The sequence below is a fragment of the Kryptolebias marmoratus genome, linkage group LG12, assembly GCF_001649575.2.
Source record: "Kryptolebias marmoratus isolate JLee-2015 linkage group LG12, ASM164957v2, whole genome shotgun sequence".
In the NCBI taxonomy this organism is placed as follows: domain Eukaryota; kingdom Metazoa; phylum Chordata; class Actinopteri; order Cyprinodontiformes; family Rivulidae; genus Kryptolebias; species Kryptolebias marmoratus.
In genome coordinates, this window is record NC_051441.1 from 11812379 (window position 1) to 11880920 (window position 68542).

At 39.8% G+C, this 68542-nt stretch overlaps 1 protein-coding gene across 2 annotated transcripts; it reads left to right on the forward strand.

Annotated features, from left to right (window-relative positions):
- The first annotated feature begins 40457 nt into the window (after nt 1-40457).
- Nucleotides 40458-58220, forward strand: nptx2a (neuronal pentraxin 2a). Of its 2 annotated transcripts, none has more exons than XM_017421751.3 (5): nt 40458-41261; nt 43619-43868; nt 48055-48299; nt 52495-52674; nt 54277-58220. In XM_017421751.3, the coding sequence occupies exons 1-5, from the start codon at nt 40824-40826 to the stop codon at nt 54502-54504; spliced, it is 1341 nt and encodes a 446-aa protein (XP_017277240.1). In that variant the 5' UTR covers nt 40458-40823; the 3' UTR covers nt 54505-58220. The 2 variants fall into 2 exon arrangements, with proteins under 2 accessions (XP_017277240.1, XP_017277241.1); XM_017421752.3 differs by having other exon boundaries at nt 43622-43868.
- The last annotated feature ends 10322 nt before the right edge of the window (nt 58221-68542 follow it).

Consider the following 68542-nt stretch of genomic DNA (forward strand, 5'->3'; position numbering starts at 1 on the left):
CTCACACACACTGCATCGTTACACACACGCACACACACAGATCGAGAGAGTTCTGTAATCTCTTAATCTCTCCAGTGAGAATCAGTTGGATTGTGCAGAAGAGAAAATAGAGCTGTTTGAGCTCAGGTGTGTCTGTGAACTGCTTTGATGAGGCGTGTATGAGTGTGTGTTTGTGTACTGAGCTTCACCAAAAGGCCCTTTGGGGTGAAAAGCCTTTCACACAATGAACTCAACGAAACAAGAAGGAGCCAAAAGCACAATTTGTACAGCGGAGTTGTTTCGGTTTGGAGGGAAAGTGATCGGAAATCATCAGAGGGAAGTTCGATTGTGACATGCGAAGATGGAGAAGCATGAAACTGGAAAGAACGCTGGAATTTTTTTAAATATATACATATAAAACGATCGTATTCAGAATTTAATTTAGTGTTTGCTGCTCTCGCTGCTGCAGTCTGCATGTAGATGCTTCTGGCGAACGTTGGCGCACAAGGACTCCAAGTGATGCGAAAGAAGTCACAAAGGAGCTTGTTTTACATTAATATTGATTCTACACATCCCATATCCCTGTTCTTGGCAGTCCTATAAATAGTGTCAACACAGCAAAGCTATTTCCAAATAAGTGCGGATATTCACTACTACACAACTAGAACTGTATTTGCAGCAGTTCTAGTTGCCAAGAAACAACTGTGCGCGCAGCAAGAAAACGTTTAACGTACAACCGTCTCAGGCAAAGTTTCTGCAGAAGAATCGCTTCAGTTTACTTGAATCTCATTCTTCTGTGATGCAGACCATCTTTATTTGATTGACTGGACATCCATGAGCGTTCACTCTGACGAGAAACGTAAGCACAGGAAAGGAACGGTCTAACTGAAAGCTGTTTGGTACCCATGCAGACCAGTAACGGGGTACAGAAACGATTTGATTTGCAAAAAGCTGGCACTCCTGGAACAGTAAGTAGAGTCATGGTGAACCGTGAGAGACAGAAGATGTCTCGAAGGCGGGTTAGTATTACCAGTATTTGACAATGTTTACTAGGGGTACGGTGGTGGGTTTGCATGAAGCTGGTTGATCTTATCTGGCATGTGTGGAGTACAGATGTCGGAACTAAAACCCCACCAAGGGAGCCAAGCATAACAGAACCCCATGACATTTATACCTGCCCTACAAACACAGATGCTGGGCTCTTTAAAACATCACGCGTTTTCCTGCACCGTGTCTCAGAGGCTCCGGGTTCACCATCCCGTAGGTTGCCGTTAACATCAGAGTACAAATGGCTGCATTAGGAGTGGAACCACGGCCAGGAGTTGTTGGACTGGTGACAAGTGGCATCGTCTCGTGCTGAGGAATGAATCTGAGGACCACTGGGTGTGTAAGACAGTGCAGCGGGGGAGTGGACCAGTCCTGGAAGTGAAGTGGATACACATTCCGGGCGTCATGGTGGGAGGAGCAGAGTTCCAAGCTTTCAAACTTTTTTTGGAATTGAAAAAAGTTCCTCAAAGTGAAAAAAGGGACGTCATCAACTAACAGAAAAGAAGTCTAGCCGTCTTGTTTTTAAACTCTTAGGATTAGCAGCTGAATTCACTTTGTTCCAGCCCCTTGGCGGTGCCACACCCCGCTCACTAAACCAGCAGCGCTCCGGGTGCTTCCTTTGTCTGTCAGTGGCTTTTTATGGTTTGAAACAGATGCAGAGAGACCTCACCCACATCTTAGCTAGAGGTGATGAGGGAGACGCTGCTGTAATAATGACTTATTTGTGCTCGAAATTGCTTCACTAGAAGGAAAATGTATCTGTAACATATGGAACCGTGGGCAGCTGATGAAATGCATTCAGTACTTGGATAACAAGGGGCAATTTTATGGAAATTAAAAAGTAGGATTTTGTCTTTATAGAAAATTGACGGAACATCTCCCAAAGAAAAAGCATGTTCAAAATGAACAACAGCTTCTGTGAAATCCCACTGCTTACATTTCTGACAAATTATCTTCAAGACAGAGATAAATGCATAAATTAGTTTTTTTGTACCTTTGTGTGAGTGTTGATAGATTTGTGGATGATCATTTAAAACTCAATTTGTCACATCTAATCAGCTCTGCAACACCAAGAAAATCTGGTTAAACTTTTTATTTATTTGTTTATTTATTTGTTTTTGCTGAATTCAGATGAGGAAAAACAATGTTGTTGTTTTTTTTTGCCTCTGAGTCAGAAATCAAGTCTAGTGTTTATTGCAAAACAGGAAGGAGATTAAACAGATTTCAAAGGAGAAGGTGGGGGGAGAGGGGAGGACAAAATGATATTTCATGACACGACACTAAAACAAACAGGGAAAAAAAAAAAAAAAGAAATAGAAGCCATGTTTGGATGCTTGCATTTTTCCGCGTGCGCTGAAATCAAAGGGTCTTTGAGGCGGTGGAAATGAATCTGCATCGAGGCCTTCGGTTCTTTAAGCCAGAGAGTGTTGCGTTGCCATGGAAACGCCTGTTGAACCAAGGTTTTATGAATTTTTCAGTACCCCTCCCTCCCCCCTTTCCTTGTTTCTTTTTTCTTTTTTTTTTTCTTTAACCCAACCACTTGGGATCTTTTCATAATACCCCCTCACAACGTACGCAACTTCTCACGGAGAACAGAGGTATCCAGTCTCTCGTAAATTGGCCAAAGTGGCTCTGTGTCTTCATGGCATGCAGAGAGTATCAGGTGGAAGGAATCTGCAGGACCCGAAACGAAAAAAAAAAAAAACCCAGCAAGCAGGAATAAACGCTGAGAGGTCGAGCAAATATCGTGCATGCTAAAAGACATCTGCTCAGCAGCTGGGAGAGACAAACACAGACATCTCCAACAACCGTCTTGGGGTTTTTTGTTGTTGTTTTTTTGCTTTTCCCTCTCAGCTGACCATGACCTCTGGGTTAATTGCAACAAATGTGCTTTCCTTTAAAAATGTCAAAAAGTAGATTCTCTGCTCCGCCTTAAATGGGAGAAATGATCGAATTAAGTCAAAGGAAGAACGAGGGGAACTTTGTATAAATGTTGGGAGAATAAATTCACAGGTTAGTGGGATGATTGTGACAGGAATGCAGACCGCAGAATCAATATTTCAGGTCGGAGGAACAGTGATGGGAGGCACTAGAGGTCCCACTGTTGTCAGGCATGCACAGAAACATGTTGGCAGCGCCGCTTGTTACTTTAGGCTGTTATACCTTATCACACAAAAAGATTCGAGCTGTGTGTCTTTAAGGGAGGACAACGTGTTCAGCCTCATTATGGTGTCATTCCGTGGTTCTCTTTTTCCGGCTAACAGTGAGTTTATTTTAATGCACGAAGCCAAAAAAAAAAAAGTTGGGTTTTGTGGCTCCAGGCGCACATTAGGACAGCAGTGGACTGCTCTGTGCTTTCCTGCAGATGTCTGCCATACGGATCACTCTCTCATACAAGTTTTATGGAGTTCCAGTGTGCTCATGTGGAAGGTTTTTTTTTTTTTTCCAGCAAACAATGCAATCATACAAACAAATATTCTGCAGAACTTCCACCAACAAAACAAAACGAACTAACAAACAGGCAATGAATGGTCAGTATCTTACCTGTCATAGATGGCTCTTTAACTGACCTCAAATTAGAGAAATTGAGTTTAATTCTGACTGGACTGACAAGTTATTGGGTAGTTCGAATGAGGTAAAGACTAAAGTGGGCTAAAGTCTGAAAACTTTGATAGCGTTTTGAATGAATGCTGTTTTATGAACTACTACACTGCTGTCAGATTCACATATGACTACCGTAATCATCCAGCAGGAAGGTGCTACAGTTAGTTGCTGCTGCTGTTTGTGTCCGCAAATAACTACAAAATAAGTAAATAGCCACATAATGCAAAACTGATGTTGATCAGGTTGATAAATCTCATTCACATGAACCGCTGGGAGATTTTCAGAGTTTGAAGCTGTTTTAGGCAGACAGCAAACCACTTCAGACTTGTCCCCGCTCAGACTAGCCGTTAGCGCATCACTCCGTTCAGAATAAGCTTTATTTCTCCAAAGCAAGGTTATTCAAAAAACTATCTACAACGAGTAAGATAATAATCGGCCGTGCTCTTTCCACTGAACTCCACTTTTCACATAACCAAAACAGAAAAAACACACTGTCTTAAAGAAACACTAGATGATATCTTTGTCTTTTGTTGGTGTTTTGTTTTCTGTCGTTACCAGTCCTTTAGTACATAATATGCACGCTGAGTCCCCTGTTACTTTATGCTGCTTCGTCTTTTAGCAGCTTCTGACATGACGATAAATTCATACATATGGCTGTTCGTAAGCAGACAGAGATTTGTATTCACAGCCACAGTCCTCCAGCCCACATCTGTATGAGAAGCACAAGGACCAAAAATCAGCAGGCCTCTCCAGACTTGCTTCAAAACAACAAGTGTCTTATCTTGGCTTTATCAGATATTTTCTCTGAGTCTTCAGCAGTGCATGGGGTGAGCTCTGTACAATTGTTATTTCTAGAAAAAAAAGCAGACAAAAAATTGACACTTAGTAAGAAGAAAATCAATGTTTGGTCTGTGAGGAGACGTGATCGCACGCCTTGTTTGGTCCTGAAGACGTTGTGGCAGCGAACCAGCAGGGTCGGCCGCCTCTGAACTGCATGCAGATTTCCTCACAAAGCAGACGTGGAATTTTTTTTATTTTTTTATTTTTTACAGGCGCCCCTCACGCTGCAACATTCAGAGGCAACGTTTTCATTATGAACGCTGAAATGTTTCCCAAAGCCCGAGCTCAGCTGATTCGCGAGCCCGGCTCACCAGCTCAGCATTCTGGGAAATCCAATTTGGCTTTCATCAAAGGAGCAAGATTTGATTTTGTCGGACAACTCCACTTTGCAGAGAGAAAACCTGAAGATCAAACTCAGATGAAGAGACTCTTTTTTGCTACATGCTTTTTATCTTCACATCTGTGAGGGTTTTTTTTTTCAACATAAAATTACTTTAAGTAACAATCCTGGAATTGTAGTTAAAAAAAGGTCATACTTAATATTATTATTATTTTATTTTTTACAATGATTGTATTTTTAATAAAGGCATAAGGAAAATTCCTCTTTTATGTCTGATGAATCAGGACAGCACACAAGTGAAACTGTCTTTAATGATGCTGACATCAGTCAGCATCGACAGGAAGAGCTGAGGATGAATTTTGGGTGAGCAAAAGAATCAATCGTTTGTTAACTATTGATCAGCTTCCCATTAAAACTGATCAGATGAGTCCATCCCTCTGAATTCCATTTTGAGTCAAAATCTAACGCCAAGTTCTGGCAGACGCCCTGTCGCTAGCATTCCTCGAAAGAATAGATCGTTTTGGTCAAACCATCAAACAAATGTTAAGCACAATCTTGTGCAATATTGTGAGTTGTCATGCTCAGAGTAGGCTACTTGAGACTAGTTTGAATTTGTCAAATGGATTTCTTCATCATACAAAATTTATAGTGTTGATATAAAAAAAGGGGGAGAATTCTGTGGACGATCCTGTGGGCCCTAACCTCATTTTACAGAAAACTGCAAAGGTGAACATCTTTTTCAGAAGATAAATTAAGCCTGCTTTTTTTCACCACAGCCAAGTGCAACAGCAGCAGAGTTTCCTCCTTTTTTTTCTCGCTCTGGTGACGGTCTGCAGTCACGTCCTCCGACCCAGCAGGTAAAAACGTCCAAATGTTGCCGCTCCGCAAACGAATCAGGGCTCAGGCTGGTCACAACATTGTGTCAGAGCAATTAATTTATGTCCGCTCCACCTCGTAGCTCAATTCCACACCTGACATTTTAGTCTGAAACAAACTAAAAAAATCTGTCACTTCAAGTCGAACGCATTAGTTATGAAAGCATGTTTAATAAGAGCAATTAAAACTGCAGCTCGAAATGTGGCTCAATTTACTTTGAGCTGTCAAAACAAGTTAAACATGTCCTGTCAGGTCAAAGCTTTTATGCTTTACACGCTACAAAGGCCTCGTTTATTATGCAGCTACAATCTGAGATCAGGATATGCCACCCTAATATTTAAGGTCTATTGTATTACATTTTCAAATTTTAGAAAAAAGAGAAATGCTGTTTTAACCTTTTGACCTCCGTGCTCCTCTGGCCTCGACATGTGGCTGCTTATCAGACATGATCGTTAACAAATACTGCCTCACTTTTCAAGCGCGGAGCGAATGTGGCACGGATGAGCAACATGACGTTCAGGTTTTCCTGTTTTGGAGCGGTAATTCCGGAGATTTTCTGTGGTAAGCTTGGATAAACAATGGCTGTGTTCCTGTCCCTGTCAAATCAAAACATGTCCACACAAACACAGGATAAACGTGTTAAAACTGTGTTTTACAGAGACGGTAACAGCCAAGTTAGAAATAAATGGACCATTAGTATCATTTATGTGTATTTATCAGTAAGTTTTAAATATTCTGTTTGTACAGAGTTAAATATTCATTCATTCATTCATTCATTCATCTCACCTAAGTATTGCCGGGGTGGAGCCTTTCCCAGCTTTTACTGAGAGGCGGGGCTCAAAAACACTTTTTATCATCTCTTAGATGGCTGTCATTTTCAAATTACACTAATTATTTTGCCAGAAAAGTGATATTTCTGCAGGAAGTGCCCCAGGCTGCACAGCAAGTGTTACAGCTAGCTGCTGCTGCCTGTGTTTCTGCTTAAAAAATAACCCTGATTTCTTGTGCAAACAGCCGTGTTACATGAAGCGTTTGCTTGCACCGTTAAAAGTGTTTGGGACGAGAGTTGTATTAAAACAGCTGCGATCCACTTTGCTCTCAGTTCCACGCAGACTTGCCGTTCGCTCGTCAGCGGGTCAAAGTCAAGTGCCATTTCTTCAAACTGAACCTGTTCAAAGACTTATCTACAACAGGTAAGATATTAATTGTTCACAACACTTCCAGGGAACTACACCTCAGAAGATCTGAACTAGCTTTTTAACACACTGATTTGTATTTATGCTGATTTATTTTTGGTGTTCATCCTCGGCTGCAGCTTCAGGTTGTGGTAAAACGTGTCCTGTTTGCTTCAACGATCCTGAGAATGTCTTCGAGCCGCCTGGAGTCCGTCTCTGGCAGCACGATGCTTACCTTTGTGAACTTATTTACACAACTTCAAGGGAGCTCAAGCTCAGTTTAGACACAAACTTTTGAAAAACTTTGATGACAATATGCTCAAAGTGAGGAAACATCAGACCTTTGACTGATAAAGTTCTGGCTGCCACATCGCTTTTTGGATCCTCTGTAAATTTTTTGCTCACTAAAGGTAAAAAAAAAAAAAACAGTAGCAAGATGTGAGTTTATGCCTAAACTATTGCCTTATGAAGTTGCTACGAGATAATTCTAAACACAACCTGACAAAACTCCAATGCTAGCTCTTTGTTTGGCTCTCGAAGTCCCCAGAGAAACAGCTGAATCTTTAACCGTCTGATGCTCTCCTGCAGCTTCAGATTTCTGTGTTTTTTTTTCCCAATGAGCAGAACTCATTCGCTCCAAAAAAAAAAAAAAAAGTAAAGAGAAAATGTGCTGCCTGTTGGTGCTGAAAAGCAGGCTGATGAAAGCTGTGTAAAAGAAACAGTAAAGCTGTCAAGCCTGAAAATCAGCGGGATGTATCTGTGGGAACATGACCGGCACATCAAATATTACACCGCGGGAGAAATGTTTATTACTGCACGTGGATCTGAGCTGATCCTGCAGAACAAACCTGCCTTCTCACTTAATGCTGACTAGTCTAGCTGATTAATTAATTAGTCAAATGACTTTAAGAAGTGATCAGAACACAATATGTCAAAACAGCAACAAGGGGCAAAAACAATGTGTCGTTTTAACAGGTCTGTTAGCAAAATATCTCATAAACCAGTGGACAGATTTTGATGAATTTCTAATAAAGTAATCACTGCATGAACATCTAGAACTGATTAACATTTGAAGTCAACCCCATTCAAGATGGCCGCCACAGCTAATGAACTTTAGCAAACACAAAAATGGCTGTAACCTAGTCATTATTCCAGATAACAAGCTCAAATTTGGTGCTGCAGTAGCCAACACTCATCCTTAACACATACTCTGAGTGCTAACAGATCGGGGGAAATCTTTGTTCAAAACTTTGGCATGCAAAGCAGCAGGCGGTGTGTATTCCATCGAGGAACGCTAGCTATGATTATTAATGAGAAAATAAACTTCATGGCGCTTTCAGGGTGTGAGTGAGGTTGTTAAACTACTCAACGCAAAAGTAAGATGGTGTAAAAACACCAAACATTTCTATCAGTTCAAGTGAACACTTTTTTATTCACTTTAATTGACCTGATATTCAAGTTACGAATACAATAGAATGGAAAACAATCCCACTTATATACCAGCCGACGCTGCCGTTGAACAGACTCACAGGGAACGGTCATACGTTTGGTCGGATCATTTCCATGGCACTGTTATCTGGCTCTTTTGCAAATAAAAAAAAGTATTGCTGAGAGACGTATTACCACGAGCACCTCTTTTCTTACATCGTCTTACAACAGACCGCAGAGGCAGATGGGAGGAATTAAGAGACTAGGAGATCCCCAAAGAGACCCACACTTCTGAGCGAGCGAACACGTTGGAAGACGAATTTATTTTCTCTAATTAAATCAAATCATGGCTTATCATGATCTCTAATGGCTATCATTCACCAGCCGTAAGCCTAATGAGTGATTATCCCCGCATGTCGGCAGGAGACTGTAGCGGGTTTTGTTTTGTTTGTTTGTTCCAGTTTGTACTCGTCAGTGGTGAAACTGCACATTTTCAAATCCCACCGCCAAGACTAGGAGTTGCTTGGAGCAAATATGGAAACCAACATGTAACCCTTTTTCTTTTTTAAAACGTGTGGAAATGAAAGGATACATCAGTAATTAAGCTCTGTCAGCTACTTTGGCTTGAAATGCAGAAAGGGAATGGCTAATCAGTTCGATGAAGAGCCAAGAGAAGGCGAGATCTCCAGGCATTGCTCCTTGTGTTCATTAGTAACATCCTGGCACTTTTCTCTCTAAATCCTCACATGAAAAACAGATATGAAGGGCCCTAAAAATAGGAGGTTTTTTTTTTTTTTACTTATTTTTCCAGAGATGGCCTGGTTAGGTCATCACAGAGGGACAGGAAGATGATCAGATGGGGCTTAGACTCAGTTTGTAGGGAACAAACTCAGACAGTGAAACCAAAGCCTTTGAAAATGAAGTTTCTGCAGAACAAAAACAAGAAACCAGAAAATGAGAAAAAGTGGCTTAAAGAAAGTCAAAATTTAAACATCTCGTCGTAACATGTTGCTTCACGCATTCATGGTCCAGCTGCTTTTAGGGCTTTTATTCCTCGTTTTCTTCTTTTCTTAGAAGCTGTGTGTCACAAAACAACAATCAGGGATCCCTGTTTTAAAAAGCAAGGGAGACATTTTTTGGTAGCGTCACTCAAACAGCTTTGAACCAAAAAAAAAAGGTAATCAGCTGCAAAAAGGTTTTTTGTCCATAGCTGATAAGTTGTTTAAGATGGCAAAACCTTTAGCTTCTTAACAAAATAGAAATCTAGTTGCACATTTAAACCACAAATCTTGAAAAGGTAATCAGTATCTTATTTGCTGTAGACACCTCTTTGAACGGCCTGTTTGAGCGGGACAAAGACTACAGTAAAAATCTTACTGCCGTTAATGTGAACAGTGTTTTATAAACCTGTCGGTCGCCGTCAATTTCTCATTCCTTGTTTACACAGGATTCTATGGTTATCTGCAAGCACAAAAAGCAGCAGCAGCTAGCTTGAGCACTTCCTTTGCAGCCTGGGGGCATTTGCTGCAGGGATATCGTACGCTGCGCTATATTTGTACTCAGAAGTCGGATTTTCCGAGTTCAGTGTAGTTTCAACTGGATTGCCTCACAACAGAGAATTCATTACCTCAAAATCCAATATGGCTGACTTGCACATGCAAAGTTGTGATAGCTACATTACTAACGTTTGACAGTTTGTACCTCAGTAATCCACTTACACACATAAAATTTTTAACCACTATTAGTGAACATTCAGATACAATGTCTAAATGCACAGAATGCAGAAAAATCCATTGTTGTTGCGTGTAATGCTAGTGGTGGTTAGCCTCGTCACTGAGCACAACTGTTAGCAAAAAACCTACTGATTTTTAACTTGAACACAGTAAAGTCAGGTCTACCATCATTCCCAGACTTGAGTTCCAACATCCAAGGTAAATAGAATGCAACAATAATATTTCTGCCATAATAACCATGTAACGCTAAAGGTGGTGTAAAGAATTTCTAAAATAGCTTTAGCACAAACTGCTTGACTTTGGTTTTGGCCCCACTTGAACTAGCTGTTAACTAGATATTGTGGTTGCTCAATGAGCCATCTACAACAGGTAAAATATTTATTGTTCATAAACCCCACAGAGTTGAAAAGACCTGAACTATCCCATAAAACATAATACTGATGATAATATTTATTTATTTGTGACCACATTTGCAACTAATTCATACGGTATTCAAACTTGTCAGTATGGAAAGGCAGGCGACATGTTTCACTTCTATAATCCTTTAGTGTTTTGCAACATTTTTTACCCAGGACTTCAGACAATCTGAATATTTCTTTCTGCTGAGCGAAACCATGTAAAACACAAAGAGCTCACAGCAGGGAGTCATTAAGTATGTCATCCTGAAGAAAACGAGTCTCTGATTCATGTACACATATATACATTAGTTTGCATAATTCTGATAATAGTCTTGGGGGATATTTAATAGAAGCTAACAGGCGATAAATCAAATTGTTTTCTTTAAAAAATGATAAAATGTGTCTATTTTTTTCTTCTTTTAAATCACTTGCACCTGCTGATTTTTAGAGCACAAGCTGGATTTAGCTTCAGTGGATGGGGCAAAAGTAACACCTTGTTTATTTTCAGGATCACGCTCTGGAAGTGCTCCTGACTTTCTGTCCTCTCTGTTCGAGCGTGCAACCACAGCAGGGGAGCCCAAATATTGACACACTCTTGTCAGTGGTTTAATACCAAGCAAACAGATCTCTGTTGTACTTGGTGTGAAAGAACTCGGTATCCAGTGCAGTCTGCCTTCCGTGTTGCAGCTAAGCTTTGTAAAACATTTTTGTGAGGTTGTACCTGCAGAGATCTTTTTGCCCAAATATTCTGTAGCATTTTCCAACCATACTGCAGGAGCGCATTAATATGCCAGACCACTCCGAGGCAGAATTCAATGTGTTTGTGTTTTATCAAGCTGCCGAACAGTGATCACCCTGCCCTCAGTAATATTTTCTTCACTCCACGTAATAACCCTCGACAGACCTCTCCCACACGCTGGAGCTTGCTGACCTGACACTCACATTTGCTGATTTCACAGAACTCCTCTTCATTACTGTAGATGGTGTCCAGATTCATCAGAAACAACAGAAAGTACACTCGAGTTAAACAGACCGAGGAGCAATTTGTACAACTGATTAGTATTTTCATTGAGAAAACTAAATCTCAGAACACCTCAGAGGGATAGTTCAGGACTTTTGTTGCAGGGTTCTGTGGAAATGATATGAACAATTGTTATCTTACCTGCTGTAGATAGCTCTATGAAGGCCCTCAGTTTGGAGAGAGATTTTATTTCTGATCGGACTGTCGAACTAACAGGTGGTCTGAGAGAGCCTTTCATCCATCCATCCATCCATCCATCCATCCATCCATCCATCCATCCATCCATCCATCCATCCATCCATCCATCCATCCATCCATCCATCCATCCATCCATCCATCCATCCATCCATCCATCCATCCATCCATCCATCCATCCATCCATCCATCCATCCATCTCTTTACCCAGACGTCCCTCTCCTCAGTGACACTCTCCGGCTCCACCTGGAGGATCCCAAGATGTTCCCAAGACAGAGAGGATAAATAATCCGTCCAGCAACTTCTGAGTCTGCCAGTAGGTCCAGCCTGGTAGACCTCCTAATCAGAACTGCTTTAACTGAGTACTTTTAATGCAGAGACGCAGCAGCTCTACTCCCCATGGCTAAGGCTGAGCCTGGCCATCCTACAGAGACATCCCGTTTCAACCACTTGTATCTGGGATCTTCTTCTTTTGCCTAAACCTCATGATCTTAGGTGAGTGTTGGAACATAGATAAACTAGTCAATCAAGAGCTTTACCGTTCAGCTCAGGTCCTTCACTATCACAGACCGGAGCAACACTGTCAATACTGTAGTTGAGGCCCCAGTCTATCAATCCATTTCCTGCTCCAGCCTCCAATCACTCCTGAACAAGACTTCTGGATACTTGAACTTCTGCAGTTGAGGCAGAGACTCACCCCTGACATGGAGGACGCTTTACACTTTTTTCCTGTTTTGAACTATGGCCTGTCCTTCACAGAATCACGACTTTATTGTGGGTAAGGTATCTGAGTAGGCGAATGATCCTGGAGGCTATGGTCCGTCACTCCCTGGTGGTCTTACTCTTAGGAGTGGAGTCAGGATGAGACTGATTGATGGAGAACCATCATAAAGAGGATACCTCACCTGAAATAGATAGATAACCCATTAAATGGTTATTTACATTAAATTCTACAATCATTTGTGGGTGCAAATTGCAGCAGCAGCAGATAACTGTAGCACTCCCAGCAAGAATATCATATTTCTGCTAAAATAAATATAATGTGAAATTATGTCTCATTACCACCTTGTCTTACTGAGTTCAGTGGAGTCTAAGCTGTTTATAGCCATCATTTAAACTGCAAAATAACATGTGCACATAGGTTTTATTTCTACATTTACCTCCTGGTGGGTTGAACTAAATTTAAGCTTCATCAAGGAGTTTATTACAATTTAACACATGCAAGAAAGTCTTTATAACAAAACTTTTTCTACCAAATCTCACCGCCATCAAAAGAAAAGAAGCAGCAGCTTTCATCTCTTCAGGTTCTAAATGTTGTCTTCTTTAAGATTTTTTTTGCACACGGCTGTCTTTGTTCTACAGAAAAAAGATTCTGTTCTGTTGCCATCAAGACAATCCTCCCTCAAAGATCAATCCTAAAAAACATTGAGTTTTTAAGTTTTTGTTTTTGACAAAGCCAACTTTAGATTTCCAGCTTTGCTGCGAGCCTCTCTTTAGACAGAGCTGAGAAGATGGATGGATGGATGGGTGTGTTCCTTGTGAACCGTTCTGACAAGTTGGAGCTGGATGTCAGCCTCCAGCACTGATGGAGATGCAGAGACAGAACACTTCAGCACCTCTGACTCCAACTCAATTAAAATCACCCAATAAAACTTTATTTTTGATTTGAAAAGCGGGGAAATGATCGGCATTTGCGTAGGTATAAACTTTATGAAACTTTTTCAGTTTTTCTTTTTTTTGGTTCTGATCAATTTAAACTTTTAAAAGTTCTCCACTTAAACCCTGATACTTTGTGAACTACAGCCTTAATGATATCTCCTGACTTGTTGCAGGCCAACTCCGAGCGGCACAAGGACGGGTAAGCTTGAGTGACCACGAGTTAAAGGTTCAAGACATCATTTCTTTGATAGAGGAAACTAACGCTTCTTTTTATTGAATATCAAGCTCAAGGGAAATAAAAGCAGAATTAGCTTTAGGTGTTACTGTTTGCACCCTTGCGAGGAAAAACAAAAAGATTGCAGGGCGAAGGGAGGGCGCCCCTGCGATGAGTCTGGAGCTGTGACGCCGAACGGATGGAGACAGGGGGAAACTGGGTCAGAGAACAAAGAAAAAGGTGCTGAGGTTTTAATGATAGCTGCACATGTAGCAGATATCCTCAGAGCATTTTCAGACACTAAAACAAAAAAAAACTTGGCAATGTTGGAATGTCTCAATAAAAACCCTGTTTAGGAAACAATCACTAGCTTGCAAAGCTGCAGAAATATATTTGCCACACAGCCAGGCAACCATTCTGCTCCCATCACGTATTATTTTTCCTGCTGTGAATCTTTTTTTCCTTTTTTTTTACTGTAAAAGATCAAAAAGAGCTGTCACCACATCCTAGCATGTGCCCTATTTTTCCAGTTGTGTGCCTCAAGCTCGATATTCTAATTTTGGCATCGAGATTGGAGATGAGCAGCAACAAGAACGTACAATTCTGTCAATTCGTAAACGAATGAGCTTAATCTCTGCTGTTCCTAAGTGCATATTTGTTTCTGATAGCTCAACATGAAAAGACCCGGGAACAAGAGAAATTGAAAGTTACAGAAAATAAGACGGAGCCACACATGAGAAGTTCAGGTACAATAAGTTTCGGGCTTTGTTCGGCACACTGCTGAGGTCTTTGAATAATTTATTTGCTGCTTAAATTGCTCCTTGCTTCAGGTGAGCGAGTTTGGGCGGCTCGCTCATCAAGCTCAGACAGAGAGGCAGCTGGGACTCGCTCTAATTGCTTCAATGAACTCAAATGAGATTAATCAACTTTCTTCTTTCTCACAACTCTCTCCTGTCTGTGCTACTTTCTTTTCATTTACATTTTACTTGACTTCTTGACTTTTTTTCCCCCCTCATATTCAAAACATCTTTATTTTTATAGTGCATTGCTTTTTACCCACCTTCTCTTGTATTTTTTATTTCTCAATTTTCTTTCATCTTTAGCTCCTACATCTTTGTGCCTTCTTTTCCGTCTCACTCTCCACCACCGCTATCTGGGCTCCATGCAACCATTAATAATGCAACAAAGCTCGGGTGCTTTGGAGCTCATTTTTTAAGTGTTTGTTTTTGCATTGATGTCCGAATTTGCGAGCCCTCCTCAGAAGTGGGCCAGTAACAGTGTGCCACACTCAGCAGCGCTCAGCAACAAAGACAGCCTGCCATGACTTTCCACTTCAACGTTCAGAGTCTTCCTGTGGTGACTGCGCTGTCAGTCGAGTGTCGGAGGCTACATTTGATTAATTGCGTATGTCGCTGCAATATAATTCAGAACGAGAGCCTCGGGCTCTGCTAGCTGCAGGCTTTTACCAAACAGTCATTATTTACCCAGAGAAGTGGGGAGCTCTAAGTTTGCATGGGAGCGTATTACACAGTGTGGCATCATGACGTGTTTTTCAAACTGAAACTCACTTATTTAAGCTAATAACCCTTCAAAAAATACACGGATGTTTCTGAGGCTTTCTCTGTAAACCGATGTTTTTGAATGTGACCGCTGAGGTCACTCGCTCTCTCAAGATGACTTTGATGTTATGGTTTGGTTCTGTTTCGACTGGCAACTCGGCTATTTGGCAAACTAACTGAACACTGTTTGATTTAAGCACTCGTAACAGCAGTCCCCAACCTTTTTTTTGTGTCGTGGACCAGTTTCACGCAAGATGACTTTCGCACGGACCAGCATTGGGTCCCTAACTGAATTTGATCATTGCTGGCCTGAGCACCAATATTATTAAAGGGATAGTCGAGATCTTTTGAAGAAGGTTGGAGAGATTAGGAACAAATAATAACTTACCTGTTACAGGTGGGACTTAATTAAGGATAACAGCAATCCATTTTGGTCTTGACCACACTCGGGCTAGCCATAAGCTTCTCCGTCCAGTCAGAATTAAACTCCATCTCCAAAGAGCGATCTGCAACAGGTAAGATATTAACTGGTCATATCCTTTCCACAAAACCCCCCTTTAAAAGATCCAAAGCATCCTCATAAAAATGAAATGACATCAAGGATCTTGGAGTTTTCTTTGCCAAAGATCTGTATTTTTGATTTTAATTTTAATACTGTTTTATAATTCATGCAATATTGCAGAAAATCAGGGGCAGTCAGTCTCAAAGCAGAGCTCAGAGTCTCGTCCACGCATTTAAAATAAGACCGGACTGCAATGTTCATTTCAGAAGGGCGCGCCACTAATTCTTTGAAAATACCCCAGTTGATCCAAACCGCCGTGGCCAAACTATCAAAATCCCATTTTTTTTTCAGTTTTACCTTCTTTACTTTAGCTTATTGTGAAATTTTGAATAGATTTAAAAATTCCTATTACATACAGGTCTTTGTTAAAGCTGAAGGAACTCATTATTCCTTATTATCCCGCTGGAACTCTTCCTTCCCTGACAGCAGCTTCCCAGAGTTTTTGGGTTTGAAATGAGGACTTTTAGTTTTTAGGCTCCTGTTCTGTGAAACCAGCCGTTAGTTTGGGTATAACACGCTTTAAAGTCTAAGTTTAATACCCCTGATCTGTTTTCACACCTGTTTATTTAAAGGCTCCAGCTTTTTATCTACTTTTAGTCTTTTTGTCATTAATTCTGGTGCTTTATTGTTCTTTATCTTCATATTTTTATGGTTTCTGCTAATTGTCTTTACGTGTGTTTTATTTTGTAATATTCCAAATCTTTTGGGTTTTGGTTTTGTCTCATAAAGAGTTTAGACTCTCATTGTTTTAAAATCTTTGCCAGTAAAGCTGAGCGGGTTGCTTGGTTACTTCGTGTCATTGTGTGTAAATAGATTTTGTTTCGTTACATCGGTCTGTTCTTCGGGTTGTTTCTTGTGGTCTTGCCTTCTGCTCCTCTGTCACTCCTGGGTTTTTGCTTGCTTCAGATTCAGTTCATCTTCCTTTTTTAAGTGTCCTCTGACAGTTTAACCTATTGCTTTATGTTTGACTGTTTTGTTTCCAATTTCCTTTCTGGCTTTTTGAAATCTCAGTTTGTTTCGTTGTGTCTGTTGCAAAATATCGCATGAACCACTGAACGGATTTTACTGAAACTCTCAGAAACTCATCTTTTTAACTGTGTGATGATCCGTGTTTTTTTGTGGTGGTTGCTTTGTTCTTTTTCTTATCACTGATTCAGTTCGTTCTTGTCATGGCATTCCTTGTGTTCTCTTTTTGTCTGTCTTTCTAGTTTATTTCCTGTTTCTGTGTCATTCACGTTACATCCCCTCAGTCAGGGCTGCTCCTCATCTCACACCTGCTTCTCGTACTCATCAGTCTCAGCTGTCACCACTTGTCTCATCGCTCTTTGCCTAATTTAACTCCTGCTTTTCCTCCCATCTTCAGTCGGTCATACGGTTTGCTATCTGATCTTTATGGTTTTCAGGTGCATTCTTGTATTCACCTGCTGCCACGTCAGCTTTTTATTTTTGTCATCAAATTTCTTATTTTGAGCACCGAGTCCTCGAGCTCAGTCTGCATCCTTGGGTCCTAATTACCGAATCCTGACAATTTGGTGAAACTCAACCATTTTGTGGTGCTAAATATTTAAATGTTTTTTTGTTTACTTTATTTTTCAAAATTGTATTTCTTTTTTTTCCCCTCTTATTTTTTATCCCTCAACTCTAAGTTGTGAAATCTGAAAAGAAATTAATTTTATTGTGTTTAGTTTTATCATTTGTATTTTTATGAAACAACTTAAATTGACTAAATAACCTTATAAATTATTATTTTCTGTATAATTTTGATACCATTTGCACATTAATGACTTAGTTCCACTTGAAATTTAGGCTCCTGCTGAATGCCGGCTCACTCTCATACTTTCACATTTACTGAAGTTCTCAAAAAAAAAAAAAAACATATCTGCTGTTTAGATTATCAGTAACTGTTTTTAGTTATACTGAATTAAATTTTTCACAGTTAAGAAAAAAATCCCTATTAATGTTTTGCATCACTGATACATTTAATGTTTATTGGTTTATCAAAAATTGTTTTGCATTTTAATTTTCCATCGCTCCAGTTTTCATCTACTATTAAAAAAAAATCCTGGCAGGCAAAAAGAGCTTCAGGCAAAAGTCAATTAAACCAATAAAGTTACTACTTGGCCACAAACCTTAAATCATTTGACTGTGAAACTTTACTGTTTGCTTTTCACTGTTTATTTTTACTTTTTAGTTTGAGTAGGTGTTCCTGCTGAAACGTAAATAACAGCAGCACGTAAATTCATTTTTATTACACTAAGATTTTACTTCACGCTGCTTTTCGTTCTATTTACTCCTGAGCCCATATTTTATAAGATGTGTTGTTACTTTGAAGCAGTCTCTCATGAAATTCATTAAATGTAAAATATGTCTTCTCACCGCTACTTTTGCCACTACGAGAAAAGTTTGTATAAAGAGGTTAAAATACTTGTAGCTCCTGTCAGTTGTACTATTTTTTTTTCTTGTTAAGCTGGCAAGTTCTGCATCTGTTTACATGAGTAGGAGTAAGTAAGTGAGTTTCTCTGTTGTAAGAGTGTCCTTTAACTTCTGGTTTTCTTCAGCTTGTGGAAACAGTTGGGTATTATAATTGTGGTCATCTGCTCTTCCTCCATCTCTGAAGCCCCCGTTCACAAAACTTAAGATGTTTTTTAAAAAGAGATTTTTCTTCTACGGATGCACTTCTCATCCACAGAGTTTATAGTGAGGCTTTTAAAAGCACTTCCCAAGGTGGAGAATTTTAAAACCATTTGTGCTGCCTCTGTGAGGATTTGAGATGTGGACATGATTGTTGGTAGTTGGGGTGTGTAGGGTGCTGCAGCACCCCCTGATGGATGTGTGTCCAAATACAGAGATAAAGAATTATTGAAGAAATGCATAAAAACAAAGTTCAGTTAATTGACTTGAGTTAATCTGGTATATAAACCAACCCTGCTAAATAACCGTGTGCAAACGACAAATGCTCAGAGCACCCACCCACCGCCAGCTGAAACACACTTCCACTGTTATGAATGCAGAGTTTGAGAAACAGTAACAACCAGTCTCACACATATCCATTATTACTTTGTGCCCTAGTTAGCCACACAACGATGGAGTCATTTTACTGGTTTTTCTGCATGTTTCATACTTTATCTGTTAAACTTCTTCAGTCACGTGCTGCAAGAAGTAACTGAGAAAAAAACTGTAAATGATATTAAAGAAAATAAGTTTTAGGAACCTGTTTAGCCAATATAAGTTCTTTGTCTCCTTTTTGTTTGTCGATAACGTGAACAGTCTCGCCGCCTAGTGGTGTAGCAAGGGTACTTCAGCATTTTTGTTAGAATCCTATGAATGAAGAAAATTATATAAACTCAAAAAACCAAACCGTATCTAGAGCAGCGTAGACAGGCCTCAAATTGTACAGTATCATTTTTGCATGAGGGGACGAATTTTAAACATTTTCACATACAATAGAAACAATGAAATGGAGCTCAGTGGCTCGAAGTCTTCTCTGAGATTGTTCTTGTCCTTTGATGCTTTCATGCTCTCACACAGAGTGGGCGAAGGAGAAAGCAGAGGCTGTCCTCTTAGATCATTCAGACATCAGTGACCTGTCATATAGTAGTCCCTCCTGTCAGTCCACAGTGGAAGGGGATAAGTCTTTCTAGCAGCAGTCGAAGACAATGATACCCAGAGCAGCAACCTCAAACGCACACGTGTGCACGTACACACACCGAGCGCACACAAGCGCTCAGTGTGAAGTCAAAGGAGAACTTCTGTCTTTAAGTTCACTCGTCGCACCGCAAAGATACACACCCCTGCACCCAGACGGGAATACAGGAACACACACTGCAGACAAAACAAGAGTTCAGAGAGGAAGCTAAGAGTACAGACAGCCACTGTGGATTGGAGAGGCTGAGAAAGTTCTCCAAACTCAACAATATTTTTTTTATTTCGGAATATCTAATTTTTTGAAAACCTTACAATTGTTAGAATGCAAAAAAATGTGTTTTTATAGTAGAAACTATGCATGACTCATAGACTTTAGCTTTTTCTGAGCCTAAAATCTCACTGCAGTGAATATCATACAGCCACCAGATGTTTTACGACCGGTGAATGACGGAGCATTTCGCTGAGACGATAAGAATGATGTTCCAAAAACACAATCATTCCAAGCAACAAGTCCAAATAAATATGTTTTCTGAATTGCCTTTCCAACAAGCTGCTTAAGGCAGGACCGTTGTGTCTGCATGCTCAGTTTGGAGGATGCGTAGGTGAACCGTGGGCGGGAAGTTGTTGTGATTACGAGCCAACAGCTGGCACCGAGCCGAATGTTGCCACGCCCCTGATTTACTGATTCCAGCACAGCACCTGATGGGCAGGACACCAGGTCACATTGCAAGAAGTTATTAGTCCAAGCTGTAACTGACTAGATGATGCTTTCACTCCTGGGCTCTATTATTTATTGATTTTCACTGTTTTACTAAGAAATAAGTTCTCGAGGCTTAAAATGTACTTAAATCTTTAGGCCAGACAAACATGGATGGCATCTGTTATGAAACCGTATAAAAAAATAGTTTGCAGAAACATGTTTCTGAAGGAATGACATAAACTAACTCATTAGTCAATGCATATTTATTTCAGATGGAGAACAGTTACTTTTAAAGTTTTAAAGGAGCTTGCAAAATACAATCTCTTTGACTTTAACTAATACAAGTAAAAGCCTGGCATCCTTTGAAAGAATGTTTATTGCCCATCGGCTTTAATGCCAGAGGTTTAAACTAAAACTTACAGACGTTTTGGTCAAGCCTTAAAGTAACGTTAAGCTCAATCTAAGACAATCTCAGCTTAATATTGGTAAATCTGAGTATTGTATAGCAATGTTTCTGCTATCTTAGGCCTATTAGTTGTGGCAGCCATCTTGAATTGGTTTAACTCCAAAAGTTAATCATTTGTAGATGTACATCCAATAATTACTTTCTGAGAATTTCATTGAAATTTGCCCAAGAGGTTTAAAAGATACTTTGCAAACAGAATCAACTCCAATAGTTATCATCAAAGTTTTAAGCAAAGATTTTGTACAATGTGCAGCACTCAAACAATCCGCTGTGAATTACTTCCAGCTACAACCACACCGAATTTTAGTTCAACATCTGTAAAGCTGATTGAGTTATAGTGATTTTTATGTTTGTGGTTCTGTTAAATATCATGAACCTTTGCAGTTGTTAATTCGTAATTGAAGACATTTGGGCTGAAAAGAGTTCATAAAATCAACTCAAACCGTCTTTATGTGCTGATAAGGACTTCTCGTTCTAATCCATTCCCAGCCTTCAGCCATCTCTTCAAAAAGGCAGCCCCCCAACAGCGAGCCTCTTCATCAGGTTGCAGCTTTACAGAGGAAAATATAAACACACCCTATACTAAAAACTGGAGCACCCTCGAGGGTGTATGTATGTTTTTATTGCTTAATTAGAGAAGAGTGTAAAAAAGCAGTTTAAGATGTGGGCCAACACAACCAAAAGGGAGTAGTAACAGAAAATAAAAATTCACATTTCTTAAAAGGATTCAATCTGATGATAGTAAGTGGTGCTCTGTGGAAACGGTATGAGCAATAATATCTTACCTGTTGTAGACAGACAATTTGAAAAACCAACTTGAGACCCCAAACTTGATGTTTTGACATCCATGGTGGCGTCCCGACACCAACTTTGAGAACCACTGAACGACACAACAAATTCCTCAGTCACAGGTGATCTCTGCTCCTAACTAGAAGCGAGCGCTCATTTTACTAAAACGCATTTTGTCAATTGGAAAAACAGAAAAAAAGCAGAGGAAAATACTATATAAAGCCTCTATACATCAAACAAAGCGATGTTGGTTAAAACTAACACAGAGAAGCGTAAAGACCTGCCTGTTTGGTTTAAAAAGCTTTGTGTTCCCGGTGATCACAGACGGCTGCAGTGGAAAGAGACGAGGGTTGAAATACGGCAAACAGTTGTGTCAAATAATCAGCAGTTTGAAAACTACTGCATGCTTTGTTTTTTACAGATTCATTACAGTTCAGACTGGATGAGGAAGACTTTAAAATATGACTTTTTTTTCAAATTGACACCACCGGTTTACAAATCTTACCTTGCTACACGTGACCTGTGCACAAACTAGGGTGGTTTGTTTTTCTGCTTCTGGGAGAGTTCGTGTTTGTTTAAAATTAAAGGCATTTGGCATTTCTTTCACCTTCCTGTTGCACTGAACCTGTACCGAACCGTGACCCTCATATCAATGTACATGGTGCACCATTACACCCCCCAGTAATAAGTGTCGATAACTTTTCCACAGAAGTGGATATCCCTTATGTGCTAAGGCATGAATGTTTTAATTTAAAACTGAATCAGGAAGGGTGTTTAATTTGGCAGGTGGTCAAAGACGGATTGATTTGGGCTCCGTTTGTGCAATAATATGCAATGACACAAATGATAAACAGCCTCACCGTGCGCGCTCACACAGAAAAAGGAACAACAAAAAGAGACTCGCATTCAGAGGTTCAAACAGGTGAGGCAGACAAAGAGAAGCAGAACGGTGGTTTGTTGAGTGATGAACACTGTGGTGAGGAAAAAATCTCTAACAGGCAGAGTGTGAATGCTTTGAGCTGCTTCAGTGTGTGTGTGTGTGTGTGTGTGTATGTGTTTATGTGTAAAAACTGTGGGTAAAATTAGGAATTAGAGCAGGGTAGAGAGGAGAGCTTGTGTGCACTCAGTGTGGGTCAGCGCTCAGTGCGCAGCCTCCCTCCCTGTTTCCCTCTGAGATCTCTATAAAAGAATATCTGATGTTGATGCAGAGAAAAGTGAGGGAGAGGCTGAGAGGACAAAAAGAATGCTATATTACTGTGGCGTGCACAGCCAGTGGGTGTTATTTTATGCCAGCCATCTCTACAAACTCTATTAAAACATTTGGTTGCATGCAGCACGAAGGGAGGTTAAAGGAGCACAGACGGTAAGAAAGTTATTCCAACCAAGACAGAAAGTTGGTCATAATTTATGCAGAACCTGTTGCAGGGTTTGTGCCGACAGGAAGACTTTAAAATTCTGAATCATTGATATTTCTCTTAGGTTTTGATCAGTTTTGGCAACTGACATGGCCACAGGGAGGAGCTGCATTTTCTATGTTTGTTTTGCTGCAAAAACGGTGTCCTGAGTGTTCAGAGGAAAATAATGTATTCACTGAAAACAATGAAACAGTATCAGTCAGAAGACAAGGAACTGTCTGAAGCACACGTGAAGTAATGTTGTTTCTTAATGATAGGAGTTTCTTTTTTTTAATTGACAGGTTGTTCCTCATCGTTATTCACCCCTAAAGTGTCTTCTGGTTCATGAGGGATTAAAATCCTATTAATGTCTGCAGGCAGAAATTCCAGCTGCGCTTAAAACTTCATCATTTGCATGCCAAAATCAATTTCTAAACGGACAGGTAACACGTGGAAGGGAACCGGAGTGAGTTAAAATTAAACCTATAATTACCCCCCTCAACATTTGGTGACAGTGTTTGTAAAAATCACTGATGACAAGTGAAAACAGACCAGGCTTTAACTCGCTTAGATGAAATTCTGGATGCATTTGTCGAGTTTCTATTTTACGGTTTACTTTTCAAACTGGGAGTTGTGTTGAGGAGAAGGTTATAATTAAAATTCTAATCAACTATGACATTGGTGTTTAAAAGTGCCACTTCTAAATTTAAGCTTCTTTATAAAGTCTAAATTAAAATGTGAGGATTGCAAAAAACAAAAAAGAAAGAAAACAAGAAAATGTGAAAACACTACAAGTACAGTCAGCCCAAGGCACCATGGCTGCCCAGTCTATGTATCTGGTATTCTTGTGCTGTGTTTGAATAAGTTTAAATGGAGGAATATTTGGCCAATACAATGTTAAACTTTTCATTTCAGATATTGTAGTTATTCTGTTTTATGTGAAAGTTGTTGCAGCACCTGTATAACAGGAGAAAGTTATTTCTGCATCAGGATATGTGGGACCATTCTGTGCACCAAATAAAAAAAAAAGACAAAATAATGATCATTTTCATCATATTGATGAAAAATGTTATAAACATTGTTTATGGTAGAGTTTGATTCTGACTGGAATGATGCATTTAAGACAAGTTCAAGACCAAAGTAGACTGCTGCCATCTTAAAATAACTCCAGTCCATTTATAGTTTGTGCCAACGCTATTTTATAAACTTTTACATTTAGGCCAATTTCATATTTTCACACAGTTACAGCAGCAGCTGGCTGTAGCAGTTTTGGTGCAACTTGGGTCATTTTTTATTAGGAATTTGATCATATTTCTGTCTGAATAATGTAATTTTTTATGTGAAATGTATTGCAGTATAAAGATTTATAAAACAATGTTTGCATGAAATGCTTCAATTTTTTCAATTAGAGTATTTATATGACGCCAATGATACACTTTGTTTTGTTTCTTGGTTTATTTATCAAGGACAGTGTATTTTAATGAAAATTACATAAATGGAAATGTAACCAAATTTAATTCAAAGGCTATTTTTTAATCTCTTCACAAGAGCGACAAGTCATCCTAAAAAAAAATATATTTATGACATCAAATAAAAATTAACAGAATTATTCAAATCCTAAAAGCATATATACATAAAAGACAATCGCCAATAAATTTCTAGAAGGCTCTTATATCTAAAACCACATGAAATACTACAGTTAGCACCTACTAAAAGAAGCTCATTTAGAAGAACCAAGTCAAGATCCCCAAATACTAAAACCCAGACGGTTGGTTATAGATGGCCTGAGTTCTGTGCAGACATTTCTTTACCTGTGATGTAAATAAAATGTAAGCGTCCAGGTGTCTTATAGTCACTGGGACACAGTTCCAGTCCTTGCAGACTGACCCTGAAGTTTTCCTGAATGGTCTTACCCTCTAACAGACTAGTCGTTCACTCATCAATCCAGTTAGAATTTTTTTTTTTCTCCTAACTGAGGTATTTCAAACAGCTGTCTACAGCAGGTTAAATATTAATTATTCACCTTTCCGCAGAAAGGTGGTGGGTTTTTAAGGACAATATATGCAGCGCATAACCAAACATACCACATGGAACTTCACTCTGCTTGCCAGGGCTGCAAGCTGTTGTGAATTTTTAATCGTTTGGACCCTTTAATGGAGCGCTGCTAGCTTGAAGGACACATGTCAGAACTAATATTAGCGCATGGATCAACGCTGCAGACGTTTTTACAGACATCCCAAAGTGCTGCCACATTGAATTGTGCAACCTACATGTGACATAGAGTTTTTCTCTTCGTGTGACTTGACACAAATCTCCACCTCTAGTTCTGGAAGATAAATATTAAACAGTGGTTCGTTACACCTGTTGGAGCAGGTGGTTAGGACTGTTTCCTCACAGCAACAAAGCTGCAGGTTCAAATCTTGGCATGGCCCTTTCTGTGGGGAGTTTGCATGTTTTTCTCTGAACATGTGTGGGTTCTGTCCAGATAATTCCAGTGTTTTCCCCTCACAGCCCAAAAACATGCATGTAAGATTAATTGGAGATTTGAAATTTTATTCAGAAATCAGCCCTGAACAGGACAAAGCAGGCACAGAAAATTAGAAAAAGTAGTTTTAAAGATACTTAGAGAATAATGGGTCTGAAAAAGCTTAAAATGGATGTTAATTTTTATTTTTCCTTTTGAAACTCTAATTTTCTTAGTGCAAGGACTTGTTCGATCGACTGTTACATTTTAAAAAGAAAAAATAAAGGTGCCCCTTTTTCACACAGAACAACGTCTTACTGGTGTCCTCCAGTAAAACGTGTCCCGATATCAGGCATTCTACACAGGACCTCTGTCTGCACAGGTTGTAGCACGAGCACGTCCAGACAAATTAACAGGCGGAGGCACAAATGTGTCACAGAGTTATCGTATAAATTCTGGGATAAATTCCGCTCCATTTGTCTCACAGCTGTCTTAAATCCTGGATGGTGCCAAATCCTCTGCCCGCCAGCAAAAACCTGTGGCTACCGGATGATAAATAAAGAGGGGCCCGTGTGTGTGGGTGAAGGGATGGAGGGAGGGGGATGAGGGAGGGCCGGAAGGAAAGAGGATGAGTCAGTACGGAGGACACGGAGGCCTTCAGGGACGGAAGTGTCCCTGACAATTATCCGGAAAGCACCACACTAATGATGGCCACGTGGTGAGATGGGAAGGGGCGATGGGGGAAGAACAAAAGTGTGAAAGTTGTACTCCGCTTGCCTTCTTTGCAACAAAAATCAATCACATTCACTGTAGTTCTTCAGTAATCAGATAGCTGCAATTTCTAACAGGCTGAAAGGCTTCTTTCAGTTTTCTGAACTAATAACAAGTTTTGCAGCTGACTTTGAAAGTATAAAATCTGAGCTTTTGCTCTCCCAGTGACATCTCTAAAAGCGGCAGTGACTCTACCGTGGCTTGGATAATTGGAGGGGAGGGTATTGATCAGCAAAACCCTCTGGACAGTTTTAAAGCAAACATTTTCTGTTGCGTTGGCACCTCTCGTCCACATGCAAACAGCGCACTTCGTGAGAAAAAGTGAACTTTTAAAAAAGGCTGTCCAAAGTGGAGATTTTTATTTACTTCATTCTTAGTGTCTCTGTGTGGACTTGAGGTACGGCGCCTTTGAGAAACGATGACGTAGCAGCATATTTTACACAGGTGCAATATTACTTTGTGTCCTATAGAAACTTTTAAAAGGTTTTCACAGTTTTTGCTACACTTGTTTCACTTTATCCTGATCCTGTCGTAATTAAACTCTGATCTAAAATGGCTAATAACTGGGATAAAATTATAACCAGCATCATAGACAAAAAAGAAATGAGGTATAGTTGTTATTAAAGTCGCTTTAGCCAAGCTAAGAATGTTTTTTTTGTTGTTGCTGTTTTGATTTGCTGTCAATGTGGACATTTTCGCCACCTACTGGTGTGGCATGGGTACTTCGGCTGTTTTGTTTGTTGTTGCAAAAGTTTCTTAGGAATTTAACACGTTGCTGGTTTTCCAAATAATTTTGATGAAGCAATTGGCAGAACCTAGCCATGTTGCGGTTCCATGCAGTCAAACTCAAACGAGGCTTTGTAGATTTTTCAAACACAGAACACTTTGTTTCATTAGCCTCACAAATAACGTATAAAACAAAAGGCAACACCTCTCCACATTACCCTTGAAACATAAACAAGTGTGAATAGCCATAATACGGCAAGTGATCAGCATTACCATTTTTCATTTTCAGTACAGCGAGGGATCCTTTTGTACACATAATTACACATTAGTAAACACCATACACTCATCCAAGGAAACAGATGCCATCACCCAAAACACCCGCCACGGAGCTTTGCCAAGAACACAGAGGGCTGCCGGCCAACACGCAGTGAAGAACATCAATAATGTTCTTCAAGTTGTTTATCAGCAAAAATACTACTTTTTGCAAACCAGTGCATTAACATATAACTCTTTGTGAGTTTTACTAAAGAAAGTCTAAACCACATGCTACTTTTCCATCCAAACCCATCAGTCTGCCTGCTCTACTTGTACAGAATACAAATTGCAGACTTAAACCAAACATTGGATATCAAAGCCCTGATCATTACGGCAACCAAACTGGCTCCCTGGGGCTTTTAGAATGGAGTGTCTGGAAAAACAGAAGAGTAGAACAGAAATATAGTAGCTGTGGGCCAAATGCCACGGCTGACCCAATTAGTGCACGTTTTGTGACTGAAATAGAACACAAAAGCAAAGATCGTGATGTTGTTGGATTTAAATTAGATGGCAGCGTTGCAGATCAGCACCTAGAGGAGGAAGTGCTGAGAGAAGCAACCCTCACCTGGCACTGCTGATATAACCGAGTCTCAGATGATAGATGCTGACAAAACCCAGCTAAACATGACAGAACAGCAGAAAAAAAATAAAAATACACCCAGCCACAGAGCACGGCTCACTGGCATCTTGAGAGTGCACACTCTGCGTAATGTGTGGAAAAGTCAGCCGTATCAATGTCCAGGTTGTTGAGTTTGGAGCTGAGGCAGATGTTGCCACTATGATAGAAAACTGGAGCAGTAAGTGAAAGTGTACAGTCCCAAGTCATACCACTACTATCAGTTTATCAAACACAGTGAGGCAACAAACTGTTGAAATGTAACTTTACCAGGAATAGACTGGTGATTTTTTTATGTAATGTTAATTATGTAATGTTAATGTAATTACCTGTTATAGTTATACCAACCATACTATTAGCTAACTACTCATTACTCCGTTATAGTTATCTATATTTGATTTTGATGTTTTTATCTCTGTATTTCAAATGCCTCCTCTTAAAGGAAAGTTTATTCACCAATCTTACTATTAGCTAAAATGTACCTGATTGATGTTTTTTTCTGTATTTCTGTATTTGATTCTGTTGTTGTTTCTGTGTTGTAAAGTACTTTGGATCGCCTTGCTGCTGAAAAGTGCTATGTAAATAAATTTCACTTCACTTCACTTTATGAGTGAGGACATCAGTCACTGAGCACAAAGTATAAAGAAAAGGGCAGAAGTCTTCCTCCAGGCTAGGCTAATTGCTAACCAAACCAGGGCTCCTATTATTGTTTATCAGGTTAGAAAATGGCTCTTTCTCATGCAAAAGTGTTGAGGTTTATTCTTAGCTAATGTATTATGTTTATTTACATAATATTTTTGAGAAAGAGCTGTTTTATGAGCCTGAAAAAAAATATAAAAATGGCCCTGGTTCAGGTTTTTAGACTTTTGCCCTTTTCTTCATACTTCTGCGACTGATGTCACGGCTGATATGGTACTAACAACAGATAACTCTTTGACAAAAGTGCTTCAAAAATCCCCAAACTATCCCTTAAACTCAGCTTTACTGACTAGGATTGACGAAATCAAAAACAAGAAGGAGCGATCTAAAAACAAAACTCACAGTTTTTTTTCCTAAAAATATGAAAAAAAGAACAGCTGCTGGTTTTGTTGTTCAAAACCTCTCCCCCCTCCAACACCCCCCAACGTAATGTTGCTAAAGACTCATGCAAGATCAAGTGAAAACTTTTGGGAAGTATAAAATAAATGTGTGGGTGCTGTAAACAGGATAAGACAACCAGGGTAGCAAACAGTGACAAAAAGGGATCTTTGCGTGATCTTAATGTCATTGTTTTCTTTTCTCACAGTGAGATCAAACATTTGGTGAAGAAAAAGAAAAAAACTGTCAAAACTGTCACACAGTGGGTAAATCTGAAGAGTGTGACTCACACATCCAACTGATATGTGATGTTTTCTTTGGTTCTAATGAACAGCTTTGGTTTAGTAAAATATTACACAGTTGTTCTGGCAGAAACATTATGATATCTCTACTAAAAGTGCCTCAGCTGCACAGGAACTGCTTCAGCTACCTGCTGCTGCCACTATTTGTGATAGGAAACAACCACACAATCTTAAATAAATAGCTATATCATGCAAAACTGGCATAAATATTTAAGAAATTTTGAGATTGGAATTGTTTAAAAATGGACGTAGACCCACTTTGGTCTTCCTTGTCAATGAAATTCTATTTCTCCAAACTCAAGTCATTCAAAAGCTATCTATAACAGGTAAGCCATTAATTTATTTTAACGTTAATACCAGTATAACCCAACTTCAAATGATCTGAATTATCTTTACTTTTTTCCCTCTTTCTTACAAAGAAAAGAAATGCTGAACATATGAATTAAACACACCTGAACTGGTCCACATGCACCTTTGCTACCAGTTTTGAACTTTTTTAATCTGAAGTCACAATTCATGCAGTTTTGTTATTTTTACATATTGTTGGATATCTTGCTTCCAGCTTGTCGGCGTGTCATGTCAACATGGATTTACAGGTCACGTTTGCATTGTGCAGATGAGGATGTACGTCTCTTCGACTATAAATTTGTACTCTGAAACTTTCCTGACATTAGCAGATGACGATATCCTTTGCTAAGATCTTGACCTTTTACTTGCAGTGTGAGAACTGTGATCTAAGATCACAGACTCGCATCCTGTTTGACATGACGTGGCACTTACAGCCTCCTGCGACTACAAAGCTGTGTGGCAAGAATTGCATAATCCCTCATCAGGCAAAGTTGAGGAGCCTGGAATAGTTGTCACAATAAAAAAAAATTCATTCCTCCCTCATGCTTTGCAGTTTCTGGGGTTAAGATTGGCAGCGTGAATCAGTTCAGTGCCCGACCAGTAACTAATTTCTGCAGTAAATCGACAAAGAATATTCAGAAAAATTATTCATGCTTTAGTAAACCCAAAACTCATAAACTCACCAGCTGCCCGTGAAACCCATTGGAAGCCTTGACAAAGAAACGTCTGCTGTCTTTCTCTTGGCTCATGCCTGCTGGGCCAGGCAGCTTTACAATTGGTCCAGACAACATCTGGTAGCCTTGCACATCCAGAAGGTCTCGTCTCAATCATGTGTGTCCCCGGGGTGTGGACGCTGCCAGGCCACCCTCTCTCCTGCACATCTCGAGCCCAGCCAGGACCTGCTGCAGCTGAACCTCGGTGTGCTCCGTCCCCTGTGGACAGATTCTAATCAAAATCAGTCATGGTTGGCAGACAGCACCTCCAGTTATAATATTATGAGAACAGCAGCAGACCTTTGATATCCCTTTAAATGTTATTTAGGCTGGGTCCCCAAACTTCACAGATAGTTTTACATATAAATGAGTACTTCCCAAGACTTCACAGCCATTGTTAGGTTCAATGTTATGGTTATCATCACCATATTACCTTATTCTCTCAATAGTTTATACTGATGTTTTCATCTATTCTTTATTTACATTATTCTGTAATGTAAAACATTAACAAACTTTTGACGCAAACTGTACAAGAAAATGTACAAAATGCTGATCTTAATCGTGTTTAGAGATGTATTTATGGTAAATAAAAGATTATTTGTGCGAGGTTTCGAATCAGAGATATGCTTCACATCAACACCAATCAACATTTTGTGATGCCTTTATTTGGGAAAGTTCATATTCTCGCTGGATGTGGTTCAATTGTTGATTTTGGAACAGCCAGAGGCAGCTTAAAGAGAGGGTCGTCTATACAACCATATCATGGTGAAAGAAACACTTGATTACTAGCTTCATTTTGGTCTGTGTGTTTTTTCACTTTTTTTTATTCTTGAGTTCATATTCTGTGTTCTGACAACCTCTATGTCCTGTTGTATTGTGTAGAGTTGTGTGTGTGTGTGTATGCATGTGCTTGTGTTAGTTTGTCTCTCATGTGATTAAAATATCTTACGAGCCAGAGGGCAGATTTTAATGAAACTCTAAGAAAGCAATAATTGGATGTACGTGTACAGCTGAAGTATTTGGACTTCCAGTTGTGACCCCAACCTGTCAGTTGTGTCCCCAAAGATCTGAATTAACGCAGGAACAAAATGGCACCAATCATTATTATTAAATGGAAAAAGCAAGTTTGTCAAATTTTACCTGTCACTGGCTAAGTGAATGAGGTAGAAGCACCTCTGTGAGAGCAGATAACGATTAGAGATGGGAAGCCTTTGGTCAATCAGGTTTTAATAGATGTGCATTTAGATGACAGACAGTCTGAGTGGAAAACAAATGCCAGCCAAAGAAAATTTATCAAACACTATTTAAATTCAAATTATTGCCTTCTCTGATGATCAAAAACCTAACTGTTTGTGAAGACATCTACTGTATGTCAGGAAAACAGGAGCTGCTTTTCACCTAATTAACACCATCCAGACTGGGAAGCACGCCTCTGCCAGCATAACGCTACATATGAGTAATCAGTACATGTTAGGAGTGAGGAAAGGATGACTGCAGGCGAACACAGAGAAGTTCTAGAGGAAAATCAGCTCCAGTGTGCAGTGACCTGAGAGGGAGACGGCTGTGACAGTTCACCTTTCAGCGCAGCCCTGACAAGCTGAGACTTAAACCCCAGGGACCATCTGAGGAGACACCTGAAGATGACATTTCCCATTCAGTCTGACAGAACCTGAAAGGATGAGTGGGATAAACTGCTCAAATGCATCAGTGCAGAGCAGAGCTTCTAACGTCTTATCTAAGAAAACCTGAAGCTGGGGCGGGAAAAAAAGGGCTGAAATAAGGGTCTAAATTTATTTTTTCTGATTTGTAACAGTTTTACTTTTGATTTTAATGTGACTCTGTCATTACATAACATCTAGAAATAATTTGTCCCCATCACTAGAAGCAAACAAAAGAAGAACAAAAATTTAAAAAGTGGTGTGAACGACCATGTTTACATATTAACATGTAGAGAAAGATCATGCTTAGCTTGGCTAAAGATTCTCTCAAAACTTGTTTTTTTAGACCATTTACTCTTTTCTCAGTTAACAAATAGGGGAGAACCAAATATTTCAGCCGTCTGAAATAATCGGTTCCCCCTCTAAGACATGGGACAAAAATAATTTACCAAAAATTCCTTAACTGTGTTTATTCCTCTCATCATGGACAACAAGTCCTGTGAATTNTGGAGACATTTGTTCTTTTTTTGCANAAGTTACAAGGGGGGAACCAAATATTTCAGCCGTCTGAAATAATCGGTTCCCCCTCTAAAACATGGGACAAAAATAATTTACCAACAACTCCTTACCTGTGTTTATTCCTCTGTATTATGATATTATTAGCACATTTTATTTTTAAAAGAATTATGTTTTTTGTTTTTTTAATGAGAAGTATTTGCCCCTCTAAACAATTCTGTTAATAGATAAGTCATTATTTAGACGCAGGGGGAACGCGGCTCGACGTAACAGCAGCAACTAAAACACATTGCTGCCCCCTATATGTCAAGAGGACAAATAACACCTTTTCTGTTCAAATTGCCAACCCGCCACAGTGGCGTGTGTGTTGATTAAATTCACCCACCACTTCAAATATTTACCCGCATTTGGCCGGTGGCGGGTGCTAATTTCCACCCCTGTTTAAGCCACAAAGTAATAGTAGGCATGTGCAAAATGGGCTGCTATGTCATTGTTTCCAATCTGTCCCCTGTCTAAATGAATACACCTAAAACAGAGTTTTAATATCTTCACCTTGGAAAAGGGTATTTAAAAAGCTTTTTTTTTTCTCACCAAAAAAACGGGAGGTGCCAATCCAGAGGATTATGGACGGGGCCTATTTCTCCAAACTGAAATCATTCAAAGAGCTATCTACACTTAGTAAGATATGAATTGTTCATAACCTTTTCAACAGAACTCCACATCAAAAAAAAAATCCTTAACATCTTAATTTTATGACCATTAGTCAAGCTATAAAGGGAAATTAAGTTTTTCTCTAAAAATGCTGTTCATAATTTGGTAATATGGATGGTATTTTTGGTGGTCTAACACATGTGCTTTACACCCCGATGACCTGTTTGATTCCTTCTAGTTTGCTTCATCTGAAGTGCTTATTTGTGTTTATCTAAAGCTGTGCTGTAGGCACACAGTCATTTATTTTATTTTATTTTATACAAGAATCTGCAGTGAGGAATATTTTTGATTCAAATGTACATATAAAAAATGGGGGGATCCTATTTGATGAAAGAACATGCACGACATAAAGTACATGACACCCCAGAAACACATAAACAACTCGTTTCACTCGGTACCTATACCACCTTCAAATAAAGAATACATTTCTCATCTTGCAGGAACGGTGGTTCAACACTCTCGGGATGGACTGCTCTTGCTTTGAAGGTTAACTGATTTTCAGTTGCCGCGAACAGACTTGATTTTTTTTTTTTTTTTTTTTTTTCTGATCACAAAGCTGGAAGACGAGGCCAAAAGTTCTCCCGGGGTTGTTAAAGCAGACTACTTGTAAAGACTTTTAAACACAGAGCTGTTATCAAAATATAGAAAGAGATCAAACGTCTCTTTGCAGTTAATAATAACCAGCAAAGTTGCGCAAAAGGCACACTGTCGACAACCAGAATGGATTTGATATTACTTAACAAGAAATGCAAAGGATTCACCTGAAGACTGCACTACTAATTGGACCTGGTTTGTTGTTATTTTTTATTTTTATTTGAATTACATGCACACAAATTGCAATAGAGTATACGTAGTTACACGTATGAACACACGTGCAAATCCCACCAAAAAAACGACTGACTCAGGCTCAGTCGTATGGCCAGGCGCTGACGGCGGACCATGTGGTGTTTGTGGGCGGCCATTCCCTATGGCAGCATGCGCATTGCGTAATAGCAACCTGTGAGGCGCCCTGTTTGTTTACAGATAAGTCATTAAGAGCTGTGTGTTGGGTTGCAAACTGCAAATTAGCACCCTTCCACATGATGCAACGCTTACAGCTCCGACAGCAACCCGGCATATTGCGCAGAACAAAGGCCATCATCTTTAGATTAAAAACAACAATTCTGAAGATGTCACATCTTAAAGGAGATGACTACCTTGTAAAAGCAAAACTGGCAATGTCTGAAAAGTTGAAGCCAAATCACTCAAAGATCACCCAAACTTGGTGTCGTGTGGCTCAATGTCATTTCAAGCTCCGAAAAGTTAACATGCCTCCAACAACTTTTCCTTCCAACGGCACACACTTTTTTCAAGGTAAGCACTTCAACAGTTAATGGTGTTCTCAAGACAGGCAGAGATTAAGTTCTTTTCTATTTGAACTGGATGAATCTCTTCTCTGTCTCTGTTCAATGCCACTCTTCACATCAAAGGAATTGGCAGGCTTTAGAAAGAGTCAATCAGTCTTTGCCACTTTTTTTTTATTAATATTATTTTGGAAGACAGCTGCCCTACATCCAACTAAATGCAGAATAAAAAGCCAACAATGACAAACATGTGGAGGAATAATTACCCCATTTCCCTTGGATGTGTTAGCCAGGAGTGAATTAGAGGGAGCAAAGATTAACGTGTCTGTTTTCTGGGCCGTATCCTCCTCCGTCAGCTCATTTCAAGAGGCTTGTTTATGATTTGGGTGCATGTCAGCGTTACAAAAGCTCACTTCAATAGGAACAAAACAGGCACACTTGTGTTGTTTTTTTTTTTTCCTTTTAGTTCCCTTGCCTTTCAGGAGAATAGAGAATGACGATAAAGTTGCCTCTAAACCATATTTTTTCCAGAACTATTATGTGCAATCTATATTGGCTGAGAAGATAGCTCAAACCATCAGACAATCTGCCAACTTCTTAGCTTCTTCTTAATATTGAACTATACAATATTGTAACATATTTTTAGTATTTATTAGGCAATTTATTCAAATGTGCATGAGACTGATTTCAAGAAACTAATAAACCCAGCTAACCTCCCACAAAAGGGACAGAGGCTAGTTATATGCATGAAAACAAAGGACTCTTCCAAAATGTACAACCCCCAAGAACAAAGTCAGCCCAGGCACTTCACAATTATTATTAATGCAAGTAGAACACCCTGGGAAAAAGATTAAGATTAAGCGTAAGATGCATGCAAGCAGATTTGCAGCAAACCCGTAAAGGAGTCAGCAGAATATTTTCAAGCACACAAACGCAAGACGAACAAAACCAAGACATCAGCCCACAATATTCTTCTGTTTTGAAATGGGATCGGAGGGCCCACTGTTGATATATGAAATGAAAAACAGAAGCAGCAGCAGAGAGCGTGTTGCAAACGTGATTATCCCTCCATAAAGTCATCCTCAAGCGATATTACAGTTGGCAGAAGTGCTTGCTTATGAAATGCTACATGAGCTCCGGTATTGTGCAAAGGAGCCCTGAAGCATCTTAAAGGTTTGAAAGGAGTATTTACAGTATAGACGGTTGCTTTGGATAGATATGTATGAGAGTGTGTAAGTGTATAAACACCAATAAATACTATGATGTAATTCTTTTTTTTTAGATCCTGCCTTAAACGGAAATGTTTCTGTGGCTGGTTTGGCAACATGTGACTCATTTTTCCTGCCACGTTAATAATGCTTCCTTTCACATGTATGGACTCATGTTTGCGGCCATGAGTACAGCGGGAGGGTGTTGTCCATGTGTGTGTGGGGATCTGTTCAGGGCAGCTGGGATGGACTCTGATTCACAGGAACGTTGGCCACAAGCACGCTGCTGCAGGTACCCAGCAGCAGGTGGCACGCCATTAGCGAAAAGAGTTGGAGGGACGCTGGCGAGAACACACACAGGAAGACGATCTCATTGTTGTGGACGATGTGACTAATAGAGGGATCAAACAGCCTTTGGACTGCGTCAAACAGGCTGAGTGTGGCTTCCAATCAGAGGCTTGGTGTGGTCAGCATCCATTGCACGCACACACCGAATAGGTGGAACTCATAGTAGTAGAAAATTGCATGGAGAATCAACCGGAGAATGAATTATGAGTGTCTTTCATCTGAAGGCTTTGCTGTCTGAAGCAACTAGTACCAGGACCATCGTGATGCTACTGCATCAGCAAAAATAAAAACTTCAATTCTCTGAAGGTATGTGCTTCAAAACCTGGGAAATACATATCTAGTTGTATGAAAAGCAAAATTTGAAACCTTAATTTTCCTTTTGTAAATTCCCTGTATCAATACTCAGCAGCCCAGAGCTTCTCCATGCAGGCAGAAAGCTAAGCACTCCCATTTTCAGGTGTAGGCATCTTTTTATAAAGCAATTAAGAAATGGCAATTACCAGGAATGATGAATTTCAGAGTCACGGCTGAGGTGTTTATCTCTGTGTATTGTTCACGAGCAAAGGTGGACGGACTGGTAGATCAGGTCTTCATCCACAGTAATGAGAGTGTTGGGGTATTGCAGTGGAGAGGGAAGTTTGGGCTTCTCTCATATCATGCAGTTGCTCAGCATCTGGGGCGTACAGATGTCACAGCATCCCAATATTGTAACAAATGGAAATGTGAAAATGTCACACATATGTTGCCATGGTTCCAATCATCCAAGACAGACCACACAAAGAGAGGATCATAGTATTGTACCCAAAGCATTACAGAACCCTATGTTGTCTGCATCAGCCACAAGTATTGAACTCTTTATAGCACCTTGGGTCATCCCATATCATTTCTGAACAACTGGCATAAGTTCGATGGGCTCACCTCCTCATTTTTGTTTAGAGCAGTGCTGTAACTGTGAGGCATGGACAGATTACAAGTGGCTGCATACCATGATCAGCAATTAATCTTGGTTCTGCATTACCATTGATGACCATTGTGGGCACATATGGTGGCACTGAGGGGAGAGCACCAGTCTTGCCAATGTTGTAGAGAAACACATCCACATTACTCCTGGCATCATGACGCGGGGGGCCAGAGGGTATGACGTCTTGTCACCTCTGGTGGTGATTTGGGGCAGCCTGATGACACAGCGCTACATCAGTGACACCCTGCATCCTCGTAACTTACCCCGCCTGAGACAGAACCCTGATACAGAGTATCATTTGTGAGCATTGTGAGCATTTGTGTCAATGGGCTGCCTGAGTTATGTCGAGGTCCTCCCCTGGTCAGCCAGGTCACCTAGTGTTTTTCCAACTGAACATTTGTGGGATCAGCTCAAAGGTCAACTATGACCCAGTCCCAGCCTGTCAGATCCCCAGTAACAGCAGCTGTGAGCCAAGTCACCACAGTAGAGGATACACCAGTAGTTCTGAATATATCCTAGTCCAAGGGAATGCTGCACCTTACTTACACGGGACCAGCTGTGTGTCCAGACTGGCAACTCTGTCATCTATTTAATCTGATATTGTAATCAACATTTATCAATAATTAATTAACTTTAGGATTGCTATCAAAGTATGCATTACTGACCAAGCTATTTTCATTATTTTGAAATTGCAAATATTCAAAGATGAATCAAATACCTATAACTTAATGTGTTTTCCCCAATTAACATCACCATACAGTTTAACACCTGGTTCCCTTTTACAGTACAGTGTATGCAGCAGTAATGTACGTAAGTTTTATTTGTCAAATCACTTTATGTCTTTGATGACAACAGTGTGCAATTTTAAAAAATCTGCTTTTGTCTCAACAAAACTATAAAAACACAATATGTCTCACTTCATTGCTTTTCAGTCCATATTCTTGTGAAGACTAGAAATCAGTACCACTGTCTGTTTGAATAAGAATCCTGACCACCTGATGTAAAGCAGGGAGTAAACCAACGTCATTTTGACATGTATTCATCTCGATGGGAAAACTCAACTTAGGATAAAAGTCCAATCCCTTCTGACTTCTCCTCCCTCCCTGAAGCACTTAAAAAAAAGTAAAGTTCCTTCTCGGCGGCGCTCAACAGTTGCAACATAAAAGGAAGTAACTTTATCCCATCAACTTTGAAGTGAAAGTTGTCATCTCTGCTCAGTCTTCACCTCTCCCGGTTGCTTCCTCACCGAGGTGGGGTGTGTTGGATTTGAGGGGCAAACCGGGAGGGACGGGGGCTGTATAAAGTAAAGTTGCCATGGCGACCGCCTGCCCCCTTTACCCAGGGGAGCTGTCATATAAGAAGCAGCTTTCTTCGCAATGACTTCAGCGGTCATTTCCTGTCAGGCCTGGCGCTGTGAGTGCTTATTGCGCGCTAACCGTGAATTAATGCCGGCTGACATTTAGCTGTTTGGCTCTGGATGGAGATGGAACGTGATGACTTTGATGGGCAGAGAGGTATAATACTTCTGCGAGCTGTCGCTGTCCCACAGCTCTGGGTTTTACAGGGAAACATATTGAGGAAATAAAGAATGATGAGGCAGTTTGGGGAAGAATATGCCTCGGCGCTTGGCGACATCTGCGGCATGCAATGTCTCACTTTGAAGTTTTTCATATTCCACACTTCTTATCAGACATCTGACAGACACCTGCTCCCTTGTTTTAGTTTGGCAAAACATGAAGAGAGAGCAAAACAAAAGCTGCTCTGATTTTCTTCAGTGGCTGTCATTGTGGAACAAGCTAATGGCTTCATTTGTCACTGTCAGATATTTGCTTGCAGATTTGGAAATATAACTTCAAATCATTCTGTACATGCAGCAACAAAATACCACTGTTACCTGACTGTACAGTGATTTTTTTTTCCCCTATTATTCTTTTGGTTATTTAGAAAAGAAATCCCACCCTGATAAAAGAATTTGTGAACATGAAAAGTTGACATGTCTCCACATAAATTTAGGATAATGGTGTGACAGCTGAATGGAGATACGAGCCTAGTTGGTGTGCAGGTGATTGACTGATCCACAAACTAAGAATGCCATTACTGGTGACACAAAAATCCCATTGCCAGAGTAGAACTAAAACTAAAACTTGTCAGTTTCCTTTAAGTCGATGTCCTGGCGTTTTTGTAGATTCTGTCGACCTATTTTTGGCATCAGAGTGTCTGCAACATTTAAAAAGGTGATTTTCTGCAAAGATTTCATCTGCTGATGTGTGCGTATGTGACCGTCATCTATCTATCTATCTATCTATCTATCTATCTATCTATCTATCTATCTATCTATCTATCTATCTATCTATCTATCTATCTATCTATCTATCTATCTATCTATCTATCTATCTATCTATCTATCTATCTATCTATCTATCTATCTATCTATCTATCTATCTATCTATCCTTTTTTATACTTTAAGGGTTTTATAGGAAACTACTGGGTTTCATAAAGATTATTAAGAAAGAGAAAAATTTAATTATGAGAGAAAAAAATAAGACCTGAGCTCGAAGACAGACAGTCATAGTTCATACTGACTGTAGAATGACGACTTTAGGGGAAAGGCACCAATTTGAGCTTTACAATATTTAACAGTATTGGATTTTAATACCAAACTGGAGCCAGCCTTTCACAAAGACTTACCGATTTATTCTCCATCTCCAATAGTTTAGTAACAGGGTTTACATTCAGATTGTCATATGCTGAGAGCTTTAAAAACAAAGCTGCCTGGCAACGTCCGGCTGCTTTATTTTTATCCTCAACTATGACAAAAGGTGCAGCTTGGAAGCATTCTACTCCAGTAGTTTTCCAGATATTCTGATACGCAATATAATGAAATGTGGGTGTGCACTCAATGTAAACAAAACATTTTTAATCTGCTTACTCAACTAAAATCGGTGTAAATATGTATCAATACATCAAATTTGTCTGATTTTCTCCATCCCAAACAGCTCTTTCATGGAAGTTGAAATTGTTGACCTACTTTCAGTTACTTTTTTTCAGTTACTTGTGATGTTTTGTAATAAACAAACATACCTGGTTGTTGGCAGCTGTTCATAAATTCTGCTTACAGATTTTTAATTTAAGGACACATTAACCATCAATGTGAGAAGGAAAAAACAGTGCAGATGTTGTTTCCTAATGTCTGATTTATTTATTTATTTCAACTGGTCTTTATGAGTAGCTTTAATTGTATTTCTTCAAACTAAGGCTGTTCAACAAGTTTTCTACAACAGGTAAGATATTACATGTTCATGACCTTTCCACTGAACCCCACTTCAAAAGATCTGAACCGTCCCTTTTAGCAGTGGTTAAAGTTTTATTTTATTTTATGTTTCGGTCAAAAACAATGCAAAGAATGTTGTCTTGAGATTCTATATCAAAAAGAGAACTAAATCTTTACGTCAATTAACATACAGAAACTTTTTCAGGGATTAAACGTGATGTCATAATTTGTAATATTCCAGAAACGCGTAAAAAGAGTTCTGTCTCCGCCTTTGACGTCTGTGGAGAGTTCACTCAGAGTCAATGAGATGCGCCCGGAGCGCGTGTCACGGCGTGACTCGGACCCACTGAGACCCGCTGATGACGTCGGCTGAAGCTGAATAACCGGAGCGCGCGGATGATGAGCGGAAGCGCTCCGCGCGCGCGCGCCGCTCCTCTTAATAATAATCTGTGTGAGCGGCTCGTCGCTGTCTGTTCAGCACCGAACCCTGACGGTCCAGCAGAGCGGAGAGGACGCACTGCTGCACTCTGAGGATTTTACTCCCCCTGAGGACAACAAGCGCGATGCATCAACTTTTTTCCTAACAGGGGACGAGAAACTCTGAGTTTGTTGAAGCGGAAAGAATCCTGATTTACTGGTGTGTTTGAAAAGAGAACCGAGCCTGGTGGAGGAGTATGGGTTTCGCTGCGGATTGTGCTGAGGGGGGTTCTCATAAACTAAGATTGTTTTAACATTTGTGGAAAATGTTGAGTTAAACTAATAAGTTGTGAGGAAAAGTTTTTCATTATTAATAATTGGGTCATTCCGCCCATATTTGTAGCAGGATTTGTGTTGTGTGACCCGAGCCGGGATGCTGCTTTTACTTGCAGCCGTGCTGTGCGCGGCGGCGCGCGGCCAGGAAGCCACAGGTGGCCGCTTCGTGTGTAACGCCATCCCCCCGGGCGCAGAGCCCGGCTGCGGCTACGGTTCCACCGGGAACCGCGTTCAGAGCAGCAGCCCGCTGGAGGACGAGCTGCGCAACACGATCCTGCAGCTCCGGGAGACCATCCTGCAGCAGAAGGAGACCATCGTGAGCCAACAGGGCACCATCAAGGAGCTCAACTCCAAGCTGGCGCGCTGCGAGGCGGCGGCCGACGAGACGGCGCAGGGGAAGTCCCGGGGTCAGGGCTCCAGGCGCAAGGAGTACGGCAAGAACACCATGGGGGATCTGCCCCGGGACCCCGGCGAGACCATAGACCAGCTGGGCAAAACCATGCAGAGCCTCAAGGGTCGGCTGGAGAACTTAGAGGTAAGATGGCACCAACAGATTGCGTCTGGAGCACAGAAAGCACCGAATTCTGTCAAACATTAAAGGTCTGGCAGTCCGCGGAGAAATGCGTATCGCCCGCCGCCTTTCACGCCAGAGTTTAGACTAAGATCAGCTTCTGTTGAGAAATAAAGGAGCTGCAGTGATCATGCAGTATTGATCTGTTAGCGCTCAGAATGTGTTGTCAGTGACTGTCAACTACTACCACCCCAAATTTTAGCCCAATGTCTGTAATTCGTTTTTCTGTCCCATTATGTATGGTGGCCATCTTGAATTGAGTTGACTCATCAGTACACTATACGTACTTTCTGGGAGTGCCACTGAAATCCATCCTGTCGTTTATGACATATTTTGCTAACAGACAAACAGTTATTGCCAAGGTCTTGAGGCAAAGGTGTTGTGCAACATGTGGTGTTGGGACGATTCTCAGCTACTACCACACCAAATCTTTGGTCAGTATCTGTGAAATGGGCCAAGTTGTAGCCATTTTTGTCATTTCTAAGGTCCAGTGGTTGTGGCGGTCATCTTGAATTAAGTCCAAAAGTTAATCAGTTGTAGATGTCCATCCACAGATTGTCTTCTGAAAGTTTCATTAAAATCCCTCCAGTGGTTTATGAGCTATTTTGCTAACAGACAGACAGAGCTGACTCTAATAGTTAATCACAAAGTTTAAAACACAAGCAATCACAGTATAAGTTAGGGCTCAGTCTCAGCTACTACCACACCAAACCGTAACTCAATATCTGTAAATCAGCATCTTTTTAATCAGTATAATTGTCCTCAGATGAGATTTAAACACCTGCTTATACATAAATTATAAAGGCGTCACCCAGAGGAATCAAGAGATCAGAGGTTAGATTCAGCTCACATCATTTGGAGACAAGTCTGATGGTGCTGCATCAATGGGAAACGAGCAACCAAAAAATCTCGTCAAAGGTGTAATCACGCTCCTGGTGCAGGGGTTTGCAGCGCGTCCTTGAATAATTTATGAAATGTGTTCCACATACTCTTTTATTTTGCAGTCAAGCAGCTAATTATTCATGGCGGATGATTAGATGAATTCCCCTAGACGTAATGGAGCACAAAAATGTTTCAGATTAAATCAAATATGTGACGTTTTCGTCACCTGTATCGATCACCTGAGGTTCTCTTTATTTGGCAGTTTAGCTGTTTGTTATTGTTAATTACACGAGGGCGCCGAGATCGCACGTCGATGAGGGTTCATGAAGTGTTTACGACCTGACCTCAGACCATGTTTTATCATCGCACGGCCTTGACCAAAGGCAAAATTGATTTTCAATTCAAGGATATTTTATAAATAATGTGCTGCAAAGTTGATCCGTCTGTTCCTCTGTTCTGCTTTTATTGGAAATTTAATACCCTGATTAGATCAAGGATAAACTGCGTGCAAGGAGGAATGTGAGGTTGAATTTTAACCACATGTTTATTGATCGTGAGCGGTTTGAAGGGATAGTCCGGATCTTTTGATGTGTGGCTCTGTGGAAGCGATATGAATAATTAATATCTCACCTGTTGTAGAAAATGTATTGAACAGCCTTAGTTTGCAGAAATAGTTGAATTCTGACTGAATTAAGCTAAGAGCAAAACCAAGACAAAAAGAGATTGTTGTTGCCCTAAAATGACTTCAGTCTCAAATATTTAATGCAAACACTTTTCTGTAAACCATCATTGTTGCATTATTTGGTAATCTAAGGAAATATTGGGATTTTCCTGGCAGACGTGCTACAGCCAGCTGCTCCTGCTGCCATGGTTAGCGCTTGCAAATAACCGTGGAAAAGTTTATAAAAACAGGTTTGTGTGAACAGTTTGCATATTTTCAGTATTGGAACTGTTGTAAGACGGCAACAGTCCACAGCGACAGTTGGCTGTGGCAGCCATTTTAAATTTGGTTGACACCAGGCAGACACATTCACAGACTCGGCAAAAACATTGTTTGCCCGACTTTTGCCTTTCGGCAGTGGGTGATGAAAATGAGTAAAGTTTGGATTTGTCCCAGTGTGTCTGATGACCAAAGTTACCAGGGCAACAGTTGAACTGGAGCAGCTGTTTCCTTGTATCTGTGAAGCAGTCACCAGCGTGGGCTCTGTTTCTTTATCATGGCTGCTGTCAGCTCCGGTTGGCGTCCACCTTTAACACCCAGCACAGCCACAGGTGCGTGGCAGGTCGCCGGCGTCCAAGTCTGCCACGGGGACACGCTGTCTTCATTTAGATGCTGCTGCCAAAATGACATCAGAGCGAAACTGGGTTTAACTTTTGTCTCGTGTGTTTGTCTCCAACACATCCTTCAGTCTCTGATCTGTCTGTGCTCTGCCTCCCAGCAGCAGAGCCTGCGCCTCCCCAGCAGCTCCAACACGTCAGCTGGAGGAGTCTCGGCCCTGATTCCCCTGCCGCCGGAGCTCCGCGAGCTGCTGCGGCAGCGTCTGGGGGCGCTTGAAACGCAGCTCCTCCGGAAGGTGGCTGAGCTGGAGGAGGAGAAGAGCCAGCTCTACAATGAGACGGCGGCCCACCGCCAACGCACTGAGAGCGCTCTCAATTCCCTCATGGAGAGGATCACGGAGCTGGAGAAAAGTAAGCTCCTGATGCGTTTGGGTGCTCGGGAAGATCCTTCAAATTTTAATGCCAAACGTTCTTTTCGATTTTTTGCCTGGAGAAAATGTCTTTTCTGTGAAACATGCAGTGTGAATTCTGGGAGCTGAGGGACTCTGCTCAAATTCGCCAAAGAAGCTGAAACTAAGTTGTTCAAGCTAAAAGAATTAAGATGTTAGCTAAAACTAAAAAGAGCAAGAAGCTAGCTAAAAGTAGAAAAAAAGCTATTTTAAGTACCAAAATATTAGCTAAAAGTATGTAAAGGATAGCTAAAAGTAGCAGAATGATAGCTAAAAGCTAAAAGTATCGAAAGAAGACAGTTTGCTGAAGCAAGCTCTCAATGTATTTTTAAGGAATAAAATTTATAAATAATAATAAAAATGTAAGAAGTGTAAATGTTACATAAACCAAAAGTGACAGCATAGGTCTCCTGAATGAGCTGAATGTTTTGATATGTGGCTAAAATAGCACCAAGTATGTAGAAGTGGTTTGGTTGCAAATAACATCCAAAAAAATTTAAAAAAGAAATTAGGAAAATAATGGTGGGAATGATGAACCAGGTTTAGATGATGCAAGTAAGAATTTCTCAACGTTCACTTGTTTCTTTTCTCTTTTTTCCCTCTGAGCCAGAGAAGCTGCTGGTCTTAAAACTGCTGCTCAGAAAGCAACGCTGAATGCTTAATTAGTTTAAGAAATATTCAAGAGATGTCCACACTCCGAGGATTCTCTTTGATGGTAGACGTCAAAATAAGACATAATATCTCTACCCGAAGGAAAAAAATATTTAGGAAGTCTGATTTCACCGCTCAGCGGACATTTCCTGGGTTCTAGCAGACACAAGGATAGTTTTGGTCACGAAAGGTAATTCCACAGCAGCAACCAAATCTGCACCAGCATACCTTATTGCAAAAAAATAAATAGCCTGTTTTGAAATCTTATTTAGTTCAATTTATTTCAAATCAATGCCTAAGAGTTCCTGCAATGAGTTCTGAAGCACAATTACTTTGTCAGCTGGAAATGGGAGGATTTTCTTGAACAGGAGATGGAGCTGCGATGAGTTTGTAACTCATTTCCCTGTCTTTGTTGGATTTCCAGTAAAATATGCAGAGACAGATTATGTTGTGGAAGATGGAGGTTGAGCTTCTAGGGGAGCAGCATTTTTAAAAGCGACATACATGTGCACATTTCCTGAGTTCATGACAGAGTTGTTGTTTCTGTTTGTGGCACATCATCCGCCACCTTTCATACTAAAAGCTCTGAGAAACAATGGAGTCATAGTTATTTTGGTCAAAGGACGTGTGATCCCATGCAGTGTTGAGAGATCTGTTAGAGCCCAGAGTATGTGTTGGGGATGACTGTCAGCTACTGCCATGTCAAATTTGAGCTCAGTAGATTTCACTAAGTTATCGTCACTTTTGTGTTAGCTAAGGTCAATTAACAGTGACAGCCATTGAATAAAAGTAGATCTTGGGCAGTAAGTTAGCGTTTAGCTTGAAATGAGTCAATATGATACAATATTAGGCCAATATTCACCAAACTGACTGAGTTACAGTCATTTCTACGTTTGCTAAAGTCACAGAAAAAGTTGGTGTTCCACATTCCTGCTTTGTTTACTTGGGGCTTTCCTATTTGGTCCACGGTGGTCTCGGCATCATAGTTTAGGAATTACTTATATGATTGTTAAAAATATTTTAAAAATTTTACAAGGTTTTAAAATTTAACATGAAAAGGAACCTAAATATTACATTATATGTTACCAGGATTTTACTGAAGTTGTAAAAAAGCTAAATAGGGAAAAATTGACTTGAATGCAATGTTTTCAGTTTTTTTTAAAACATCATTAGTCTTGTTGAAAGTTAAAAGTTCAGTTTTTAGTCCAACGTATTTATGTAACTTTTCCTTAAACCCCTACTGTCTTAGAATGTGATCTTTATTAAACAGCAGACAGAAACCAATGTTCTTTTCATCGAAACATAAAAAGCAGCAGATTTATTTTTCGCAGAGCCGCTGTTGTTCAGTGTCCTTCTGCCGTTGAACTCATGAACATTAATCGTTTCGAGAGCTGTTTTGACGTTACCTTGGAGTCCTGTGCGAATTCACGCGCTTGTGTTCTAATATCCTGGAAATTATTTACTAGCCTGATGAGCTTTTCTGGGTCTTTGGGTTTGCCACGATTCACTCGTTATGTGGTGCAGACTTTAATAGATGACTGTCACGTCACCACTGGGACTCAAAACACCAAATGTTAATTATTCTTTCAGTTAAATGCTAAATGTTATTTGCAAACAGATGACCAAAAACAATAACTTTGAGTCATTTGTTAAATCTGTTCATTTTATTTGCATTCCGAACATCTGTGAAAATCTATTAGACGCTTGCAATTGTATTTTTAGCTGTATAGAAAGCTAAAAAATCATAAACTTTTGGGCATTGCTGTATCTCATCTTTATTGCTTTGTAAAACATAAACAACATGATTAACTTTTGTGGTCAACCCAATTCAAGATGGCCTCCATTTAGCAAACACAAAAATGGCAGTGACTCAGTCAACTTTGCAGAACATAGGCTAAAATTTGGTGTGGTAGTAGCTGAGAGTCATCCCCATCACAAACTCTGAGCACTAACAGATCGCACAAGAACAACAAGTACGTAGGACCAAATAAATAAATAAAAGCAAAGCTCAGACTAACAGGAGGATAAAGGCTATTTGTGGATATCTGTAGTAATCTCAGCTGCATAAACAAATGCCAGAATATCTGCACTGTATTCAGGCCGTGGATATAATAATGTCACTCATTTATTCAAAAAACATCATAGTAGGGCTTCTCGATCACGGAAAGATTCATGATCTCGAGTTGTTTGGTTAATGTTGTTCTGGGAACACGTTGCATTTATTGCAGAGAACAGCTTGTTGAACTTTCCTTCAACATATTCTTTTAAATGTAGGCTACTCTATAAAATAATAAACACAAATAAATAACATTCGCAACATAGTGCACTTCAGTTATATTGTTTTTACCCCTACATTTGTTCATATTTTTCTACATTTTATTTTTTAGAATGTAACAATTTGTCACCTAAAACAAGTTGTATCATAAGATGGATTAAAAAAAAACTTACAAAACTCATGGGAAAGTTGTTGCTCTAAAACATTGTTTTGCACACATTGTTTAGACGCTGATAATTCTGTCATAGACTTAGTGTTTTGTGTTAAATAGTTAAACGTTCGTCTCACACAGAGATAGAGGTTAGAGCCACAGCCCATTTAGGAGGTAAGACAAGATGAGAGCCTGATTATAAAGATGTTGGTTTTTTTTTTACTAATCATTCCAAAGTACAAATTTGATGAATTGTCCAACCTGTAACTGTATGTGACACATATGAGCTGAATGACACCGGGTGTATTACCAGTAAAAAGCTTGATTCAGCCAAACAAATATTTAGTGTGGCACTTTCCCACGGGGCTGTGCTAGGTTTGGGTGATCCCAGAAAATAGTTATATTTCTATAATTTGCTGTGGTAATATCACATTTGCCTCCCTTTCTCCTTATCATACCCTCCATTGAACTGTGCAGAGATGGTGAATTGCTTTTGCTACTTTCTCTACCCGTGTGCCACTTAAGATGAAGATTTCACAACTTCGGCTTAAATGTGCTACTTCTAACAAACAGATCAACAGATCAGTGAACGGCCTTCAACGTACTGTGGAAAAAAATGACGCTATCGTCTACAAGTTCAAGAACAGTATTTGAAAACTGCACTTTTGCTTATTTTCTAAGAGGAACATATTCATTGGGAACATTTAATAAGATTTCAGAGATAAAATAAAATCAATTTATTCACTACTTTGCAGAAGCAAAACAAAATTAAAAAGTAAAAATTTTGGTTTTGGGCTTTTGTTGCTGCAGCTATAGTATGGTTTGTTAAGATCCGATAAACCTTTAGATCATTTTATGGTCCCCTAAAGAGTTCTCAAATTTACAGTCAGCTCTGTATATAAGGATTGCAAACATGTGCCTCCTCTTGCTCCTGAATATTATTACTATTCTTAAATCATATGTGAGGCCATCCACAGACACTCTCCCCCCCAACAATCTTCAGCATCATAACCAGGTCTAAAACAAGACCCAGTTCAATAATAACCGTATACATTATTTATTCATCAACAGGTAATAACGCCTTTAAGTCACCAGAGGACTTCAAGGTGTCCCTCCCTCTTCGTACTAACTATCTGTATGGACGCATCAAGAAGAGCCTCCCGGAGATGTACGCCTTCACCGTCTGCATGTGGCTCAAGTCCAGCGCCAGTCCAGGCATAGGAACCCCGTTCTCTTACGGAGTGCCAGGCCAGGCCAACGAGATCGTTCTCATCGAATGGGGGAACAATCCTATTGAGCTGCTGGTCAATGACAAGGTACAGTAGGTCTACATTTAGAAGTTTAATAAACCCTTCACTGTATCGATTTGCTGACTGAAAGGAGCTCTTGGTTTTCTGAGCAGAACATACTAAACAAATATATTCGCTTTGCAAAGATGAAAGATCAGTTGATAAATTAAAAAACATACCAAACAGTAGATTATAACACTTTGCTTTATGATGTGAAACAATCAGGTGGGTTTTCAACACCAGCTGAAAAGAGATCCACTGACCGTTAGCTCTGAATATTTAATTTTGTGCCGTATAAACATTTATTACGGCCGACCCACATTCCACATGTGCCCAAAGATAGCTGTAGTCATTAGAGAGTTTCAGCTGCCATGTGCGCTCATTTGATGGCCTCAACCTCCAGCTTTCTGTGCAGACAGTCCCGTACTATGAGCTTTAACGCAGTGTGATTTCAATTAACGACATCTGACGACAAGACTGCACAAAATACATGAACAATTCATAGGATTTACAGAAAAGATCTTGAATTGTTATGTTAATGGAAGTTGTGATAGTGCATTATTCTTTATTCATGACGGCACAGCTACAAATGTCCAACACAGTTCCACAGATTCTCGGGTAAAGTCTTGTCAAACTGGAAAGGTTTTTTCCCTGCCGTCTTGTTTACGTTGGGTGTTATTGGCCCAGGCAGTTTTTTCCCTCCCCATGCAATATACATGCGTTCATGTCAGACGGATCAGAGAGAGATGGTAGCAGGGATGAGAGTCTCATTGGAGGAAAGTGGAAGGAGGTAGGAAACTGTAAAGCTGCACAGCCCCGGAGGTGATAGAGGCAAATATAAAAGAAAATCCTGATCAAGATGCTGCTGTGCACGAAAAGGATTCCCATGAGAAAAGGGTGAAAGATCAAAAGGAGGAGGGTGAGCTATATGGACAGAAGTGAGACTAGGCGGGTGGATATGATCACCATATGTGCAGAAGCACACCCATGTGTTGAACTTCTTTATGGTGATAACAGGGTCCAGTGTGGCATATTGTTTATGCTGCTCATTTGGCTGAATACTAAAAAGGAAGCAGAAGGCTGGCTCAACAGTATTAAAAAGTGCAGCGTTGTCGAGTTTGGTTTCTGTGTTGCTATGCAGGAAGAGAATCTGTCTTGGTACACAGCAACATCTTTATCAGATTTTATTTTTTTTTTACCTTCTTGCACAACAAGGTTGTTGATCTCTACTCTCTCCACTGCTCTAAACATTGCATCTCAGTTTTTTTTTTCTTTTTTCTTTTCAAAAAGAATTACAGTATGGATTCCAATAATCTCGTAAAGCCGGACTTCTCTTATGTTTGCATGTAGAACCTAAAGCTACAATCTTAAAAAAAAAAATCGTAGGCCCTGATTCACTAAAAATGCACAGCACTGGGATTTTGCTCCATTTTTGCACATCATTTGCACCCGCTACATGCTTCCTCTCAGTGTCAAATTAACAAATACTGCTACACATAGAGGTCACATGGCTGTTTACACGGCCACACCCTCACCTCATTCCCCCTTGGCCCTGCGTGGCAAAACATTCAACATGGCTGCTATCACTTGGTATAGGATTGGGAGTATAACAACAGATTAACACAATAAATTAAAAGCTGTTGGTCTCAACAAGGAGACTTGCTTCCTACTAAAGAATATAAGGACTGAGGACATTAAAACCAGACCAGAAATCGTGTTTCCTGATAGTTTCTGTATGTGGACCCATTTCTAAACTGGGAAAGATTTCAAAACAAAGACAGGATGCTTGGTTAGACTTAAAAATGGGCTTTTGGAGATTTGTAAACTTTTGTCAATTTCTGTACAGATTTCACTCAAAACAAATACACGTTATTATATTATGAAGTTGATGAGCCACCTTGTGTTTGTCTGCAATCCAGACATTATATTTTTCTTTGTTCATTTCTTTTCTTCTGTCAGATGATTAAAGTTGTGTGCAAATTTAAAATATTAGAACCCAAGTGGACTTTCTGGATGTAAACCCACAGATTTGTGCAAACAGTAGAACATTGATTTTTCCTGTTGATGCTCTGTGCACTGGTAAAATTTTTAAATCATCTCATGTGTAGCTCCTTTTATAGCCTACAAAAAGGGCACAGCTGAGCACAACTTTCATCCATAAAACAAGTGTTGATATTATCAGGTCAACAAAGAAACATACCTTATTTCACAACACAGAATACAAATAGAAAGTTTATTTTCTTTTATCAAATGTTCCCTGAACACTGCAGTTACACAGACTCTGCTAGAGATGCTAATAGCCTATTTAGCCTATTATTTGTTATATTACACTTCAACAACCCGCAGCCATTAAAACATGTCCAAATTTTGCTAGATCTGATTGAGGAACAACCAAAAATCTGCAAGCAAGAACAAAAGTGACAGAGAGGGAAAAAAAAAAAAAAATTCTCACGGTGAGCTCTAGGTCTTAAACTCCATAAAACTACATGAACAACATCTGACTGTGATGTAGCAAAAGCATGTTTAGGATGATATTTCAAAATCATTAAGTGAAATTTTGTGCTTCATGACCATTATTGCATCTTCTTATTTTTACTTGATAAATTAAAAAAGGGGTTCTTGGTTTACATTTTGGATAAAGGGGTGTTTGCTGTACCCTCTGTCCCCTGTGGGAAGGGTCAGATCCCCTCAGTGTTGCTACTGACCAGGTCAGTGTTCTTGATCTGCGCAAACCATGGAGCACAACAAAGGCAGGTTTTATCTCCAGATATACGGTAATTACTTTGGGTTCTACGTATTAACCTCTGGATGTGAAGCACTGTCTGTTAAAATATTCTATAATCACAATTTCTGTATTCTGAAAAGAAACAATAGGATTTTAGACTTTTTTTGTTGTTGGTGATGCAACAATGTCTGTCACTCAGCACTGAAAAAGAGAATGAATTAAACCTTTCCTGACGTGCCTGCCCTCTTTTTATAAAGGCAACAGCACATGCTCTAAATGCATGCATTAAACTTCATTTGAATATGGCCAAACTGCACCAGAAGAGAGATGTTGCTTGGTTGTCAGAGCAGTTTGAGCTCTGACAACCCTTTACACGAATGTGCAAAAACCATGATTAGCAGCTGCAAAAGCCACACAGTCCTTTGTGAAATACACACCCTGGTGAGGTCTGAATTTGGATTTAACAAGATTCTGAAAAACTCAAAGTGATAATGTCAATCATATATCAAATTTTTCATAAAATACTGCAGAGAATTTAGTGGCTTCGTCTCACTTTGATGCCCTTTGAATACATTTTGATTAGTTCAGTTAAACTTCATCAACACATCTTTAGAGGCACAAAGAAAAGTAAAAAAGCACAACCACAAAATAAGCTGTCAGTGTTTTTTACTACTTTTTCATGCTGTAAGTGTAATTCATCTTTTATGCTTTGAGAATGAGATCATTTTTTGTCATTTAACAAAAAATGATAGACAAGTGAACCACAGTGTGCCCCGTGGAAAAGGTTTTTAAATATTCGGCTTTTTGTATATAAAACATCACAGCTGCAATATTTCGGTTACTTCAGAGTATTTATACAAAAGCTGTGGTGTGGCTCTTACTACAGACACTTCATAACAACACATCGAGGGTTCCCAGAAGTCCCGCTAATGAAAACACACCACCTGGTCTCTCCAATGAGGTCAATTGGTTCTGTAATTGCGAGTGACTTGAATTTTTATTTTCACTTCCATTTTTTCCCGTCTGTTTGCCTCCAACACTTCCTCTGCGACAAGATATGAGTGTGAAGGAGTCCTTTAGGCTCGTAATAAAAAGGCTAATGAGTTACAGCACACACTCGTAATCTCATGTGTTTCGCTGAATTCTCGGAGGACGGCGATGTCACTGGTTGGTAAAATAACCAGTTGTTTTTCTTTGATCTGTGCTCAAAGCAGGAAGACGTGAGAGGACGTAGTTTCGCTGTTAGCCATCTGACTGCTTTGAAGGATGTTTTAATCCCTTGATGTCACCTGGGTAATCTAAATTTTAAATATTGCACTGGCTTTAAAAAAAAACCCTCTTTGTCGGGGGTTGCCTCTTTGAAGCCATACCCCTTCTAATTGCTGTCCTTTTTTCGAACATATCTCAGTTTTCGACTCATCTTGCGTCCTCTTATACCCCCTCCCCACCTTCCTATGTTATGGCCCGTGCCCCCCTTTGCACTTAACTCCAAACCAGGTGGCCCAGCTCCCTCTGGCAGTGAGTGACGGGCGCTGGCACCACATCTGCATCACCTGGACGACCAGAGACGGCTTCTGGGAGGCTTACCAGGATGGCGAGCGTCTTGGCACTGGAGACAACCTGGCCCCTTGGCACCCAATTAAACCCGGAGGGGTGATCATCCTGGGCCAGGAACAGGTGAGGCTGAAAGCTCCGGTAATAAAGAACAAGTGTGTGTATGTTTTTCTTTCCGCCTGTAAGCTCCATGTGTGTATTTTCGGAGCCCAAGGCGCAGAGCAGGGAGCAAGGGAGAGGAGTTAGCTAAGCTCTTCTCACGCTACTGTGGCCCCGTTCAGTTTCACCCTATTTATCTGTCTATAAACTGCTCATAAAACCTGTGGGAGCTGGGATGGAAAGTTATTCTATGGATTAGTGCCATGACAGCACCATATATGTCTTTAAAAAAATCTATAGTGACATGTGAATTACCTCTGCTGAGATCTTTTTACTCGTAAAGCGTTAGTTGAAGCCTGAGGGCATGGTACTGCTTTTTTCTTTTAGAGATGAACTCATATGAGATTGCTGCAGATTGCACTATATTGAAGACAGCACAGCATTAGGATATTTTCAAGTGGTGCCACACACTCATAAAACAACCAAGACTAATGTTTAATTGACTTTAAAAAGAAATATGTTTACATAACATAAATATATTAATCATTTTCTCTTCAGATCTTTTGAAGTCAAGTTCTGTGGAAAGGTTGTGAACAATTAATATTTTACCTTTCATAATTAGCTCTTTGATCGCCCTCAGTTTGGAGAGAACTGCTCATTGACAAGCTAACGGCTAGCCCAAGGAAGGACGCGATCAAAGTGCATTGATGGCGTCTTATAACAACTCCGGCCTCAAAAATCTCAACGAAAAAAATCTTTACAATGCGATCAATTTCACATTACATGCTTATTACAGCAGAAATATGATATCACTGCCAGACGTGCCTCAGGCTGCACCAGAACTGCCGTTGCTAGCTGCTGCTATGGCTAGCTGCTGCTGTCACTTTTAGTTTTTACAATTAACTACAGAATTGTTTGTAAATAATCGTGTAATGTAAAGATGGAGTTATTGTAAGTTATTGTAAGTCTGCAACAATTAACTTTGGTCTCGGCCAACCTGTGAGCTCATCAGTCTTGTCCAAATTAATTGCTATTTCACCAAACTGAAGTCATTAAAAAATATTTGTGCAACAGGTATTAAATGAATTGTTTATAGCCTTTCCAGTGAACCGCACTTACAAAAACTTTAACTAATCTTCATGCAATTATATTGATTTTTGTTTGTTTTTAAAGAATGAAGTATTTAGGTTGGGCTGGGCCAACATATTCTCTCATGTTTTTTTACCACTGTTGATTCTTTAACTGAGCTGCTTCCTGCTTTTGTTTACTCAACAACTGAAATGTTTGACTGAATTTATACAAGTCTGACAATACCTAATAAAATAAAAGCATTTACCAAAGGAAGGTAGTTTGACCCAGCCAATTAAAATGATTTAGACTCAGCCTTAGTAAAAATAAAAAAAGTTTTTTTAATCAGCCCTAAAAGATTATGTTGATCAAGGCCAAATAAAATAAATGAAAACGTAATTGCTTCATTTTCCCTCATATATTAATTTCATTCAACATGCTGTTTGAGTGCACTAAAAATATTCACTGTTGCTTGGCAGACACTTACAGTGACGCTGATTTCAAATCAAACTCATTTCCCAGACAGGTAAACTTCCTCTGTTCTGTCTCTCATTACAGGACATCGTTGGAGGCCGTTTTGATGCAACCCAAGCCTTTGTGGGCGAGCTGAGCCAGTTCAACATGTGGGACAGGGTACTGCGGCCCGTGGACATCATGGGCCTGGCAAACTGCTCGGCCTACATGCCCGGAAACGTGGTTCCTTGGATTGATGCAAACGTGGAAGTGTTTGGCGGTGCGAGTAAAGCGGCCTTGGAAATCTGTGAAGATCGTGCTTTTGATTCCTAGTGGGACACGATGAAGAGGAATCCGAGTACGGCCACGGGGAATCTGGAAGCTCAGCATCCTCACTCTTGCTTTTGTTGAATCCTAATGGCAAGGGTGGCAGTGCGCTAAGACTTGGTGTTTATCGGATTTACAAATTCACGTCTATTTAGTTTGAACACTGAGGACATTCCAGGAGATTTCGGCTCATCAGAGGAAGAATGCTGTTGCATCTGTCTGCTGCGATGATCAAACCTGCTGTCGTCTCATGTGGGTTTTTTTGTTTGTTTCGTTTTTTTTCAGTAGCTCACCTGTCATTTGACTTCTCTTTGAAAATATTTCTTGTCGGTTGCATTCCTGACTTTGACAATGCTGCGCCGTTTTCCTTGTTAGTGTGAGCTCACACGGGCTCTGATGTGCTGTATGGAACGCTGGTCGAGCGCCACACGCTGCGGGCTCCTTTCGCCGTTTGTGGTGCGGTGAGACGCAGAAGAAGACGTGCCGTAGGATGAGGCGCGTGCTCCTGAGTTCGAAATGGACTCGAGCAGACCTCCCTGCTGATCATTTCAAGGCATCAACACATGGAAGGTTGTCTAAATATCGTGCATGAGCTTTTGAGCAGTGCATGTTTTCTGTCACCTAGTGTCGAAACAAGCCAACGCGGCGCGCTGACAACATTACATAAGAGCGTGCGTATGCTCCTGTGGTCACGGCTTGTTTTGCGTGTACAAAAACCAGAGATTATAAGACAGGAAGGGTTTTTTTTTGTGTGTTATTTATTTTTTTTTTTTTCATTCTTTTAAATCGATGTCTAATACCTCATTGCTCCTTGAGCAGCTGCCATGTCCCAAACAGCTGTACGAACGGGCCGGCTCTGCTCAGGTTAATAGCGGTGTCGGACAGCTGCCCGGCGCTGGTGAATCCACGCCAGCTGAGTGCTCAGCGAGGGCGGGGGGGGGGCTCGGTCTGACCCTCAAGGACGAACCGTAATTCCTCCTGTGGGCTGTAATTATCCGTGTTCATGAATGAGTGCGGCAATGAGCAGCTCTGATCTTCTGGTGGTTCTCCAAGTGTGTCATTACTGATAAAATATTGAGATGTAGAGGCGAAGTCTGATGAGAGCAGCACTCTGTGGACGTCATGAATGTTGTAGATGGAGCTGGGTCTTAAAAGGCTAGATCAGGTCTTTTGAAGTGGGCTTCTGTGAAAAGGTTATGAACTATTAATTTCTCACCTGTTGTAGATTGTTCTTTGAAAAAAAAAAAAAGAACTCAGTTCAGAGAAATAGTTTTTGGGGACAGGACTGACGAGCTAAGTGCTTGTCCATGTAGGGCAAAGGCCAAAGTGGATTGCTGCCATCTTAAAATAACACCAATCTTAACAATTTCATAACAGTTCATGTGAATGCTATTTTAGAAACATTTACATTGCTATAAATTTCACATTAGACCACTATTCCTGTAGAAATATCACAATATTCCTGTCAGAGGTGCTCTAAGCTGCACTGAAAGTGTTACTATTGCTGCTGTTTGCTCTTGGAAATAATCACAGAAATCTTTGTAAATAGCCATGTAAACAGGAAACTGATGAACGTGTAAAGGTTTATAAACCACTCATAAGAACTAAGCTGTTTTAGGATGGCAATCATCCATTTTGGTCTTGGGCTCGCTTGGACTGGTTCATCATTCATTCATTCAGAATGCATAAATCGTTCAGACCTTACACGCACGCACCTATGAGACCGGGTCAGAGGTCCATCTCAGATACATCCAGCTCAGCTGCCACTGAGCATAATGATGTTCTGAGGAAAGCAGTAAATATTAGAGGTCTTGTTTATTTCTATGTGAATATTTTACAATCTTTGGCCACAATTGAAAGTGAAGATATATAATCTGATTCTCATGTTGGTGGTTAATAGTTGCACATGTGTACAGATGAATGTCAGCTGGTAAACGTTGTTCTGAAGCTATTCAGAAATATGAAAAAGCATAGCAACATATCTTTGTTCATCGGTGAAGTGCATTTGTAAAATCTGAAACAGACATTTAAAAGAAAAAAGACATTTCAAGCAAAAAGACCTTGGTTTGCCCCGGTCAGCGCTTGAATTAGCCATTAATCTAATCCAAGCGTTGTTGAAGTATGAGTCACTGCAGTCTTGGAGAAGACTTTAAGGGAGCACCAAGACTGCCTCAGTGTTCAAATAATGATTTAGGTACGCTGAAAAAAACAAACAAACTACAAATAAATGAGAAATATGCTCCGACAATCCAAAAAGCAGCAAGAAAAGACATCTTTGTGTTGTCAGCATCAGAGTTCACAACAGCTATGCTTCGATGACTCTTAAATATCTTTGCTACCAGCTGGGGTCAAATATATAACTAAGAATTAAACCAGATAGGCCAATATTTACTGCTGTTCTCGAAACGTCTTGATATAAGGCAGAGAAACTGAGCACATCTTTGATGAACCTTTGACTTGTCTATGTAAGGATTGTAATCTATACTGAAGTCATTGAAGGCTATCTATCTCCTTTCATACATCCACATTCCAAAAGATCTGAAATATTGCTTTAATTGCTTCACCCTGGACAAAAAAAAAAAATCCATCTGATCCGTTGGTATGATATATATTTTTTTAAATGTTTGAAGGGTGCCTGGTGTATTTGGCACTGATAACACTTTAGCAGTTTGAACCTTGCTGTGAACGTTAAGGGGACAGTTGTTTTTCTCTCTAAATGAGGCTTGTTTTGATTTCAGATCAAGTCCAGATTGTCCAGATTTTCTTCTTCCTTGTGGGCTTTACATGTAAGCATTTATATAAAAACCTGTGTCCATGAAAACAACAAAAAAAACAAATTAATTAAAAAAAACATCTATAATGCTGCAAGTAGCTGAACAGCACTGAATGTTGAAAAAGTGAATATATGAAGTGACACGTACCCTCGGCGATATAAGGACTTCTCAACTTGTGATCGTTTCTCTCTCTGAAGCCTTTTTGTTCAGAACGTTTTACTGTAAAGTCCTCTATAAATTGTATTTTTCTTGCTTTTTTTTCTTGCTCACGACTTTTTCATTCGTTGCTCATTAGCTTCACGTCCTGAAAAAAGCAGTAAAAATGTTTAACTACTGAATGGCCTTTCGTAAGAACCATATGTGCTTTTTTTTCTTTCGCTTGTGGACACTTCAGACTTTCTCTCAGCTTTTGTAGCACAACACAGCAAACAACTGACAGAGTGTATGTATTTAGTCTCTTCCGTGTGCAGAATGGTTTTTGCACCTTTCTGCCGTTGAAACCGATGTTTCCTTGCACCCAATTAAAGAGTCGCCGAGCCGTGACATTTAATGCAGATGTGACAGAACAACTTAACAGCTGTCTCAACAGTGGAAGCATGTTTTATTAAATTATCGCTGCGCTGCAATTCACGATGAAGTCAGAGAGGAGTGTAAGCCAACCAAGGTCATGCACCATTCTTCATGATGAATTCTGAACAGAAAAAAAAAAAAAAAACATGCTTTAATCTTTGATAGAGATTACAAAAAAAAAAAGTGATTTTCTTTTTCACCTTAATGTCACTGTTCGCTTTAATGAAGATGCAAGTTGGGAGCAATATCATTTGTAGGACTGGCTGTAAAGCTCGCGGCGAGCGTGTGTCCTCTCATCTGGACAATGAAATGTTGTCAACAGTGGAGAAATCCTCTGGACTGGCTGACGTCCACGTGGGAATGGAAAAAAAAAAAAAAGAAATCTGCCCGTGTGGATTATGAGAGCTACAATGTAGGACACTGTGAGCCTCCTCCTCTCTCTGTGTGTTGATGCTTTTGTAAGTGTGCTGGTGGGGAGGAACCAGAAGTGGGAGTGGGTGGGTGGCTGTTTTTAACAGAAGCACCCCTCCCCGCCTGCAGATAACTGGCAATGTGAAATATGTGTTATTTATTTGGTTTTTGTCTCAAAGTTTGCCGCTGCAGCAAGGCCCGTGTTCTGTTCTGAGATGTTAAGAAGAAATTATTTATGAAAAATCTAACTTGTCTTTAAATAAATGATAAACACAACGGTTTGTTTAAAGCACGTGTTGCTTCTTTTTCTTTTCCTCAAAAGTCTTAAAGCTGTTGCCCAGTCTTTTAAGGTGGAGTTTGTGAAAAGGGTATGAACAATGAATATCCTACCTGTTGTAGATAGCTCTTTGAATGACCTTTAATCATTAGAAGTTTCGTAGTGGTTCATGCAAACATTGTTTAAGAAACCTTTTATGGACGCCAATTTTGAATCATAGTTTTTTTTATTGTATATAAGATTTTCTACTTATTTACAAGAGATTTACAAGATTTAATAGTGGCTGCAGCCGGTCGCTGATAAGCCCTGTGCTGCTATTGAGACTGACTTCTAAGACGGGCAATAATGTTTTTGCCGGTGCATGCATGTGTTTGTCATCCCTCTGCATCTACAAATGAGGAACTTTTGGAGTTATCCTGATTAAAGATGGCCACCACAGTCTTAGAAAGCACAAAAATGTCTATAAATATGAAATTTACAGATATTGAGCAAAACAAAAAGTGTCTAAACTTGCAGAAATTTATTGTTGGGATGTTTCCATCACTAAACCTTTATCAAGCAAACAGATCAAGGATTACAAACATCGCCTTAAAGAGGAAATTGTCTTGAGTGTCCGACGAATCGCATACAAACATCAGAAAAGATGTGAATTAAACAAACCGTTCATATGATGAACACCAGAACAACAAAAAAAGCAAATACGAATACAAAAATACATATAGAGATCTGAAGAATTCCAAAAGATTGTGCAAAACCTTAGAACATCACTTAAGATTGAGCTATTTTAAGATTTGACCAAAACTACAACTCCGTCATTTATCAACATATGATGATCTTAGTTTGAAACATAAGAGGTAATGAGCAATATGCATGTCTTCAAGATGCTAAGCATTTAATTATATTTAAAAAAATGTTTTCATGAACCACTATGACATGAGCTCGTCATTTATTGAGCTGTCTACAACAGCTAGATATGAAGTGTTCATACCTTTTACAGAACCCCACTTCAAAAGATCTGAACTATTCCTTTATGGTTTATTTGTCATTGTGCTGGATTAGATGGCATTTTTTTAATGTTTTTTTTTTTATTTATTTCCTCATCTGTTGCCCTGACCTGGCCAAGTGAAAGTGAACATGGAGTGAGAAAGGAGCAGAAAACAAATAGCAGAAAACTAACTGTCCCACTCTACTGTTGAACTGAGGTTTAATGAGCCTCGTGAGTCCTGTAAGCCTCCACTACTTTAAAGCCACTTTTAAGACCTTGTAAACAGTTCATTAGTAGACAGCTCAGGATAGGGTTTTTTTTGGTCTTTGTCTCATTTTGTTTTAGCCACTTTATCAGGGACGTCTCAGAGACACCATGGGGTTTAACGAAACAGCAGGATGCGCCACAGTACTAGGAGGATTTGTAGCTTCTCCTTTTGGAAATTAAAGCGGTAATAAATTCCTTACAGTCCACAGTATTCCAGCTGGATGTCACTGATTCTGGTCCTTTAAAGCCTAATGCAGATGAGTCTGGTAATGGTACAGAAGTGTACAGCTACATTTTTATTTTTTTTACATTTATATCTGTTTTTATTGGATTTTGTTTCCCATTATTGTAACAAAGGTGGTGCACAGCGTGGAACAAATAAAAGACCTAAACCTTTTTACAATATAGGAGCAAGACTACACCTTTAAAGAGACAGTCTGGTCATCTATGAGGTGATGATCTGTCTAATAGTTATCACTAGTTAGTAACTTATCAGCCGTGACATCATTCTCAGAGTATGGTGTATAGAGAGAGTGAGTCTTCATCCAGGCTAGGCTAATGGTTAGGCCAAATTTTTAAAATCAATTTTCAGACTTTTAAAACAACAGATTTTTAGACAATGTACAAAACACTATATTAGCTTATAATAATTCTATACAGTTTTGCATAAGACCATTTGTAGAGGTTTAATATTTAATATTAGCTAATGTAGCATTTTTAGATTTCATTTATTTAAAAAAAGGAACAGTGTGCATTAATTAACATCCGAACAAGTTCAAATGTAAATGTATCCAAGTTAGCCAAAGGCTAATTTTTATTGGAAGTCCCTTAGCATTAGAGGATGTATCCAGAGTGTAAAAATACAACATTCAACACAGAATAAAAACAGATACAAGAAACAGAGCAGTATGTTGGTTTAAAGAAAGAGTTGCTTTATTAGCCTGAAAAATCATATAAAAACAAGCCCTCATTTGGCTTGTTGTTAGCCTAGACTAGATGAATACTTCTGCCCTTTTTTCTAAACTCTGTGACTGTAACACAGCTGATACAATCCTAACTAAAAATGTTGAGGCCATCTTTTTAACGGGAACAGAACCCAACTATTGTTTGGCGGGTTTTCTTTAGAGCTGTGGCTAAAAGAGTATTCACATGGCAAAAGGAGTTAATAAAGTCTAACTAAAAAGGGAATTGTGCCAAAAATCTTCAGCTCTGAGTTTCCCAGATATCATCTGTCTCTGTGACAGCAGAGTGATTCAGCAGGATAAATATTGTACGTGTCTGCACGTCGGTGTGTGCAGGCGTGTGGCTCAAAGTCCTGTTTGCGTGGATTTGTTGCAGTTATTGAGTTTTTTCTCTCTCCCACCGCGGCGGTGTTTGAAAGGGAGATTTCTCGCCAACGAAATCCTGAGGGGGCTGAGAAGAAATGATGTGGGCAGCTGCTGCAGATGTAATGATAACAGTACATCACCAGAAACAAATTACCAGTTTAGCCGAGTTGCCAGCTTGTCTGTTTATTTATTGCGGTTGACGAGCCGGAGCGACACTGAATAATTATTTGACCCGGTCTTTATTGGAGCCCTCCCTCACATCAATACGTTCCTCTTCCTGAACTGTCTGGTTTTCTCCAACCATCGCTCAAGGTTCTGGTAAAGTGAGTGAACACACACAATTAAACTCAAATCACGCTGCCTGCATTTGATTATCACTGTGTACATGCTCGTGTCTGCCAGGGGTAAAGAAGAGGTGGCAGACGGGCGTAAAAGAGGAGGGTGGGTTTAAAGAGTCAATGTGCTCCGAGCGCCCTGCTTTTTCACATGATGGAGCGCCAAAGAGCCGGCGCTGTAACGACTGTGAGGAAAACAAGTTTCATAATGAGTGGTGAAGAACTTTGGCTTTGTAATTAAAGCCTGTGCAGAAAGCAAAGCTAACTGAGGCTTTTAAGAATTGAGGTTTGCTTCAGTGTCACGTGCTACTGTGACCCTGCAGCCTGCATTAACTTCCTTTATTAAAATGATTCACCAAAAACTGCACATTCTGTTCCCCATCTCTGGTTTTAATGGATATAAAAGCACTTATGAAAGCCTTTTTGATCATTCAAGACAATGTGTCTCTTCCTTTATCGCATTGCCACGTAATTAGTCGTTTTATTTCTTTTTATATTTTGCAGAACTTGCTAATAACTTCATAAATAGAAGTAGCTTTCGCTGAGGGAATGCATACGGGGACCAGCTCGAATGTTAGTTTTAAATGAAGAGTTTGTGCAGTATGTAAGTGTTTGGGGTGTGTTAAGGTGGAGGACTGACTCTAACATTTGCACAATGTGCTCAGAGTATAGGTTCAGGATGATTCCTAGCTACTACCACACCAAGTTTTAGCTCAGTGTCTGAAAAACTGAAGCCATTTGTGTGTTTGCTAAGGTCGATTTGCTGTTGCGGAGCACTTGAATTGGGTTGATTTTAAAGGTTAATGAGCTGCAGATGTACACGCAATAACTGCTTTCTGAGCGCTTCATTAAAACCAGTCCAGCGGTTCAGGAAATATTTTGCTAACAGATACATCCAGGTTGCGGCCGTCAATAATTAGTAAGAAGAGGAAAATTCCGACTTGCTTACTGTTTACTAAAAAAGCGAACTGCTGATAGATGGATGAACAAATTAATCAACAAGCAAACTGCTGCTGCAATTTGCAGTGCCTCCTCTCCGAAGATTAAAGAGCCTACAGATGATCAATGGACATTCTAATTCAACTTTATTCTGATAAGCAACACGTGCTCCTTTCATGGATCACAGAATATCAGGATCCTGACAGCTATTTGTGCTCAGATTACACGACAGACAGTCAGAACATGAATGAGTGAACGAATGAATCCTAACCTAATCCTGCACTTATTTTCTACTTCTGAAAGAAATTACATTCTCTGCTACAGCAGCCGTTTCCAACCATAGCTGGGATTTTTGCAGGAAACCTTGAACAAAAGAAATGTGGAAGACTGGGTTTAAAAAATTTTTTTCTTTCAATTTTGAGAACACAAATCTCTCCCCAGATCTGTTTAAATCATGCTTCCCAGCGCACATGTGGACTGCAAACTGAATCTTCTCCTTTTTTGTCAGCCGTGCAAAAGATTTACAGCCACAAATTCAAAACTGGGTTTTGTTTTTTATTTTTTAAGATAATTAATGCCACTACACTCCAACAAAAGATACTGATTCCAATTTTTTGTGTTTTTTTATGATCAAACTGATTCACCTTTCCTTCGGTGAAATGTCTCATTAAACATGTTTACATAAAGGTTACTGAAGGCTAAGTGAATATATTTTAATTGACCCTAAATAAAGCCCTCAGTCTGAAAATTAAATACACAATGAACCAGTCCACGTATTTCTGAGAAACTTGTTTACTAGAGTTTTACTAAAGAAGCTGAATTTAATTGTCTTGACTTCAAGTTTAATACGAAGCTGCTGCCAGATAGTTTTAATTAGCCTAAAAAAGACTGGAAACAGAAAAATAAATCCAGTTTACTTTTGCATTTACAAATCTCCCGTATTGTGTTACAATTTCCTAGCTGGTTGGTAAGTTCTGTAAGGTAAACAGTCAGCAGATCCTCATTAAGTCTGTGTTCAAAAAAATTAATGTTCTGCATTTGCAACTGGATCTCAGAATAGATGTTCAGGAAAACATCATTCTTACTCGATTACATTTTTTAATTAAACCATTTAGGAGATGGAAATTCAAATTAACATTTTTTTGGGCAGCAACTAAACTGCAGAACACTAATTAAATTCCACTGCTGTTGTATTTTGTGACTAAATGTAACAAAATACTGCAGCAAATTTAGTCAAACTAAAGATGCAGATTTTATAACAAGAACAACTTTTTAGTTTCTGGTGTAAAACTATTGTGCATCTAAATCATTCAACCTAACAGTGCCTTGATATACAACTAGATACATGAATAAAAGGGTGGTTCACCTGATAACTCCACCTGATTTTTTTTTCTAAATATTTAAAAGAAAGCTTTGGACAATGAAAGCTAATCCTTATTTAAAAGTCTCTTTCCTAGAGCCTACTGAGCTTGTGAATTCAGTTGATGTTACAAGAACAAAACAAAAACAATACCAATTTTGAATTTGTTGATAAATTAATTTTCTCCAGCTGGAGCCCCAATTATATGTGAGGAGTTCCTCATGGATCTACATTTGGGCCCTCATGTTGCCTTTAGGGTTCATTGTTGACAAATATAAGACTTCCTTTCATTGCTACACAGATGACATATAAATCTATCTGCTCTTTACGGTTAAAACAACAGATTCATTGAACTGCTCAGACTACATCAAGGCATTGATAAATTTAAACTTTCTTAATTTCAGTGAAAGCAAAACAAGATTATTTAATTTGAATAAACAAACTATGTTAATGATCCGGATCCTTCCATAAAACCATCTGTTGTGGAAAAATCTTGGTCTAATTTTTAACTGTTTTTTTTAACTTGACAAACACTTCAGCTCAGTCATAAAGTCCAGCTTCTTGGAGTTGAGGCATTCGGTCGAGGCAGAGCCCGATTTCTCTTCACAGGTTTTAAGAAAGTTGCTGCTTAGTCATTTGCAGTTGGTGTAAAATGTGCTCGTCTTTTAACGAGAATGAGAAAACATGATCACATTACACCAGTATTGGCCTCATTTCATCACCTTCCTGTTCCTTACAGGATAGACTTTATTGGTAGCTTTTTAAGCCTCTGAATGGGCTGGCCCCAGTTTTTTTTTTTTAAAGGAACTTTTACATCATCGTGACCCAGCAGGAGCGGATGTTCTCAGATGTTTCACAAACCTGCTTCAGTGGAACTATGTGCTTTCGTGCACTTTTGGTTTGCTTCATTTTATTGTTATAAATAAACCGACAATGATGTTGTTGTGGTAAGAGCAAACACAATTCGAGAGGATGAGGGGCGAAAGTAAAAGTCACTCAAGATCGAAACACAAGCGTGATAAACCAATCATCACTTCTTCCTGAAGATTAAAAAACAGTTTAGTCATTGCTTTGTTATCTGATGTTGATTCATGAGATAAATTCCCAAAGTCACCCAGTAATAAAGTAGACATGTGACTCTCTGTGATCCTTTTATCTTTGTGGAATCTAATCAGATGTCAGTGGCTTGCCTTCCCCCAGGAGGACCACGGATAAGTGTATTATCTAGATCATTCCACCGCTGCTAACGAAATCACCACCAGCCAACATTACCCAAGAGATAAACCCATCCTGCCTCCAACTCGCTGACAGAGCATGTGCGCGCCCGTACCAGCACTCACGCCGGTGCGATTAAGCCCTGCTCTCTACTGACATTAGCAGATCATGTGGCTTTCATCAGGAAAGGGATTTCAGGACAAAAAAAAAGAAAAAACTCTTCTTTTCTTTTTTTCATTACCATAAATCCAGGCAGAATCTAAATATAGTCCTCCTGCTTGCTTACTATTTTTGAATGTGAACTTCCTGCCCAGCCTGACTGAAAGTGAACCCCTCCTGATTCTGCGTCAAACTCAAGTTTATTATTCCGAACGAAGGGCTTCAGGTTGGCGAGACAGATGGTGAACATGGTTGAGCATGTTTCAGCGAACAGTCACGGAAAAACAAACACTCGAGTGAGACGTATGAGCTGCTGGCACCGAGGGAACGAATGGGATCAGCAGAGTAACTGTAAGCATGAAAAATAACATCTGTGTGTCAGAGAGCTGCGTGAGCAGAATAGTTATAAGAATAGGTCTGTCTGGCTGCAAAGGTCCATTACACATCCTCCTTCTGTCCGTACATGTGTTTACCTGACGAAAACTAGGCATCTGATTTTAGAAAAAGTGAACTCTGACTGTGGTGTTTAGGCATGATGGATGGACTGAATTAACGAGCAGTATGAGCGCTCAGTTTGTTTGGTGTGTGCCCGCGCACTGTATTAATTTTAAACTAAACTTTGAGCTACAGTCGAGCACACAGCAAGGAACTTATTGCACGCCTGAAGCACAAAATAAGACAAAAAACATCAAGTTCACAAGTCAATACACTGACTGTATGTAGACGAACTGCAGTGTTTGTTGTTGCACATTTCTGTTCTTCATGAAAAATCCAATATAAAGACCTACAGCTATAAATTGGCGTACAAACAAGCTGTTTTATATTCAGCGAGCAGGACAGAGAAAAAAAAGGCCATTGGTATGAGCACGGCAAGAAGACGTTTAGAAGCTGGAAGTCACCTGGCGCAGTCTGTGCCAAGGAGCTCGCCTCGTTTACCTGAGTTACAGTGGACAGGACGGATCGCAATGACTCATTGTGCCAATGCCCCATGAATGTTTCAAGGTTGCTCTCGTGAAAAGCTGTAAATTTAGCATAATTTTGCATGCTAAGTATGTACAAGTCATTTGTTTTAGTGGTACGACAACAGCTGCAATGTTTTATTTTTATTCCTAATCCATTTTTCATCCCTTAGTGTGATTTATTTTTAAAGTGAACACATGGTTAAATAATTTAAAAAGCAATATTGTGCTAATTTGTGAGCCTGAAGGTGAAATTGGGCTGGATTCATACTGCTGGTCAGAGCTAAAGGCTACTCTCACCTTCTGTCTTTGTGCTGAACAAAGATAGCTGGTGACCACAGGTTTAACTGTTCTTTTTCTCCCCTTTTTTTGTCCTTTATTTATTAGGACTTGAAATTTATTTTAGAGGCCATCACCATGCTGTGACATCCTCATACACTCTGATGAGATTTATGGATTATAGTCACATGGTGTGCAGCTCAAAAGGCTAAAGGGTATTAAATTATTTCCATTGCATTCCTCGGAGTAAAGCAGTGAAAAATATGAAAACTTTCCAGCTGGGGTTATACGTCCATGTGTAATAAGCCACAGAAAAATGCACAGGCATGCAGTCATATAAATACATTTTCTCTGGTAAACAAAACACCTGATCAGTATGTCTCCCTGTGGCTGAAAATAACTTAAACGTAAAACAAATACACAGAGTTCAGGTCAGTGAACTGCAATACAAGTTGCATCTCTTATTTAAGAAGAATATATTAAAATTTAAAGAGTTGTTCTTTAAGTATAAGCAGTTACCTTCCTTATTCTTATCCTGTTGCTCCTCTGTTACGATCAAGAATGTTACAGCCAACAGGGGCTGATAAAATTACATAAATGGTGCAAAGCTTCTCTCTTCTGCCTTAATGACGGATTTCAATTGAGCTAAAGATTCTTAGGGATTAAGAAGGTGTAATTAACCCAAATACAAACCTTGAGTATTTAGAGAAAACATCAAGACGGCACAGGCAACAATTAGCACGTATGTGTGCATGTGTTGGTGTATGACACACACTGAGCCAAGGTCCCCGTGTGCAGAGCTCCGGAGCTACAAAATGACGCATCTTCATTCAGACAAGGTTTGTAGGCGAGATGTCTCAATGCTGCACTACGAGCTTTCGTAGCTTCGAGATGTTTAGTGCGATCAAAAGTGTATAGATTTCATAGGAGACACAAAAACACTGATTGTGGAATCAATGTTCACGCTGATGCCTGCCGCCACAAGGCACGAAGCAAAGTTTCTAAATGATATCAGTTTGCATTGAATGGAAACTAAGGCCCTATCCACTCTATTCCAGATATTATTAAAAACTGAGATTTTCTGCTTGCACCTCCTGTCCACACACAAACTGTGTTTCGGTAAGAAAAACTGATCTTTTTAAACCCACTTTGAAAAGTGGAGATATTTAAAAACTCTGCTTCTGGTGGATCTGTGTTGTCAGGAAATACAGAGCTTTTCAGAAACTATGATTTGGCAGCTTATTTTTGCGCATTCCCACTATCATTTTGTGTCCTAGATTGACAAATATGGAGCCTGGGTCTATCTCGCTTTGTCCCGATCCTGTCGTTGTCAAACTTTAACAGAAACTGTTAAAAGCCACAGGAAAGTCTAAACGGTTATACTTATCTTTTAAAAAAAAACAAGTTTTGGGTGAATCTTTAGCTAAGCCAAAGACATAAATAAATTGTCCAAAATTAAAGCCAAAATATACAAGCTGCCTGCCATGTTGGATTTTTGGAGCAAGAGTTTGTGCACTATAGAAACATGTGGCTACACCTTTGATATACATAGCTTAACATCCATCCATTTTCTTTACTTGCTTCACCTTTCCGGGTTGCGGGCAGATGATGCAAACTTCATCCAGAAAGGCCCCAGGCTGGGAGGAGATCCTGTGACCTTCAACCACTGCTCCTCTGTGCCGCCCGTAGTGTATCACAACTTTGATATTTTATTTTTAAGCGGTCAGAAGAACTACATGGGTCAACGAAAATCAACACCTGAAAAAAATGTATGTGAAGTGTGTTTTTATTTATTTACATGGAAGGGCAGGATTTAAAAATCATACTGCAGCCAGTTGATCAATGCATTTCCTCTGTGACATTTACTGATTGCGCACACAAACACACGGCGTGCGTACTTCCAGTTCAAACATTAATCAAGGGACGACCCTCTGTTTAAATGTCTAAATGTTAAATATTCAAACAAGAGCAGTTCCGTGATTGATGTAAAGACCGATGATTCAAGGATTGTGGAGGAGAATAGAGAGTGCAGAAGTTCACCAGGCCTTGTTAGGAATGTCCGGTTGTTTTTGCCAGTTATGTCCGGATGTTTTTGCCAGAACTTGGGAACAGTGGGAGGTGATAACAGGAGGATTCCTGGAACACAGGATTTGTCTGGTTCTTAGAATCCAGGAAACACACTGGGT

Excerpts from the sequence above, each read along its gene's own strand:
- nptx2a (XM_017421751.3), top strand. The coding sequence starts at position 40,824 with ATGCTGCTTTTACTTGCAGCCGTGCTGTGCGCGGCGGCGCGCGGCCAG. Across the intron at positions 41,262-43,618 it reads GTCGGCTGGAGAACTTAGAG|CAGCAGAGCCTGCGCCTCCC; the intron begins GTAAGATGGCAC and ends TCTGCCTCCCAG. Across the intron at positions 43,869-48,054 it reads GATCACGGAGCTGGAGAAAA|GTAATAACGCCTTTAAGTCA; the intron begins GTAAGCTCCTGA and ends ATTCATCAACAG.